The sequence below is a fragment of the Rhinolophus sinicus genome, linkage group LG02, assembly GCF_036562045.2.
Source record: "Rhinolophus sinicus isolate RSC01 linkage group LG02, ASM3656204v1, whole genome shotgun sequence".
NCBI lineage: Eukaryota > Metazoa > Chordata > Mammalia > Chiroptera > Rhinolophidae > Rhinolophus > Rhinolophus sinicus.
In genome coordinates, this window is record NC_133752.1 from 136,077,301 (window position 1) to 136,149,389 (window position 72,089).

General features: G+C 37.7%; 1 protein-coding gene across 2 annotated transcripts; it reads right to left on the reverse strand.

The window, feature by feature from the left end:
• Nucleotides 1-2,228: 2,228 nt before the first annotated feature.
• On the reverse strand, nucleotides 2,229-42,136 carry RAP1B (RAP1B, member of RAS oncogene family). Of its 2 annotated transcripts, XM_019748970.2 has the most exons (8): nucleotides 41,482-41,621; nucleotides 11,853-11,935; nucleotides 10,738-10,806; nucleotides 9,485-9,541; nucleotides 8,515-8,655; nucleotides 6,359-6,502; nucleotides 5,534-5,650; nucleotides 2,229-3,474 (listed from the first exon to the last, which is right to left on the reverse strand). In XM_019748970.2, exons 2-7 carry the CDS (start codon nucleotides 11,907-11,909, stop codon nucleotides 5,564-5,566), a joined length of 555 nt encoding a protein of 184 aa, XP_019604529.1. In that variant the 5' UTR covers nucleotides 11,910-11,935; nucleotides 41,482-41,621; the 3' UTR covers nucleotides 2,229-3,474; nucleotides 5,534-5,563. The 2 variants fall into 2 exon arrangements, 1 of the variants encoding a protein (XP_019604529.1); XR_012493920.1 differs by lacking the exons at nucleotides 2,229-3,474; nucleotides 5,534-5,650; nucleotides 6,359-6,502; nucleotides 8,515-8,655; nucleotides 9,485-9,541 and having other exon boundaries at nucleotides 41,482-42,136.
• Between the last annotated feature and the right edge of the window lie 29,953 nt (nucleotides 42,137-72,089).

Below are 72,089 nucleotides of genomic sequence, written 5' to 3' on the forward strand. Positions count from 1 at the left end.
TTCTTAAGGTACAGTTATATATAAGATAACGGTACTTTCTGTGCAACCACAGCTTTATTCATTTCTATTAATACAAATGTGTGTGTATATACACGAGGTTTGACAATTAAGTTCGTGAATTTGTTACAACAATGTTGCTAACCTTTTTTGGTATCAGAGGGATTATTCATTATGAATTTGTACCAATGGACAGTTAACCAAGTTCACTATATGGAAGTGCTGAAAAGGCTGCGTGAACAAGTTAGATGAAACAATCTGAACTTTTCGCCAACAATTCATGGCTCTTGCATCACAATGCATCTGAGGGAGTTTTTAGCCAGTAAACAAATAACTGTATTGGAACACCCTCCTTACCTGATCTGGCCCCCAGTGACCTCTTTCTTTAACTGAAAATAAAGGAAATATCGAAAGGAAGACATTTTGATGACATTCAGACATCAAGGGCAATACGACGACAGCTCTGATGGCCATTCCAGAAAAAAGGGTTCCAAAATTGCTTTGAAGGGTGGACTAGACGCTGGTATTGGTGCACAGCTTCCCAAGGGGAGTACTTCATAGGTGACCATAGTGATATTCAGCAATGGGGTATGTGGCACTTTTTCTAGGATGAATTCGTGAACTTAATTGTCAAACCTTGTGTGTATATATATCCTAAAGGATGGTACTGGCATTTACTTCACTCTTTAACTCCTATGAAGTGGCGCTATTACCTATCACTCTCATTTTACAGATAAGGAAACCGATGCACCTAACCATGGGCACATCCTAGGAAGTGGCAAAGTGGGGATGAAAAACCCCAGAAGTCTGGTTTAAGCCCACATTCTTACTTACTATACTAAACTGTCCATTTCGCACCCCTAATACTCCCCTGTAATTAGTGTTTCACACCAGATCAGTGGTTCTCAATGGGGATGATTTTGCCTTTCAACACCTACTCTCCCCTCCCCGAATCTTAACTGGAGGATACCTGGCAATGTCTGGAGACAATTTTGGTTGTCACAGCTTGAGGGAGAGGGTGGTATTACTGGTATCTAGTGGGTGGAGACCAAGGATACTGCAAAAATCCTATAATGCACAGGACAGCCCCCCAAAACTCATTATCCAGCACCAAACATCCATAGAGCTAAGGTTGAGAAACCCTACAGTAGAGTGTAAGTTCTAGGAGGATAGGGTCCTAAGTTGATCTCAGTTGCTGCTCTATCCTCAGACCTAGAACAGTGCTTGACACAGAAGTACTTAAATTTTACCTGTTGAATATTTATCTGTTTTTAAGAGTCTGTAACTCAGATTGGAACATAGTCGGTAAGCAACAAACATTTATTAAAATTGAATTAATGTGGGTGCCTTCAAAGAGGGTCAAATGGATGTTAACAAGATACAGTAAATTGATTTGTGCTCCACAATCCCACTTTTTTGGGCTTAATTTTCACCCCATGACTATAAGTAGAAGCAGTTCTGCCAAAGCAAGTCTCTTAGTTAAATGGGGCTTCTGAGAGAACAAACGTTTTTTTTAAGATACACGGAGCCTTTAAATGCATGGGTCCCTGTTAAGTTACACATATAAGGAACAAGATCTTTTTCTTCTTAAAATGAGAGCCTTAAAATGTCCCATTCAAATAGCATGTATTTAGGGGATTAGCAGATACCCCTAAATTAGATGGTATCACTAATTGATATCTCTAGTGGCTGGCAAATACTTTGAGGAAGTTTAAGATTTGTTTATAAGTTTCGAGAAAGAACTGCATTACAGCACACATAAGACAAAGACAGAACTGTTATCTAAAAAGAAAGTAGTACTTGAGTCCACTTATTCAAAAATTTTTATAACCATAATATTCTAAGTATAACTCCATCCTATATTTTTAAAAAAATCCATTAAGCGTAACATCTGTCAAAGTATTTTCAATTCTTCGTCCTACACCTCAAACAGCTATTGAACATTACCCAGAAGGCATATGTTCATAAGTAATATTGCTTGATTTACAAAATTCTTTCCCAAGGAAAATTCAAAAAGTGGTTACGTGGATATTCAAACAATACTAGGAAAAAAATCTGACATTTTCCACTCATCATTTCTGTACTTAATGAATGAGTCTGGCTTGCCCAAATATCAAATTATGAGACCACACTATGTAAAATGCACCTATTACATTTAAAAAGAAGTTAAGCCTACATTTATTTACTAGCACTGTTAAACATTACACAAAACACATTCAAGTGGCAAGTAATTATAATACAAGCCCTTGCATGGCAATCCAAATTTATTGAACTACTGATGCTAAGTTATACAAAATTGCACCACTTTAATTAAGGCTTTTAGTTTACATTTGGCCACCTCAAAGTCGTTGTAACATTAGGTTGGTCAATTTAAATACTGTGGCTCCCTGTTGGATAGACACACAATCTTTACACCCAAACGTTAATGCATACAAAGCAACAAGGCATTGTTAAATAAAACAGCAAGAGTTACTGCAACTTAGGCCTTGTGACCAATTACACATGATTAAAATTACTTCCCACATTCACATCCACAGTACTCGTCCACCATTTAACGTCTCAACCAAAACGTTACACATGTGAAACAATCACTAACAGGCAAAAATACTAAACCTGTATATTTGGTATTGCAAATACACTTATGCATGAGCAAGCAAGGGATCACAGTGAGAATCTACAGCTGCAGAAGCCTGAAAATGATTTACAAAAATTGTTAAATCATTAAAAAATTGTTTGAAAATATACACTTCTTGTTGTAGACCCCCACTGTACACACAACTATAAACATTGTTCCCTATGTAAACAAAAAAGGAAACATATAATAAGAGATTTGAAAAGTCTGGACATTTCCTTCCCAACAGATATTAAAGGCAACGTCTTTAATCTAAGACATTATACTGAAAGGACTATCATATTTTAAAGACAAGATCACTGTCTCCACAGGTTTTTTAAAAATTAAAAAAAATTATATAGCTGTGTTAATCAAAGCGCTTATTTGTACAACAGAATGATAATGACCTTGAATTTCTTAAAAAAAATTACAATAAGCTACAAGTATCAAAGAAGCAAAGTTATCTGGAGTAGTCTATATAGGAGCTCTTTGGACTTTCTTTTATTATGCTAAAATAGTGGTGCTTTTAGGATTTACATTATTGTACTCTCCAATACAAAGTATGGGGCGTGTTAAAGTATACAGTACACCATTTTCATACATGTACAACATTGGTGGATGAAAAATGTCTCTTAGCAGTAATACTGGATTGTAGCCTCTGGTTTTACCAGCTGCATACTCTAGGACTATTATATAAGTAAAAATCTCTCTTGTGATACTGGAAAGTGATTAGAATGTGCAAACTGATGTAGTAGCTTTCATCCGCCTCTCAAAGGGTACCACCACAGAAAGTCCATTTAAGATGTTGGTAGGTTTAACAAAGTTGGAATGCTGGCACTGTTGAATTGGGCAACAGTTCTTCAGACCTGTCAAAAGGAAAAAAATTGAAAAGATGGGTTAAAAATAACACTCTAAACATCCAAAGGAACACATTACAACAGTGTTAAAGTGTTAGAAATGAATATAGTACAGGTGATTGTCCTCATCATTACATTAATGACAATGTACCATAATTTATAGCAAAGCAAAGCTCGGGTACATGTTTTCATCTTTTTGGAATGACTTCATCTATTCTGCTGCCTCTTGAAACTCGTCAAACGAAAAGTTTTAGATACAAAAAGGGAATGTACCTTAGTGTAAATTTTTGTGCATTACCTTCCAAAGACTAAAAGTGTGTGTGTGGGGGAATCCCCACATTAAAATTTTAGGTCGGGTCCATTTTATTAGAATTAGGATTAAAACACAGATAGCAATATTAACAAAATGGGTGATCCTATGAGTGTTTACAATCCTAGAATTACATCATAAGTATAGAACATATATCTCACCAGGATTTCTAGTATCAGAAAATTAAGACCTTTCTTCCTCACTCTTCTTGTAAGAGTGGCTAAAAAGCTCGTTCAGAGTAGACAGAATATAGTTCATGATGACAGTTATATACTTTCTAATTCATATTTAAACAGATGCTATCAACTCTTAGATGGATGTCAGAAAAAACTGGTATTATACTAAAATCATATGTAATTAAACTTAAAAAAAAATTGTGGGTGATGTAAATAAGAGAAGTAAAATCAGAATTCATTGACAAATATTTATTTACTTTGGATGATTTTCTACAAAAATGCCTGGGTTAAAAAATGTTTCCTTTATTACTATTTTTCTGGGGATCAGACTTGTTCCAAGTTCCAGAAATGTTGTTAAATATGTGTCTGCTCAAATAATTTTCATAAATGCCTTGAACTTTAAGCGCTCATTTAGAGTCTGATAGAGTTTAAGTTTCCTAAGTCCTAGCAAATTCAATGTAGCAAACTGGAAAAGACAGATGGGAATGTGTGAGCTCAGGCACATGTGTGCCAAGAATGGGCATGTCGTCAGGAATGAAAGGATATCAAAAATGAGAAGAAATATCTATCTCTAAACAGAAAGTAGGGTCAAAAACTCCACAAAAGATACAGAATCAGAGTACTATGATGGTACAGGGCCATTTAACACAGGAAAAAGCTGAACCATAAATGTCAAAAGTGCCCAAGGATAAAAAAAAAAAATTATTTGTGACAAACACTACAAAAAAGTGCCCAAGGATAGACGTACAGTACAATATGGTTTAATGACAACTGAGTAGGAAACCATTATCATTGGCAAACAGCAGTAGCTAATAATTGAGGGTTTACCATGTGCCAGGCACTGATCTAACTGCTTACCAAGTATTGACTCATTTAATATGACTGTTTTCAAAAACTATATAAAATGTTATATGCTCAGTTTCCTTTGCTGTCTCATCTCTGGGTTGTATTTGTGGTTCTCTCTGCCCGGGAACTCTTCATCCCCTACACAACTTGTAGTTAACCCTGCTATTTACTAACAGCAGAGCTCAAACAAGTAACCATCTTTTTGTACCCCAGTTCACTCAGTGTAATATGGGAATCATAACAGTTCCTGCCTCACAGGATTGTTGCAAGAACTCAATTTATAGACAGTACTTAAGAGTGCCTGGCACATAATAAATGTGTCAGGGGTACTTATTATCAGTATCACACTGGATTTATTCTCTCATAGCATTTATCATATTTTACGTTTTATTCCACAGACCTTAATTAGCTTAAGGTAAAGAGAGGTTGCTTTTGTTCATCACTGTATTGTCAATACAGACTAGTGTCCCATTGAAGTATAAGTATGTATTGGATTAACTTATCTAGAATATTCACTTACGTGAAATACCTTACTTCTGATATGTAAACATAATAATTATTTTAATTACTAGGATATAATACTAACTCATAGATATCTTAAATAGGAAGTAACTGTTTCTTTTTTAGAACAAAAAATTCTGTATTTGCTTTCTTGACAAGAGTGCCCTAAATTAAGTTGAGGCTAAAAGTTAGAGGAAAAGAAGAAAAAAAAAGAGGAAAATATAAATGAACATACCTGGCTCAGAGCTACAATGCATTTAGTATATTAAAGCAGCTGACAGGATGACTTTTTACGGGCCTTCCCAGGCACTGGAGTTTTTCTGTTAATTTGCCGCACTAGATCATAAAAGATCTGCAAACATATTGATTATTTTTAATTTACAGGAGAAAAAAACCCAATAAACAAAAAATGAAAAAGTAAAATGAAAAAAAACTGAACTTTCCATGGATATAAACAAACCCAGAAAGCAAATACTCTATTCAGTTAAGAAATGAGAGTAAAACCAGGTATTCTTTGGCAACTGCCAAGTTCTTTCCTGTTTGTTTATTTTTTGGGAGGGTAAAAATTTTTCTCCTTAAAGTAAGTACTAAGCTGAAGGAGTTGCAGAGATCTTAATCTTAGTTCAGTTAGAACATTTACCATCATCCAAAGAAAACAATCCTTTACTCTTCTTCAAATCTTTTTATGTACCTTTCCAACGTGACTTTAAGTTCCTTCAAGGCAAGAATTATGCATGCCTTTTTGAATTTGTCTCCATCTTTTACGTAACATCCTTCATATATCTGTAGACTTAATCTGTCTGCCCCACCCCTATCATTTTCTGTTCAGCCTTCCTTCTTTTCACGGTAAATTCTACTGTACCAGCATTTAATAAAGAGGCTAAAATAGCATTGTTGTTTATTAACATGTTACATTTAACATAAGGTGTCTACCTAGATCAACATGATTTCTGCCCTGAGTACACGTTAACTTGGGGTTGTGTTACTACACACACATTATTTTCCATTAATTTTGAATGTTGAATTCCAAATCAAATTTTTAAAGTGTATTTCACCATACCTCATTAACATTTATTTTGGATTTTGCAGAGGATTCTAAGAATGCACAGTTGTTCCATTGTCTTGCTAGATTTTGACCTTGTTCCTTTCCTACAACTCTTTCATCTTCCAAGTCACACTTATTACCAACCAGAATCATTGGAACCTAAAAATATATTTGTGAAAAACAAATAAGTAAATAAATATGTGATATAAATTCAAAGTGAAAGAATTTTGAGAGTCAACTCGAAGGATTATTTTTTATACTATGCCAGAGAAAAATACTAAATTAATAATGTGTAATAAAATTTACAGTTAAATACAAAACCCTTAACAATATTAATTTAAGAAATTTTCATGTGAAACTTTTAGAAAACAAGCTATGATCTACTTATAAAAGAGTAAAAACCCCTTAAAACTGTATCACAATAACTGATTATAGTTCGCAAAACACAAAACCTTTCAAAAAGGAAGTAGAAAAGGGTGTTGCCGTGAAGTCAATATATTTCAAAATTTTAAAATATTTCTCTTAGAGATGTGAATCAACTTTTAAGTTTTCTGGTTTCCTGACATGCGTTTATCAACTAATAGTTCTCAATTTCAGAACACAAAAAGGAGAAATTTGGAAAGTCCCTAAAGTAAAATTTTCAGTTTCTCATGTAGTATATATTAAAATGCCAGAAAGTAAAATCATCTTAATTTACTAAAAATCTAGGCCACATTAATCATGTTAGGATACATGTGATATTTTTAATTTTAAAAGGACACTACAGAAAATAACACTTATTCTACAAAACTCCTATTAATCATTTAGAGACTGACTTTGTAAAGAATTTTTGGAAAGAAAGCCAAAATAGAAAAAAATCAAGAATTTTAGCTTGGGGGGGGGGGGAATATATATATATATATATATATATATATGTATGTATGTATGTATGTATGTATGTTTAAAGAGACTCATTGGTATTATCAGCATCACGCTCTAACCAACTGAGCTAACCGGCCACCCTGAATTTTGGCTTTTTAGGAACAGATATCGAGTATTATATTAAGAAATGCTGAGATTGCTGTAAATATGTAGGGTCCCCCAAAGTTCTTGCTTCAAAAGTCCAGGAAATGGCAGCATTTCCCATAGGTGCCTCTGAGCTTGCACAGTATTTGCTATAATTAAACTATAGATAGTACAGGGTTCTTAAAAGTGTGGTGCCCAGACCAGCAGCATCACCACCATCTGGAAACATGTTAGAAACACAAATTCTTAAACGCCCTCCCAGATCTACTGAATCAGAAACTCCAGGAGCAGCTCCTGGCTATCTGTGTTAACCAGCTTTACTAGTGATTTTGATGCAAGATTAATTTGCAGGACCACTGCTATATCTAGTGTGTGATGAGTAATCCTTTTGAAGTTTCCTATAAGGATTAAACTCTATTATGGTGCACTCTGAAGGGGCATGAACATTAACATTAGTCTAATATATCTGTTGGTTTCCTTTAAAAATTATTACCATGCTCCCTTTTTGTCATGGTTGCTTCAGATGTGTTCATATACAGTACTGATGCTTGTTAAAAAGTCTCTTAAATCTACCAGAAATGTGGCCAGAACATCATTTGCTCTTATTAGTAAAATTTGCTACCCACATCTCTTCCTCCTCCCTACCAAAAGCATGATTTAAAAATAGGAAGAATACAGAATTTATTTTATACACATTAAGCAGAGAGGGTGGAATTTCTTATTTTCCACATTATATACAGAGGGTGCCAAAAAAATGTATACACATTTTAAGAAAGGAAAAACTATTAAAATTGTAATAATATATACCAATAACAAAAGATGAATACAAGTCATGTTTGACTTCTGCAATTACAAGAGGTGCTCAAAGTGGTGACCATCTGAGTCCAGACACTTCTGATTACGGCGAACTACTGCTTGAACAACACTGACTGAAGTGTCCACTTGTTTACTTTTTTTGAGCACCTCCAGTTTGGCACCCCTGGTATATTTGAAATATGTATGAGTGTTAAAGATACATTTTTTGCATTTCAAAGAAAAACCTTTTGAAAAACAACCCCCTCAAAATAAACCTACTTTAAATTGGATTTAAATTCTAACTTATAAATTGGCTATCACTACAATAAGGGTTTAAAACAAAATATTTATTAATTAAGAAGTCAGCTTACGTCATCAGTGTCTTTAACTCGAAGAATCTGTTCTCTCAGATCTTGTAAATCATTAAATGTAGACTGTGCTGTGATGGAATAAACTAATGCAAAGCCTTGTCCATTTTTCATGTACAAATCCCTCATTGCTGTAAATTGTTCCTACAGTAGAAAGAAGGAATCATTAAAAAACAGTAACGTTGAAAAAAAACCCCAATGATGTTGTGAGTTAATTTGACAATTTTCAAAGTCTATAATTAGAGCTCAATAAAGAATAATGTAGTATTATGTAACATTTCCTAAAATTATAGTCTGTGGCAAGATGCTCTTAAGCTACTTAAAGGCAGCGTTTTTTTCTGATTGCTCTAGTTCCAGGCGGTCCACCAGCACGCTTGCCTATATCTTTCCATTTTCCCACACTGTTCCTCCTTCACTAGACTGTGAGCCTTTGAGGGTAAGAACACAGTCCATGGCGCATATCAGGTACTCAAACATTAGTTGAATGAATACCACATATCCAGAACAAATGTTCCCTTCACCTTCAGATACCAACAAATCTAGCTAGTCCATAAATACTTCAAAGGAGGAAAGATTCCTTTAAAAATACTTCACATAGCCACTGAGGAATAAATATGTATCATGTAAGTAAGCAAGCAAGCAAATAAACAAAGAGTGGGTGGGCAAGCATACCCAAGTATTATCCACATTATTTAAAATATGATAATATATTTTCACTTGTTTAAAAAGTCCTAGTGAGACTATGAAAATTTTCACCCAATTTATCTATTTATTTCTTCAATAACTGACCCACTGTAATTATAAAGCACACACACAAAAAACAGAATTCAAGAGAATAAGAAAAACAGCTTTAAGATTTAATGCAAGTAGTACTTTTAAATAAGCTTAACTACTATTTGTCTACATATTACTAGCATTTACAAGGTCAACACTGCATGAGTTGTGCATATACTTCGTACTGCGTTTTACATACCGTTCCTGCAGTATCCAAGATTTCCAGCATACACTGCTGTGCATCTACTTCAACTTGCTAGAGGAAAGTCAAAATAGCACTTTCATTTTTTGATGTAAACAAGACTATCTTATTAATATACACAAAAGCTACTATATGATATTTAAAACAGACATAAGTGATAGTAACTCTAATCTCAAGCAATACTTTTAACAGAAAAACTATGTATTCTGACTCAACACACGGATACCTACAAGATCCAAGCTTTATATGAATTGCTCAGTACTAAATTCTGGAAAGGAAATGATTTCAAAATAGCTCAAAAACATATTAAAACCACTAATAGTTCCAATATTATCACAAGTGATTCTATCTCAATTCTGCCATACTTTAGATATACCTTCCTTTCCCTAGATAACCACAACCCCCGCACTGCACTGGAATACAATTTCTGATAGCAAGGAAGCAGAAGACAGCTATCAAATAAATTATATATCTCTGTTACTCCTTTTCATCTAACATTTCCTAGGAAAAAAGTTATTTAGAATTGGATGTGGAAAAAGTTATATTGCTTCACAGCTGGGGTGCAGAAAGGGGTTTCATTCGTTTGGTAGATTGGACAGAGAGGGAGGAGTGGAAACAGTAGAGCAACAAGCCGCTGCGTAAGGTGGGAGACAGCTCTCTCCCTACTGCCTTAACAATGTCTGCACATTAAGTTTTATTGTCACATGTTGTGTTAGCGGACAGAGAAATAAACCTTTCTATTATGAGCAGTGGCACTTTCTCAAGGAGTTATTATAGTAGGAAGGTTAGGGAGACTGTGTATATACATCTTTAGGTTAAAAAGAAGGAATGTGAGAGTGCTCAGTCTTTGGGATGGGGGTGTGTAGAATATGGAGCTATCACTTGAAATAGATAACCTAGCTCTAAAGCTTGTGCGTCAAATTACAATGTTGGGGTCAGGATAAATTAAAATTCTAGGGGAGGGGGGAAGAGACAGATATATATATATATATATATATATATATATATATAGAGAGAGAGAGAGAGAGAGAGAGAGAGAGAGAGAACCCCCGCGTGCAAGCGTTTTAAGATTCTCATAAACTGGTAAACATTCAATGCCAGGAAATAATCAAGTGTGAACTTTCCCCACTAATTTTATAAATTAACTCTGCTTCTTCATCCTACTTTGTAAACAACATTCAGTAATTATAAAGCTAAAAACAATAATTTATAGTAAAGACAGAAGCAAAAGGCTTCTTAAAATACCATACCTTTCTATAAGAATCTTCTATCGTAGGATCATATTTTTCAACAAAAATTCCTTGAACAAACTGTACAGTCTGAAAAAAACAAACAATACAACATACCATTACAGTTCTAAAGAAGAGAACAAATCAAAATCTGTACATTTGAAAACATTGATTTCACATAGGTGGTTATGTCACTGATGAAAAAAATACAACCACTACTACATTTGAATGTATGCATTTGGTGAGATTATCTTAGAAGGCTTTTTTAAAAATTAGTAATCACTATTTTCTTTATTAGGTATTTCTAAATTTAGAGATACATATTAAGAAAAAGCTTTAAATGTCTCTAGTTTCAGTCTCAAGGACTTAAATTTGAATTTTATCCAGAAAGTGGCTAATTGTTTTGGGTACACCCATATGCGCACACTCCAAACACCTCCCCATCACTCTGGACATAATTACAAATGAAAAAGCAGCACACGCTGTTGTATACACTTCTAACTTTGATCCAAGCATGTCAAGTTCTGTGCTAGGTAGTCACTCTAAGTGGCCAGTGAGATGGTTGATCTATCTTATTGTGGGGCTTTGCTAAACTCTGAACTATTCATCAAGTTAATTTCCCTAAGTTTTGTCCCTTCCTTACCTACTACCATCAAGTTGTGTCTTTTTTCTTGTTATACTATTCCTTGATACAAAAAACACGGCTACTAAAATAATGTAAAAACTGGATAGTCAAAGGTAATATTTGAGAAGGTTTTTTTTTAATAAGCTTTGTTTTCCAACATAAAACAAATATATGTATATTCTTTTTCTCAATGACAAAAGACCAAAATTCATTCTTATCTGGTTCTGAAATGCAGACAGACACATATTTTATGCACTCACCCTCTGTGCTTAGCTCAAACTGTATTCTGGCATACCTTATGTTGGTCTGAAACCACTGTTCCAGAGGGAATACGTATGATCTACCCAGATACAACTAAAAATGGACTAAAATTACAAGAAAAATATAGTGCTTCTAAAATCACTATAGGATTTCACCTTAACAAATAAAACAAATAATCAAAACCTGAAACTCAACAGAAAAAGAACATATCTTGCAGTGAATAGCTTAGGTACAGTGAGAAATGACTTACCAGAGCAGATTTTCCAACGCCTCCTGAGCCAAGAACGACTAGCTTATACTCACGCATGGTGCAAACTTGTCAAACGCTAGTACCTTATTAAAGAAAAAAAAAAATTATTAGGTAATATCTTTGTATTCATGTGCTTCTTATATAAATTACACACCCAAGCAAGCAGATTTCTTTAAAATGATTACTATACCATACTACATGAAGCGTTCCAAAAACAAGAATGCTACTGGTAGGGCTCTTTATAACACAACAGAGGTAGAAAGAAACTTGAGAATTACAAACGACTTCCAGTCTCATCCTAAATTCAATTAGAATAAAATATTTACTCTATTAAGAAAAAAGGGGGGGAGGCTGAAGAACAGCACGAAGGGATAGTCTATTGGTTACAAGATGGCAGTGACAGACATGTCCCCCCAACCCCCTTTTCCTGAATCAACTGTAACCTTGAGTCATAAGTAGTTGAGTGCCTACTAAGTACAGGATATACCCAATGGGAAACAAAAAACAAATCCTGCCTTCATTGAGCTAATATTCTAGAAAGATGAACAGGATGGAGCAGGGGTCTGTAAACAAATCCAGCCCACTACCTGTTTTGTATATAGTTTTATTGAAATATAGCCAGGCCCATTCATTTGTGACTTGTCTGTGGTTGCTCCCTTGCAGTAATGGCAGAGTTAAGAAGTTGCAGTAGGGGCTATCTGGTCTGCAAAGCCTAAAATATTTACTCTGGCATTTACAGAAAAAATTTGCTGACCCCTGAGACACATGAATGGTAAATGAATTAGCAGACAAAGCCGGACAAATATCTACTACTGAAGTGGGGGAGGTACAAAGAGTCTGAAAATGGTCAGGAATCAGAGGCAGAACTGAAGAATACCAATGCCCAGGCTGAAAACGTCTGGGTGCTTACCGTGATGAAATACTGGAAATCAATACAAAATAACACCAAAAAGAAGAAGCCCATACCAAGGCTTATCATGATAAAATTTCAGTATACTGAGAATAAAGAAGCTCCTAAAAGTTTCCAAAGTGGGGGATAACACAAGACTACAAAGCTCCCACACTCCTAGAAAAAAATAACTGGTCAGTGGCTATAACACAAAAGTAGCCACCAGAACAGGTTTTAAACCTTTTTAATCAAGAAATGACAGTTCTTTAGTCATATTAACAAGTAACTACAAGAACTGGCTTAAACACATTTAATCAACCTATAATCACTTGTTTTAGTGAATATGCTTCTGCAAACTGCCAATTATCCATAGCCCCTTACTTCTGAAAGTCAGTCAATCAAGAATGGACTCACTTTGGTATGTATCTGTCTGTGTTCAATCTTTTTGTATGTTCTAACATTCCAGCCTATACTCTTAGAAAAGATATCCTGTGTTTCACCTATATCTCTACGCCATTCCTTTATTTCTCCTCAGGATGCCATGTCTATTGCCGTGGCCTTCCTCCATTCAAAACCTTCTCCTTCACTCCTGGCTTTAAATACATGGTGTATCAACTATATTTTTTCTGTTTCTGAATGGGGACTCCTCCAAAAAACCCCACAGAAAGTTAGCTGTTAACTTTCCCATTTACTAGCTCCTATGTTTTATTTCTAAACTTGAACTCCTCATTTCCAGACTCTTCTCTGGTTCTTGAACATAGTCTCCTTAACTTTTGTGAGCTGCATGGTTCTTACCAGATTATAATTTTAAGAAATAAAAGTTGAACCAACTATAAGCTTTAAGAATACTCCACACTATATAGCATGCATACAAATTTGGAACAAATGAAGAAATTACTTTGTAAAATTTAACTGAAGTCAGGCTTATTTAATGCAAAAAAATCATTTAAATATAGTATTATAATACTGCCATGTAGACATTACACAACCACATAGATCTATAATGATCTATTGGAGAAACATTAAAAAAAAATTAGGGTTCTAATGAAAGAGGCCTCCAAATTTGTGTTTCTGAATCCAACTAGAGGGAATGTGCTAACTTTGGGGACAAGAATTGTCTAAACATCCCAAAGAGCAAACCAACTACTTTAACACACATAAGACTCGTCTTCCTGCATTCTTTTATCCTTTATGTAGTTGGGCTGTGTTGTGTCACTTTTTGATGACTTCTTTCCTATTTTTATCTACAACTCAAAAAACTCACCTCAATGCCAACTAATCAACAATTGTCTCGCTTGAGTAACAGTGCTTCTACAGTTGATATTAACTCACTCCTGCTTTTGAAAATTCGTCAGCCTTTGAACGCTAATTCCCTAAAACCTTGTAAGACTAGCAAGTAGACTGCTCTGCTCAGAGGAGGCAGTGTCTGACGAAGATAGCTTTTTCTTAAGTAATCAATTACTTCAGCTTTGTGTTTGTTTCAGATATTAAATGGTGTCTCTCATTCTTTGACAACTGACCCAAGACCTTCTTTGGGTATCACTCCAAATGATGCCCTTTGACAAACAAGTGTACTGAGTGGACTGCTTGTGCCCAACTTCTGCTTGTTCTTTGAATTTGCTATCTGATGAGTCACTCTCAACAATGAGAGCTCCAAACGGTTCTTTGAGCTTACACTGTTAAATTTATTTTGTTATTTTAGGATTGCACCAAATAGGTCTTTGTATAATGTAAGGCAATTAGGCCTTTTGGTTCTGGCCTGGAGGTGTATTATTTGGTAAATATTTTTGCCATTAGTTTAATTCTTCAGCTAGTTGCTTTGCTTTTTGTTCATCTATTTGAGCTAAATATGAGACATACTAATATGTCTCATGTGTTTTGTTTTCTCCTGGACTGTCTTGTTTCCATTCATTGAATAAGTGACTGCTACACTTGGAATAGATGGAGGCACAGGCCTGATAAGCCTCCAGTCCAATTCAAACTAGCCCCAAGTACTAAAGGCTGAAGATGAGTAAAACCAGTGACCAACTCAGGCAAAGGTGAGTGACTGGTCAAAACTTGACCCTGGGTCACTTACCTTCATGAAGGTCACAAACCTTCACGATGGCGTATTACAAGATCAATAACGGGGCTTGTTGATTATGTGGCCCCTTCCTAACCTCTGCTTGGTCAGGGAACCTGAGAATCTGGTTGAAAAGACACATTTGTTAAAAAAAAAAATTTTTTAATGTGCCTCTTCCCAGGTAATTTACACGACACCATTTTTCTTGACTCTAGTGATTCTTGCTTCTTTGTCAAAGCCAAAACTTTCTCTAGGAAGAACTTCTGTTCTTGATTCTTACTGTAATCTTGATTTTTACACTTAAAATGGTAAATGACAAAAATTGTGACTTTGACAATTGTGACTTAACAACTGGACTTATGGCCAACTTTCGAAATGTCAAAATTATCATCTTAAGAGGAACTATAACTATAAAAAAAATTATGAGATAAAAACAACATTCAATAATCAACTTCTTTAACTGGTACTCTGGGGCCTCAAAATCAACTAAAATAGTTTCTCTTTACTTCTCCCCAGCTCAAACGTTTGGAAATCCACCCTCCTCGAACCATTCTGTCTCTCTACTTACACGACCCACAAAACCCTTCCATTTCTTCTGCTCTTTCACCTTACCTCTGAAATGAACTATCTTCCTTGAGGGTTTGTCAGCAAAGGAACAAATATGCTAAACAATAAACAGCCCCGTTAATTGCTAAAGTAGAAGGCAGAGATATAAAAACTGAATTTAAACACTGGTTTAGAATTTAGCTGAAGTTATGTATAAGGATTTTCCTAAACCTGAAGGAGACTGAAGATTGAAAGAAATCTGTTGCAGAATTCCATTAATTACTAATTACTTAATTTCCTCATAAAGGAAAATGGTTAAAAGTAGAGTAAGAAAGACCAGATTCAAATTCCTTAAAAAACTGACCTTGAGAGAATAAGAATCTCTTCAGGAAATCCACTATTTCAGAAGTCTTTCTTAGGGGTAGATTGGTAACGATTTAAAGTTGTGAACAAAATAAAAATGACTTAGAACTGACTCTGGGTAGTGAACACACAATGTGAAATATGGATGATGTATTACAGAATTGAACACCTGAAATCCATGTAACTTTACTAACCATTGTCGCCCCAATAAACTTTAATCAAAAAAAAAAAAAAAAAAAAAGACTTGACAGGAAACAAAATACAAATTGACTTTAGGAAACTTTAAAAAATGTTCTGTGGTAGACTACATAGCTGAAGTAAAGGGAGACACGTCCCTTCTTTCTGTAAAGGGGCTCAGACTTGCATAGGAAACTTAAAATGGAAAATTGGTAACTTAGAAAATATATTGTGGCTGAGCATTTTCAGAGACTCTCACAAAGGAAACAAGCTAGAAAGAAAAATGAATGTGAGAGGTCTGTTTCCTAAGAAATGGGAATCTATGGATGAGTACACCTGTACATACGACAAGGAGAAGAGCCACAGGAAGAGCCAAAGTCCCATGTTTACTAAGTAAAGGAAGGACAAAGATCCCACATCTGTCCCATCATGCTGCTCCAAGGGAAACATGAGCACCCAACACGCCCCTGCTCTTTCTACACCGGGGGTGGCAGGGGACTCACTATATGGAGTCACGAGGGAATATTTGGGGTAATGGAAGCATTTGTTCTAAAATTGCTGGTAGTGATGACTGCACAACAATATAAGGTTACTAAAATCCAAAAACAGAAACACTGACACAACTGGCTGAATGAACATAAAAATTACTATTTAAAAATACTCACTATAAAAAGTAAACACTTATGGGAACTGCATTTCTTAATGAGATGGTTGGGACTCTTTTTCCCAGTTGCTTCATTTATCCATAATATTACTTGTTGCTAGAAAGAGTCAGGTTCACTCATATATTGCTTCTATCAGTAATTTGTTCCTTCTACTTATTATTGATAAAAAATATATCCATTGCATGGGTGTATGACATTTTCTTTATCCATTCACCAGCTGGTGGACATCTGGATTATTTCCAGTTTATGGATATTATAAATAATGCTTATCAATTTGTTTCAATATTAGTAACTCAACCAACAAGAATTTTTACCACAGAGCCCTATGGTTGGAAGAAACCAAAAACAGTTCAAATTTTGAAGTAAAGAAAAATGACAGAAGTCAGCAACAGACTTTCAAATCTAAAAACAGTGACAACACACATCTAACTTATCAATAAGCTTTCTAATAAGGAACACCGATAAGAAGGGAATACAAGTAAGCATAGCCATTAGCTTTAATTTTTTTACCAATATTTCCTTATGTGGACCACCTAATCACAGTATTTTAATTTAAATTCTGATAAATACCAACGCTAATGATATTTTTTTCCTTAAAAAAAAAATCTAATATTTATTTTTCAAATCTGTGCTTTCTACTACACCAACTTAGAAAAATTGCTTACAGAGTCTAAGATGGGGATTAAAAAATGTGTTTCATTGTGAATGCCAACGGCGATGGCCATTAGTTCTGTTTTTAGGAGGACTGTGCGGCTGCATCCAGTTTTAGCAAAAAGACCACTCTGATCACTAAGTAATGCCTGGCGCTGCCTTGTTGTGGGGAGAAAGTCGTGGCACTTGTGTATCTGTGAGCCGTGGACAGGACCTTCCTGTACAAGTGTTCTTAACTTGAAGCCTATGAATGAGCACTTGGGAATCTGTGAATTCCTAAAATTTCATGCATAATTTTAAGATGGGAAAAATTATATCAGAATTTCAATGGGATTTGTGATAACTATGGTTTGAGACATCGAGAATACTTGTTCTCTTTCACAGATCTCCAAAGGGAAATAATTTTGACAGCTTAGCATAGGTAGTGGTTCACGGCACCTAAATTTCAAATTCTGGTTTTGTATAACCTTAGGCCAAGTCATGAAAACTTTCAGAGCTTTCACTTTTCACTATCTGCCTCAAGGTTGTGAGGCAGATACGTTAAGCATGTAAATTACACAAAAACAGGGATTTTTTTCTGTTTATTCATTGCTATATCCTCAGAACCTGAAACAGTACCTCGTATATAGTATGTGCTCAATAAAACAAGGAATCATATGTAGTAATTTTCCTTAAGAGTCTTGGTACCTTGCACATACTAACAATCAACGAGATAGCTTTTAAAATAAAAATAAAATAATAGTAACAATAATAATAGCAGCAATGATCTGAGCTACTGCTCAATACTACAACGTAACAGAACTGCTGTTTCCTCAGTTGAGAATCACTGCTTTACCCTTTTACCTACTAGCTCAATAAGACACACAAGAATGTAGGTGGGGAATGCTGTCCAGCTTTAGTCTGATTCAGAAAGTATTTTATAGGTATGTCAAGAGATACAATGTATAGGCTAAAACTATTTTCCAACCATATATGGGTATTTATCCTTGTTTTAGTCCTCACTACAACCAGTTTGGAAGACTTTATGCTAAAATCAACTGAATTATAATTCTTTAGCTGCAGACTCTAAGGTTTACTATCATGTTCCACTGAACACATTTTAACATCACTGAAACTGAAACGTTCTCTTACAGTAACCTCTCATGTCAATCCAAAAAGCAAAAAGCTAAGTACATGTTAGCATTTTGAATAATTTTAAGTCTGTTTATTATATTGTCTAAATTACATTTTGATTGAATCATTTTAAAATGTAGTTCAGGGAGAAAGACTGGGACATAACCCTCTTGTAAGTCTTTAAAAAAACAATTACTACATAAAAATCTTATGATATTGGTGTTTTTCTCTTACCCTTAATATTAATTATACAACTCAATGAACTTTATTGTGCCACAAGTTATACAGGCTGTAATTTGACAGTCTAGGGAAAATCTCAATGTTACTACTTTAGGAATAGTGAGAAAATCTTGAGGAAAAAAAAAAATTATATAAAGTTTAGCCAGTCACTCAACTCAGAATGAATAACAGTTATAAAATATTAATTAATGCTGACAGAAAAAAGTATTTATTAGATAATATAGTACAGAACGTTTAAAGAAAATAGGCAAACTTAGAAGAACTAATTAAAATTCCTTTAATACTATTTTTAACCTTAATAACTAGTATGCTTCTCAAAAAAAGGGCTAAGAGATACTTTACTATTGTAAATCACAAAATTAAACATTACTTTAAGTGCTTTATAGAAAAAAAAATGTAAATTTGACATTTTAAACATTTCTTACATCAAAGCAGTAGTTGTCTTTACATTAATTAGCATGCCTAAAAAGTCTATTTAGAAACAAAAAATGGGTGCCAAAAGATTTAAGTTCTAAGTACTTTAACAGGCATGCTACAAGTAAACAACTGTTTGTATTCTGAGAAGTCCGCTGGTTTGCTGTATCTTATTACCATCAGTAGAAGAGAAGGATTAAGGACCCCCCACAAAAGATACAAAGTAAAAGTAGTACCTGATATTAGAAATTATTAACAGAGTTCTGACTACTAGATATTATTGCCATGAACTGCTATTTAAAGAGATGGGAAGAACAATTAAAACTATTTTATAATCAACTAAAAAACTGACACTCAAAGAAATTTTAACGACCTTCAGAGCGGCCAGTTAGCTCAGTTGGTTAGAGCGTGGTAGAAACAACAAGGTTTCAGGTTCGATCCCCACGTGGCCCACTGTGAGCTGCACCCTCCACAACTAGACTGAAACTAGTGCTTGACTTGGAGCTGATGGGTCCTGGAAAAACACACTCAAAATAAATAAAAGTTAAAAAAACAAAAAAGAAAAAAAAACCGTTAACCTTCAAGAAGTTCAGGCAACACCATCAGAAAGTGTTAAATGAAGATGTGTCAGCAATGGGGGATATCTTGATTAAATATTTTGCCCCAAATTATGGTGCTATTGGTCAACTGTAAAACATCCTTGTTTGAATGTCCAGTCCAGCTGATGGGATTTTGTTGTTTTATATACGCTCTCTTTCATGGTATTCCTTGTAAACAATGGCATTTATTTGTAAAAATCAGATGCATTTTGGAAGTTATCTGCTAATTAACAATAATATGTCTATATTTTAATTTGCAAATACAGCGTTACTTGAACCAAGCTTTAATCTATGAACTCACCAATTATATTAACTCATTAACTAATGAGGACTCCCAGACCCCCATTTTCTTCGGGTGATTAAACAGGCAAGAGCAAAGCACATACGCAAGATAAATTTAGGAGTGTTATCAATAGTGCCACTTCTCACTTATACTCCATCAGCAAGAAAGTGCAACTACAACAAGCAGGCACCTACACAATTATAAATATGAAGCATGATTCACATTGTTTTTCCAACAATCTAACATTAGAGGTGAAGAAAACCAATTAAATTTATAAAAAACTATCAAAACACTGAGAATTCCACTATTGTTAAAAACTGGAAGCATTTTCGAGACTGATTTTTCAAACGCATACATATTTCTGCTATGTATCTTTGAATAAAATTTTTTGGGGTAATTTTAGGTATTATATATGTCATTTACGTTTAAAGATTCCTAATTTTAGTTACTTATATAGATCCCCTAAAAATTGTGTGACTACAACCAACTCCTGATCAATCAAAATAACTGATAGCTCTTATTTTATTTTTATTTTTTTAAAGATTTTATTGGGGAAGGGGAACAGGACTTTATTGGGGAACAGTGTGTACTTCCAGGACTTTTTTCCAAGTCAAGTTGATGTCCTTTCAATCTTAGTTGTGGAGGGTGCCGTTCAGCTTCAAGTTGTTCTTTCAGCCTTAGTTGTGGAGGGCGCAGCTCAGCTCCAGGTCCAGTTGCCGTTGCTAGTTGCAGGGGGCACAGCCCACCATCCCTTGCGGGAGTCGAACCGGCAACCTTGTGGTTGAGAGGACGCATTCCAACCAACTGAGCCATCGGGGAGCTCAGCGGCAGCTCAGCTCAAGGTGCTGTGTTCAATTTTAGTTGCAGGGGGCGCTGCCCACCATCCCTTGCGGGAGTCGAGGAATCGAACTGGCAACCTTGTGGTTGAGAGCCCACTGGCCCATGTGGGAATCGAACCGGCAGCCTTAAGAGTTAGGAGCACGGAGCTCTAAGCGCCTGAGCCACCGGGCCGGCCCATAGCTCTTATACTTTGCTGTATTTCTTGCAAAATTCTTGGGTAGTTTCATTAATCTAATTTACAAGGTTTTACTATTTGGAGCCCTTTTTCAATGGACTGACATTAAATCTGTTTTCAACAAAAGGCTCTACCGATAGGCTTCATTCTGCTTAGTATTTTAAAGTCATCATCTTTGGTGGGGTTATGTGCCAATTAATTTGTGGCTGAAGTTAAATTTGGAATTGAGTCATAGAGATTTGTCTAGGACTCACTGGAGAGCTCATGGCTTCACTGTCCTCTCTTCCTCTGCTAATAGGGGCATAAATGAGATTTCTGGAGGAATCTAAATGTAGCTGGTCTTACGAGGTACTGTTATTCAATATATGTAAAATGCTGCTCAGTGATTTCCTTTGCTAACTCTATACAGGAGGATATTCACCCCAAATGGAGAGATTGGTTATCTAGGGGACACATATTAGTTATGGTGATTAAGATTGGGAAGCAAAATATAAAAAGTGAAAAGGTAAATATCTATATACCTGTAGGAATGCTCTACAGCAGGAATAGTGTTAAAACCATCAATTTTTAGGTTCCAGAGACACTGACTCTGAACCTCATAATCTGATTTATTCTTTAAACTTGTTAATAAATGTAACAAGTACATTATAAGAATCAAACCCTTGAAAAGTGATAAGGGACATTTAAAATCACAATTCCTTTCCATTGAAATATTACATCAAAAGGTTCCCAAATAGCTGTAGTTAAACTAAACTTTCCCAAAATACTGGTAACTCAAGCAATTCTCCTATCCTTAAGTTGTTTATCTACAACACCCCCACCAACCAGTTTGATATTCTTTCATCTTAAATTATAAATAAAGGGCTAAGTAAAAATACTTAACGAAGTTAAAGTGACTATTTCTCCCACTGAACACTTTCTGGAAGAGATAACTTGATTTCTCCTTTCAGCCTCTAACTCCCAAAGTACTACTTCAGCAGCTAAAGAGAATTGCTGTGCTCTCTTCTCACTCCAAATAAAATTAACTAATTCAAATGCCAGAAGAACTTGGTAATAATCTGTTGGACACAATGACAGGATTCAAAACTTCTGAGCAAAAAATAATTTAAAAATTATTTTTGGAGGAAGAAATAAGTCTAAACATTGCCTCTCATACTCTCCTTTGAAAATAAAACTCCTAACATGGAACTACAAAATAAACAGAAAGCAGTTAAAATGAACATCGCTTACCATATTTACTTTCTGAGTTGTTTGCCTCTCTCATAATGAGGACAAGTGGGAAATGTTTCCAGTCCTATATTCTGCTGAGAAAAGGAGCTGTGAACTTCTACATCTAGTCAAGCGTAGAATTTGTAGACTATCAAAATGTTGCATTCTCTCTATTCTGATCATATTTATAATACCTCAAGTAAGATAAAATTCTTCCCTGGTCCTTTTCATGGATTTATATTGCCAGTAAATACAGCTTGTTCCAACAAGTACTATGACATGCAATTGAAGGTCACGTTTTTCAGTTTTATTACTGGAGTTATGACTGTAGTTACCTTTCAGTTTAGTACTTGTTCACATCTCTGAACGATTATATTAACTAGAGTATAACAATTCATCAGTCATCTGACAAATGCAGAACCAATTTCTTAGCCAAGTCAATAAGTGCGCAAGGTCGTTCAGTGACTTAAAAAAAGGAGATTCCAACAACGCTTCAAAAGCAGGCAAGAAGAAGTAATGTGGGCTCAATATCACCTTATTAGTTTCTACCAGATCCCTCCCAATAGGTTGGAATTGTGAGGCACTCTCCCCTGCTCCCAAGACTTCTTTGGACATAACTTAAAAATTAACTTGTCAGTTTTTTTCCTCTTGTCAGATGTAGCTGCAAACTCTATAGGCATACATAGTGACTCAAAGATCGGCTGTCTTCCAAACATAATTTCGGTAACCTGGGCATGGACGTTAACTTTATTACTTGCTATGTATCTTAGAATCCAACATACATACAGGCCTTATATTTTAAATTGAAAAAATAACAAAAATATAACAACAGTTACAAGCAGAAGCTTTAGATCTGATTTCCTGGGTTAGAATGCCAGTTCTAACACAATTTAGTAAGTGAACCTTGTGATGTCATTTAATTTCTCTGTGCCTCATTTCCTCACCTGAAAATGGGAATAACAGTACCTACTGCTTAAAAATTTTAAGATTCAAATGAAATGACTTATTCTATGCAAAATGTTTAACACCAGAACATGTAATAAGCAGTCAGTAAATGTTACTTACTATGAAAAAAAAAATCCCACCTATCTAGCTATTTCCAGTGCTTAAAATGTGAAGCACCCAAAGGACTTCAGAAGCAGACTAGCCCAGACTCCACAGCACTGTACTATATGAACTGTACAGTGGGGGGAGTCGCCACTGATTCTTCTCTCTTCTTCACCCCATTACCATGTCTGATCCATTCTACCTTGGTGTCTCTGAAATCAATTTCATTCTCTCTACTCCATTACTTTACTAGGGTTCTCATTATTTTTCACATGAGAAAAGGGGGATACAGGAGGCAAATATGAAGGGAAAACATTAATTTATTATACACTTGAATTTCAATGACCAGATTAGACATATTAGTTTTAATTGTGAAGACACAGAAGTAGGGCATCCCAGAAATTTGGGGGGAAAACAATCACGACAACTATATTTTAGTGGCCTTTATACCCCAGAAGATGCTTTGTTCGCTTAGAACTTTAAAATGTTTATGGTGTGTGTAGTGTGTTAGTTCACAATCAAGCAGGTCGGCAGAACAAAGTGCCAAAAGGCACAGGGGAGAATTTTCTGCCTGTAAGGATACATAAGACAAGGTTTCTTGTCTAAGTGAATATTTAAACCAAACCAGTGGATATGTTAAGGGAACCAGGGAGTTCACTGAGAGATGAAGGTATTCTGGGGGAAAGGATTAGCGTGAGAGAATTCATCACATCACGAGTGCACGGCAGTGGAGGCAGGTGAAAGGGAAAGAGACCCTCTTTGCTTAAGAGTTTCACCTGTTTTCTGTAAGACACTAAGAGACAAAGGATTTGCAAGTTGGGAAGTGATATAAACATATCTGTTTTAGCAAGATCACAGAAACTGAGTATTAGTTTTCTGAATTCTGGGAATTTAGTAAAAGTTTACTATGGGTGAGAGATGATAACCGAAGTAGGAGAGCAGTGAAAGAAGGAATAAAGAGAAGGTATATTTGAGAAATGAAGAAGTCATAATCAAGAGAACATGGTGACTGACTAGGTGGGTATGGACAGAAAAATAAGATGCAGCAACATAAACAGATGAATAGTTTATTAAACCAGATAGGGAGCCTAAGAAAAGACTTGGTTTAGGTATCTTTTATCTTTTGAATAGGTCTCAAAGGCAGTGGAGTAAAAACTGACACTAGTATGGACATGGCAGTAGCATTTTCTAAGTCTTCAAGGAATTAGAAGGAAGATGCTCACTGCTTGTATTCAAAAGGATTCAGGCACAGAATATTGATTTGTTTAGTGAGATTTACATGTACCATGTGTAATTTGTTTCACTCACTATTTCTAGCTTATTAATTTGACATATGTAATTTATTTAGATGATTACAAATCTCAATTTTAAGGTTTTATAGTTTAAGTTGTAAGGCTTCCTCAAATGAACTTTGATGGGCTCTTTTCCCAGTTTATGAGACAGAAATATGAACAGAAAAAATATTGTACAAAACCAGAAACCTTTCTAGGCTTAATGAGTTTCACAAGTGTAAAACTCTCAGTGACTAGCTTGCATGGTACAATAAACCTTAAGATATAAAGAGCATTTGCCCACAGTGGACTTGCTCCTCTTCCTTTATCTGAAGCCTTTTGTAAACGTAAGAGTAGCATCTTACATCTTATTTCTGATTTCTCTAGGAAAAACAGATATTACAACTATGGTGACATCAATGCTAGTATTTACATTCTTTTAAAGTCTAGTGTAAAAAAACCAAAATATATCTACTAAAAATCAATCCAAATGACTCTACTAATATAACTAAAGAAGTACAGATAGATATCCCCCTTTTCTAATGAAAAGGACACTGTTCTTTTTTAACTTTAAATTTTCCCATTTTCTTGTTTTCTCATTAACCAAATCTTATCTTTACATTTCTCTACAGGAATATAATGTTGGATACATTTGCTTTTAGGGCACATGTAATTTTTCTACAACAATGTGGTCCATGATGTAAGCAAGTCCCACAAGCTGGCAAAAAACAACAATAACAACAAAAAACCCACAAAAAGCTAAAAATAACATCAAAAACACTCTATTCCATTCTTAAAACAAGAAAATAACGAAAGAATAACAACCAAAGAAACCATCCCAGAAGAGCATATTTTAGCCAAAAGATTAATCAAATTAAGGACACTTATTCCACATAGCCCCATGGGGTACATTAAAATTTAATCATTACAAAATGGCAGGAACCAAAAAGGCGGAGGGGGGAGGAGGGGAAGAACCAGGTCTTTAATGTCCTTCTTGGTATAAAGTATCAATATTTTCAATGGCTCTTTTCCAACAAACCATCAGGCACAATGCACATCCCAGAACAGTTCATGTCCCATTATGGCGCCACTGCTTATAAAATTTGCAAGAATTTTTAGTAGCCACTTTAAGTTACATGCCTGCTATTAGAGAGATCTCAAATGGAGTTCTCTGACTTACGTAACATGCACACACACAAATGCCAATTCCAGCAAAGGAATGACAAGGCCGTCCTCAACATTTCTTTGGACACACAGTCTCTGCGAATCTATGACCAAAGCTTAAACCACTTTAAAGGGAACCAAGGAAAATTTCAGGCTGCCTCACTTTGCTATAGCTAATGAAGTGCATTTAAATAAAGCATTAATCATCTGGCAGATTATGAAATTTTTAATTAAAAATTTGAGCAGCACCAGTTTCTGATATGACCACCCTGATATGTCATAAACAAATATATCCCTAAATGGATGAATTAATCAACTACATTTTTGTATTTTCATTTGAACATTAAAGAATGTCCAAAATAAGTAGTATCAGGAAACTTCATAAAAACTCAAGTGCCCCCAACACCCGTCTCCCACAGTATCAATCACCTAATTACCAGGCATTACTTATACTTCCTTGAAACTCTGCCAACACAGTGATACGCAAAGAAGATGGCAATGTCATTAAGTGGAGTCAGGGTGGCCAACAGTCCCGGTTTTAGCACTGACAAGTCTGGGTCCCAGGAAATCCTCAGTTCTGAGCAAACCAAGATGGTTGGTCATCTTACGTGAATATATCTTGATAGGAATTTGCTTCCTCTTGTGTTTCATAATCTTAAAGATGTGGAACTGTGAAGGCTTGGAAAATATCTTGCAAACATTTTGGGGTGCTACATAACTTATCTTGTCACAAAAGAATCATACTCTTCTCTAAAATAAAACATGGAAATTAAAAACTAAACTGTGTGCAGTACTTGGCAGAAGAGCCAAGTTTGAGTGTTTATAGTAACAGACAATATTCGTATAGCCTTTACAATGTACGATGTTGTTTGACATGAATGTTCTTATTTGGATAAAAGTCCAAGGACATTTATCATGAAGAAATACTTGCTTAACTAGAAAAGTACACCTTTCATCTGCTTAGGATTTGAAGTAAGTACAACTCATCATGAAGGTTACAAAACTGAGCAAAACATACTTCCTCTCAACAAGCTTACAACCGTAGGAAATATGAGAAATAAAAATACAGAAAACATGAGAATTACAAAAATACTACAGGAATTCAGAAGAGGAGTCAGGAACAGATTTATGAAGGTATCAAATGAATGACAATTACAGCATGTCAGTAGGAATAGACCAGGGAAAGGAAAAGTGAGAGCACAGGTCCAGAAGTCAGCAAAATGTAGGAATGTGTTTAGACTACACCAGAAAGCACAGTCTGACTGGATCTCCGTACATGAAGGACGTGGAAAATAAAAACAGCAAGAGAGTCTACAGTTAAGATAACAGAGATCTCTGAGTACTGGTCAAGAGCCTTGATGTATTTTGTAAGGAACCGTACAGGACGTTCTGAAGAGAAACATACCAATACTAAGAAAGCTAAAGGTACTTTTTATATGAGTAAAAGGAGTTCTAACAGAAGTTTGGACAATACAACTAGAAATGTTTAGCATTTTATTAAAATGATTAATATGCTGCCTACTTGTAAATGTATGAATTGGTTTACAACAAAAACCTGTAAGATGATGAAAACCAAAATTAAGAGATCAGAGAAAATAAACACTGCATATATTTGAAAGAAACAAAGAGAATGACAAAAGACAGTTAATATAACTCAATTTCAGCTTTATTCTACAACACTATATGAATGCTAAGTGCCTATTATGTGTAGGCAGTAAGTACCTACTATGTGTAGGCAGTACAGATACCAGATGCAAACTTCTCAGGCTCCCGATTTTTCATAACAGGATGTTAACTTTGATACCCCAGCATCTGATAGCTAAAGCATACTGAGAGTCCTTTTAGTTAGTATTAGTACTACCACCACAGAACATGGCACTTAGGTATTTGCCTAAGATCTCACTTGTATTGACAAATGAGGCAGATGTATTGGGCAGGCCATATTTTTTTCTCAAAAATCTGCTTTGGACCTGCTCCTGTGCATTAAAAATACTCAGTTAAATACCTCATGGCCAGGGGTCTATCTTTAATGTTAACTGCTGCATAATCACACTTACCGTAGTCCCGGGAATATAGAAGGCAATTATTTGTTGAATGAATCAAAACCGTTTCTTGCCCTGGAGTTGGCAAACTCTAGCCCTCAGGCCAAACTCATCAGCTGCCAACCTTTCTGTAAATAAAGTTTTGTTGAAACACAGCCATGCAACTGCATATTGTCCATGGTTACTCACAACACAATGGAAGAGTTGAGTGGTTGTGAGAAAGACTGTTTGGTCTACATAGTCTAAAATATTTATTGTCTGGCCCTTCACAGGAAAAAAAATTTACCCTACAGGCTAGAGCCTGGAAGAGTTAAGAATAGATCTTGTCCATTAATTCACTGGTGGCCAATGGGTACTAGCTCAACCACCAAACTCAAAATATGAATGGCTACTTGGAGCGCAAAGTTAAGAATGATTCTGAGATCAACTCTGGACTCAAAGGGAAAGAGTACAACTCTCAATTATCAATGTCTACTGTTTAGGGAAGGAGAAACAGGATTGTAACTCTAAAAAATAATTTGAAAACTTCTGCTGTAGAATACTTTATTATAAATGGTTAGCACTATTGTGTGAATTTTACAAAGATGAATTAATTAGCTGCAAAATAATATGCGAGAAACCCCTACAAAAAACCTGAAAAGAATCACTGCGAATAGTCCACCTGATGCTTCAAGATTGTCGACCAAAAACAATGATTTTGGTTCCAGCATAGTTGATGTTGCTCATTTTTACAACATTCCACAGATTTAGTTAAGGCCATTCCTGAGGATGATAAAACAGTGTTATTAGGGGAACCTGTGGCAACAAGGTAAGCCCCTAACAACTCCATCAAGTTTTATAGATAAAATTGAAAAGGACATCTTGGGTACACTATGTTTTTGTATACAAAGCTAAATCTGATCTATTAAATCTGGAATATTTGATTCTGGAAGTAGTTAATATAATAAACAGTCTAACATTAAAGCATTCAGGCCATTGGGGCTCTGCAAAGTTTCCCTTCAGATTATTTTAGAAAAATCCTTTTTTGTTTGCCAGGCCTCTGTCAAGTACTTGCACCTTAGATGCAAGGGAAACTGGGAGAGCTAGTACCTGGCATTTTCATTTTTATAAAGCAAGGCTGTCTGCCAAGACTCATTTAGGTCTGCGTCTTTTCAGACACTGAGTCTCTAAAGATAAATGTGAACACACACACATCCGTACATCTATATGAGACATTTTTAGTCGGATGTTATGTTTCTGTCAGATGTACTCTGGCTCATGTGGGTCACACCCTAGCATGACAGGAAGGAACCACGCATGGCATACTTGAAGAGGTGGCAAAACAAAGTCACTGCTAGAAATGGTGGCAGGGGAGGTTCTCAAGGTCAGATCCAATTTAAATGTGAAAACCCAGAAGTCCAGGATAGTTAAATGATGAGATGATGAAAACAGTGGTTATCATTAACATCTCTCATTATAGGAGGGATTTTGCATGTGTAACTTTTAAAAAGCACCTCTGGAGACTATGATGACATCTTCCTTCCTCCTTAAGACCCTAAGACCTAATATCCTAGCAAAAAAAGGTCAGGGTCCACCAGAGACCATCTTATTCATCTTTCTGTCTCCAAATAAGAGTTTCCCAATTCAGTACAGAAAAGAATAGTGTCTGTTGTTTCTCAGGTCTCCAGAAATCAGATTCTTCAGTAAGTTAAATAACCTATTCTTAATGTGTTAGCTTCCATAATCACAGAGAAAAAAACACACCACCACTCCAAAGGGATAACCATTATTGGGGGTAAGAAGGCTAACTAGATGTTTTTCTGTGTTCCTAGCTGAAGCACATCTTCTCCATGTCTCCTGAACTTGTGATTCCAGAATTTAACACAAACGCTAAAGGTGCTCAATAATGATTCCTAAGGACAGGTTGCAGCACGAGACAACCACATCAACCACAGAGGTAGCTCCATTAGTTAGGGAAAATATTTGTTTTCATGTACTTCAAGCAAATACTATACAAAGTACAGTTTATGAGCTGTAGGGGCAGACGTATAAGAAATCAGAGGTGAAGCACTTTTGTAGTAGCAGATTAATTAGAATTCAAGTTAAGGGTAAGGATTCCAGAACAAACCACACCCATTTTCATAAATGGAAGAACGCCACAAACATTTCTTTTAATGTAAATACTCAGATATTACAACATACCATCTTCCACTAAGATGGGAGAATATTTTTAAAAACATAATTTTATAGTCTGTTTCAACATAAGGCTAAATTCAGAAATAAACAGAATTAGTGTCTTCCATGAGAGAAGGAACGAATGCTTATAAAATTTTTAAATTTAATTTTACTGTTAACCTAACCAGGATTAAATGACGAAGCTTAATACGACTGCCCCCAAATACCTTTGAAACCATAATAAAAATCACAATAATTTCAGAACTGTGAGTTCATCATTTGCATGACCACATTACATTCTAAATAAAATTTCAAGACCAGGACATTCCTAATGGAAAATTCCCTAGTAAACCTGCCAAAAGTTCAGAGGAGAAAAATTAACCAACTAACAAAATACAGTTGAAGTAGTGGCACTTCCCATAATTTTAATATCTCAATCTAAGCAGCCTGCTTAATGCCCTCACTGGCTTGTGCAACTAACTGTTTTATGAAGTTGTTTTTGACTTTTTGACTGTTTTAACATTTCCTCCTTTTATACTCTAACCTTCAGTTTATTCAAAGATGCCTTTAGTATCCAGTAAAATAAAGACCACTTAGAAAAATAAAAAATATGCCACATTTTGGAAGCCATAGGAATACTTACATTTTGGCTCTCCCACACATTACTCCATTTACACAATGATTGTTTTGCAAGTAAGCACCTTTTAAAAAAAAGTGGCTTTGAAACATGCCGGTCTTTGCAATTCCATGAGATATCCAAAAAAACAGTATAAAAAAAACAGCACATACACGTTTGTGTCCTTGGACATTAATGTATACCAAATGGATGGGAAACGGCAAGGAGAACTGAAGTCTGAGTATGAATTAGGCTGCTAGAATAAGTAGAGTATATGGGAAAAACATCGAAAAGTGGGCAGCACTTCTTAGAATCAATTCTGAGTTCCAAAGTAGCATCTTCAGATAGTTATTTCTTTTCTTGTCAATACCAAGTGATTCCATCAAAAATTTAAAAACAATATTCCTATTGTAAAGTTACATTCTACTCTCTCACCTCACAATTAAATGTACTATATAATTCTTAAAACCTTATCAACTGGGAGAAAAACTGCATGATATCCTATAAGGCTTTACAAATCTATCAAGAAGAAATTGTCGCTAAAATATGAGCTTTCAATCATTCAACTTTTTTTAACACTTCCTATTCTTCAGGTACCAGTATACACTGATGAATCCAAACATTTCACTGGACTGGAGCAGAAACGATGTGGTTCTCCCATACACTTAAGACTCATTACCCGCAGCAGCGCATTCCACGTCAGTGCTAACAAGAATTCCTTGGTAGAGACTGTTTCTAAACTAATTGCTTTAAAGTAACATTTTCAGGCCCTGGTGTCCTTCCCAAAGACACAAAGTCATGGTTTCAGACCTCACAGAAATTCTGAAATCCAAAAATCTCTGAAATCTGCAAGTTTCTCAACTAATTTGGTGGTAAAACCTGACCCGATACAAATTTTTTACACAGCGAAACTTCACCTATACACTCATGTGTGGCTGTTTATAGTTTTTATTTATCCTATTTAATGTGACTATTCATGTTTTACTTTAGAAATATTAAGTCTTGATTACTCATACTAAAATTCAAAACAAATCTTTCCCCCCAATTCTGAATTCCAAAATGCCTGGCACCAAGGGTTGTAGGCGAGGGGTTGTGAACCTATAGTCTATTTCTCAAACATCTACAAGAAAACACTCCTTTGAACATACTTTGCACTTTCTAATTTCTGTATTGCTGCCTACCTGGATTCGCTGTTAGTCTAAAACTTACAAACCACTTTAATACCATGCACAAATTCCCACCTCATTTTTAATGTCTTCCTAGACTACCAGAGCCTAATAGTTTTTACTTCTCCCTCTGACTTTACAAGCACTCATCGGTACCACTCATTTGGGTGTTATTATTTTGAACAGCTATTCACATTACACATTGATTAACTTTTCATGTCTGTGTTAAGAACCTTTTGTGCATAATTACTCAATTTAATCCTAGTAACACACTTAACTTAGAACAACTAGCTCTCGATAACATGAAGTCAGATGAATGAGTCCTCAAGAGACAGATGCCCTAACCAACGAGGAATTATGGTTGAAAACTGATATAACACTTTAATGAAGAGAGGATGCTCCTTTACACAAGGTGATCAGGAAAAACTGTACATACATGAGTTGACTGAAATCTAATGTTGAGACCGAGGCAGAATTGCAGACAGCTGGGGAAAGATCATGATAGGCAGAAAGCAACTGGAAGCACGAAAACTCAAAAGGTGATAAAGGGCTTGTTGGGTCAAGATCAGAAAGAAGTCCAGTATTGTGTCAACTATATTTTAATGAAGAAAAAAAAAGAAGTCCAGCACAGCTAGAGTTTAGTGAAAGGAGCTAAACATGTGAAATAGTAAGCCAGAAATGAAATCTGGTTTTTATTTTAAGCCACTGAGGAGAAAATTGGGACTGGAGGGTGTTACGTGATCTGATTTACATTTTTAAAAGATGACTTTGTCTTCTGGGTGGAGGCTGAGGTAGAGGAAGGATGACAAGAAGGGAAACAAGCTAGGAAGCCCCTGCAGGAGTCCAGAAAAGAGATGACTGGCTCAAACAAGGGCAGTAACACAGAAACCTAAGATTTTAGAGCTCAAAAAGAACTTTATTGACATTCAATCAAACTTTTTCTACATGAAGTTCTGAGAGGAGTTAACTTGTTCAAGGTTCCAAGGCCAGTACCAGACAGAGAACTGAAGCCCAGGCCACCCAGGTCAAAGTTATCACCACAAAACAAATCATACTATTTAAGACAATAAGTAGAATCAAAGGTCTAGCAACGCCTCAAAATTAGCACCTAATTTTTCAGATGTATCCCTCATGCTCAAAGGAATCAGCTAAAACTTAAGAGTAAAATGATCTAAGTGTCAGCTGTAAGTTCAGAGAAAAGTGCAGTAAGGGCTTGCTGGGGAGTAAAAATAGCCAAAGTACTCTCAACTCAGTGCTGAAACCTTTAGTGAGGAAACGTTTACTTGACCACCACCACCATCTCCCGTAGGTAGTAACGCCAATTTATCCTGTACACGTGGAGGACAAGCTCTATCACTAAAGCATCACAAGCTTTTCAAAGTGGGGTTCATCATCCTGCTCAAACCAGAACTCGAAAGTGAACAGCGGTCACAGTGGCCTGGCTCATTAGAAAGAGAACCTCTTACTCACCGTCCTCACTCCTTTCTGCTCTACTTCCTGCTCTTCCACCTCTTCATTGCCTATTAACACCATCACCACTACTGTCATGTGAACAATAGAAAAATGTTATGAATGCCGTTCTGTCTTTAAAAGCTTGCAAATTCTGTCTTCTCTTTGTTGAAGGATGATGAAGTAAGGTGACAGGGCTTTCGGGAGGAAAAAAAAGCTTAAGTATAAAAAAAACCTAAAACAGGGGGGCGGCCGGATGGCTCAGTTGGTTGGAGTGTGAGCTCTGAACAACCGGGTTGCCGGTTGGACTCCCCCATGGGCCAGTGAGCTGCGCCCTCCACAACTAGGTTGAAGACAATGAGCTGCCACTTAGCTTCCGGAGGGGCAGCCGGATGGCTCAGTTGGTTACAGTGTGAGCTCTGAACAACAAGGTTGCCGGTTCAATTCCTGCATGGGATGGTGGGCTGCGCCCCCTGCAAACTAAAGATTGAAAACAGCGAGTGGCTTGGAGCTGAGCTGCGCCCTCCACTAGACTGAAGGACAAGGGCTTAACTTGGAGCTGATGGGCCCTGGAGAAACACACTGTTCCCCAATATTCCCCAATAAAAAGTTAAAAACAAAACAAAAACCTGAAATAGACACTTTCCCCCCTTAAACTAGCAACAAAAACCACATAAGCAACAGCCAGGGGCAACCTTGTGACTAATCTGGATGTCCTGGACATAAAACATCTCAGTATGTTTCCTAATTCAGAAGGGCCAGAACAGCTGACCAGTTAATTACTTAATATATAGAGAACTAAAGCTTCTTATTAAATTTCCTCCCTTACTGTGGTATTAGCTCCACTAGGCAGGAGTTCTATGGTGCCTAACCCCTGAAGCTACCCTGAAGTTAGAATATTTACACTTTACTCCTGTCTAACCTACTCCACATCCCTGTCTCTTCCTCTGGTCAACCCTGTTCTGTTAATAGTGGTGCTCAGACTCAATACCCTCTTTCTTCACAGAACACACCAATTTTTATTATCTCTGTGGAAGTAAATGACACTTAAATTTCCAAGGAACTGAGTACAGTATAAATTATAATTTATCTTTTTTATTTCTTTCATAATCTGAAACTTATTACTACTTCAACTGAACGCAGGTTAGCTTAAAAACCCTTACAAATTTGGAGCTGTCCTATGACATGAGGCTTAGAAAAACAGTTGTTTAACAAGGATTGCTACAATTGTTCTTGAACAAACATGAAAAAGGAACAGCTTTCTCTGGGAAGGTAAGAACATTACCAAGTAACATTTGTTTTGGAAAAGTATCTACTGAAGGGAGACAACACACCAAATTCTCAGGGCAAGGAGACATTATTAAACTTGATATGGGAAAAAAAAAAGTCCATAGCTTCAATATAGGAAAGCTACCACATACCCTAAAATTGTGCAAGTCAACTATTGAAAAATCTGCTCTTTTAAGGTTATGCCAAGACTTGGACACACATGTAATCTATCTATAGATGAATAATCAGGTGTACAAAAGTATTAAAACCAAAAATAGGCTGAAAAAAATAACAATTACTGTGATTAAAAGTTGAATGGACTACTCAAAGACTGCAAAGAAATGAAACCTAAAATGATTCTATATTAATAACAGATTTCAAGATAAAGCACCTGAAAACACTGCCTCACAAAAGTGATGTTAAACAGAGCAAAACATGGAAAAATGAATAATACAAAGAAGAGAAAAAGTGACTGATAACCAGACAGACAGCAGGAATATTTTCGATAGCCTTTTTTTATAAATGTGGATACTCTCCTTTCATACTACACCAAAACTGGACAATTGGTTGCAGTATACTGGAATAAAAAACCTTGTCAAAATGATCTCTGTAACATTAAGATCCATTCATAGGTCTAGCTAGAACTTGGGAAGGATTTCTTACCAAGCATGATTTTGTAATATCACGCATTGGTCACTTGGAAAATACTGGTTCAGAGTTATGCAGATCTTCAAATACTGACACATTTCATCACATACTATTAAAAAAACACAACAAACATTTTCATGAACATCACCATATCATCAGAAAAATCTTGTAAATATTGGGAAGCTGTCAAGAGCACAGTGGCTGATACAAGTATTTCCAAAATTCTAATTTTCACTTGAAAACTAGAACTTTATCATTGACCATAAAATACTGTCATTTTTTTTCCTTACAGCAACAGGCTCACTTTGTTTTTCAGAAAAATGTTAGCCTAATACCCAAGTCAGATAACCATACCTTACCAAATAAAAATGGTGTTCATGAAAATAGTGGCTAGTCCAATCTGCAACTCAAATAATCACACAAAATGCTTTCCCTAGAGTCAACCATGACTTTAGTATGGCAGCAAAAAGTGTTCAAAGCATAATTCCCATGTGTCACAGTATATTAAAATGATGTGTACAAGAGTTGAGATTTGATGAAAAAAATGTTTACTTGTTCGAGTACATTTACGTGGAAATTTTTTTTTTTAAATTGTTAGTGCATGGCAGTGAAGAATATAATGACTGCTAATACAGTATGGCGTTCTGACCTGATTCGCTCTGAGGTACCAGAAGTTTTACCCACTACTGCTTTTGTACCACTGGTACAAATGTCAACACAGTGAAAAAGGCAAAGAACATTATCAGTATTCTGTAAAAATAATTTTGTACTTGCAGACTCTCTGAAAATGTCTAGGTAATCTGCAGGATTCCTTGGATCATACTTTGAAACCCACTGAGCTAGACAATTTATGTGTTAAGCTGTTCACATTCACAATGATTCCTTCTTAGTCTTCATTCAGACCTTAAGGGGAATCTTAAAAATCAAATAATCAAATCACCTTCCACTGGGAGTAGCAACGCTACAGGGAAATAAAAACTTTATAACAAACAAGAACTAATACTACATTAGTATACTCTTTTATAAACATTTATGTATAATACTCCATTTAACCCTAGACAACTCTAAGTAGTATATGTCATCTTTCCCACTGAGGAAGCAAGGTGGTAAGAAAGATTCAGAAAGGGAAGTACAAATTTTGCCTAAAATTCATTGTACTGGTAGGATTAGAAGTGGTATTAATTTCTTCATTTATACTTTTCTGTATTCTAAACATTTTAACAAGAAAATCAGAAATACAAACATATTTGAAAACTCAGCCAGTCTTACCAATACAAATTCAGTGTAATATCCCAGTTCAACAATTTCAAGAGCAGGAGAAAATAATAGATACACGTTTACACTGCTCATCCCTATCCTTCTTTATTATCTGTACAGCACAGAATTCACGATTGTTGAGGAATTCCTGAGTTTTGCTATTGTTACCAAGGAGCTTAACAATAACTTACAATCTCAGAAGCAGCAGATAAAACTATGTAAGCATAACGAAGTAATAGTAATACTCTCACTGCAACCTTAAAAGACAAGGTAACAATTGGATATAATGGGAATACCACTTTGACACCTAAAAACTATTAAATGAAAATAACTTATATTTATAGTCTTTATTAATACCCTCAGTTCCATTAACTAAGAACTTTTACAAAGTCACCCTATTTTTTTTTTTTTTAGAATAAAGTGACTTGAAAAATATATTCTAATGAGAAGGATAAATTTTAGAAGATAATTAGAATTTTATTTCATGTAACAGTTTCCATTTCCTCTCCAGAAGCTTTTGCCAAAAACTGCTATTAAATGGACAAAACAGATTTTCTTTCATCTTTTTTCCCTTCCCACAAGACAAAGAAAAAGAAAGCAACAGACAGTGGTAATCCACCAATAGGGCAATCAGTTCATTGTATATATTCAAAATAAAGTTACTTAGCGAAACACTAAGTTTTAAACATAGGAGAAAATATTATTTTATTAAAAGTATGTATTTACTGAAATAAATTTCAAACCAGCTACTAAGAAACTCAGCAACAGCTCTGTGATGTAGTCAAAGTGATGACTCTAAGAACCAACAATTTAAAGTGATCAAAATTATTTGTCACTGCTTCTAACAGATGCTCTCTTCCTTTAACATCTTTATTCAGTCTACTTGTACAACAGTTAAAAAAAATCTATTCCCCAGTGGAGAAGATTACCCAGCAAGTTGTCTCATGAGAGCAGAATCCGGTTTAAATTTACAGGGTCTCACTGATACAGTGCGCGCGCGCACACGCATGTAGTAGCATAACCCCAAAATTATAAAATTGCGTAACTACAAGAGTAAGCATAGGATTCAGCTCAATGTAAAATTCAAAATCAGAACATTAGATAATTACTCTCTGTGGTTAGAGTAAAATTCTTAATTTAAAAGTAACATTTCTAGTACTTGAGCACCTTATATGCCAGCAAACAATTTTAAGCATAGTAATACTCTAGAATATTGTTCCATATAATAAAAACCAGATGGAAATTCTGCAATTCATGTTGCAAACACTTTTCCTTTCGATTAAGTGATTTAAATATTATTGTAAAACCTGGTACAGTCCCATAAATTTTCCTATTTTTCTTTTCTAAGCTTCAAGGTTCCTTGGACACAGTTTAAAATTTTTTGATCCTCTACTGATACAAAGGAAAAATTCTTTCTGAATCACTACTGAAATAATAATCAATTGCTGTGTACCGTGAATTTGACTAACAGTAATAAACACACCAGTGTTAGGATGTATGGAGAAATGCTATTTCTTTTTGTTAGTGGTACATTTAAAAAAGAGATTTAAATTTTTTAAAGGCAGCACAAAAGTTTCTCATAACCTTTCTTCTTTAAAATAGAAACTCTACGACTAAAGATATTGATCTTAGAATCCAGTGCTCAACTAGGTTCAAACAAAGTACAACAGATTATCTAGCAAGCCAGTCTGTACTGCAAATGGATAAATTCATTGTATGTATCTACTGCTTCCATTGTGTTCATAAGGTTTCCACAGAACTGATAAACTACAAGACTTAAATCCTCAAAATGTAATTAATACCTTTCAATACTACTGCAAAATATCTAAGAACACTGAAAAACATGAGGCTTTCAGCACAAGGGTGCCATGGCACTAAACAGTACTCCTGTTTAGTGGGAAACTTGTCCAATGTTACAATGAATCATTACATCAGCCAAAATGTCTGTTTCTTAATTTTTTCTAAAGGAAATTCAATTGGAAAAGGTTAACAGTAAAAACATCAGCCTAATCTCTAAGACCATGGAGTCCTCAAAAATGATAGCAGGGGGAAAAATATCAAGGCATGTATTTAGTCACAACCTTATATGGTCTTACAAAGTTTGAGAAAGATCAATCTTTTGAAGTTTTCCTAGACTGAACATGTAGACATCATTGCCATAATGGAAACAACAGCTTTCTAATATTTAGTTCATAAATACTAAATGACTCCTGGTGCCAGTCAAATCTAGAGACTACAAATCAATACTCACCTTCTTTATCCACACACACACAGGAACACATAAAACACATTATTTTAAGTCTTTAGGAAAACGATCCATGCATATCAGGAAGAAGTTGGTATTCAATAATACAATTGCCTGTTTAAACTACATTCTGGGGGGAAAAAAATGACAGGTTTATAAAATCAGCCAAATTCCCTTTGTATCAGATCTAGTTCCACTGATTACACTTTAACAAATATTCATCAAGTACCTACAATTAAGGTCAAAACTGAACATGAGCAGTTTCTCAACCAAATCTTAGACTTTAATTTTGTTTTTTTTTTTTAAGGAGGGTGCAGCTCACAGTGGCCCACTGGGGATGGAATCTGGGATGGAACCGGCAACCTTGTTATTAGCACTATGTGCTAACCAACGCCAGCCACCCCCGCGACTTTATAACAACATGTATAGCAGTTACCATGTTATCAACCTCTGCATAATAGGTCTTCTACCAATCCTGAATTACACCGGAACACTGGAAACTACACTTGGTAAGATCCTTATGTACGTGGATCAATGATTTCTATGATCAATTCTCTATCACACTTGACTAGGCCCTCCTTACATGGTGGGTGGCTTCTTACCATGGGTGCTCATCTTCCCTTTATACAGCTAAGAGAAAATACTGAAATTCTATAGTAAAGGATTGTTTTGAAGATAAAATGAAAATCAATTAGTAAAGTTAGATTCCAAAGCCAATGTGGAAATGTTTCTTTTTGAAGGGATACAAAGTTCTCTTCAAATATCCTCTCTTCAAATATTCATTACAGTTAATCCCTAAAGCTAAATGCTAAACACTATACACACAGGCAAGGTTGTAGGAACTGAGAATACAGTGGAGAACGAAACAAAGTTCTTGCCCTCATCGTGCTTCCACTTAACAAACTGGGATTGTCTATGTGCAAGGTATCATGGCAGTGCTTTGGGGCCCACAGAAACACATCCTGTCTTTAGAGTTCACAATTTAGTGGGATAGACACGTAACAAAAATACATATAAAGACAACAGAAGATAGGAAGTGATATGTGTCACAGACAGGAAAAGAGATGACTTTCATGGGGTAGGGGGAAGGCAAAAGACACAAAGAGCATTCATTTTCTTGCCCTATACCACATTTTAAAATTATCCCAATTTATTACTGGGCTCCTCAGGTGTATCCTGGTACCTGGCACATTAAAACCAAACTGCCAAAAAAACCCCAAAAAACAAACAAACAAAACTGCCTACATGTATTTCAAAGATTTACTTTGGGGATTCCTCAGATAAGGCAGCCTCACAATTTATTGTGAATGCCAAACAAGGAAATGCAAGTGAAAACACTGTGTAGTGCAGAGATGGGCTCAAGTAAAATGATCACTGAGGGCTCTGTGTCTTAACTTTGATTTCCTGAGTATCAATCTCCTCTCCTAAAACCTGGGAATAAAAGTACCTAAACTTCCAGTTCCACTAAGGTATCCACCTTTTTCCCCTGGTTTGATGGGAATATCACCCTCTGTAAGATGTAACTCACTATAAAAATGTCGTCTTTCTTCCTCTAGGGGCCCTCCTGTAGGATAGACTGCTGTCCTAAAAGTCAACAGGATCACTAATTAGTTATCTTTTCTAGGCCTCAGTTTCCTCCTCCATAAAATGAGAGGGTGGGACTGGATGATCTAAATAAAATAGTCCTTTATGGGCCTTAAAAAAGTCCCATGACTCCATTATGACTCAAATACTACTTAAGAGTCAGCTTTTGGGAGTGATATGAACTTGAAGTTAAATGAACGTCTTCCTTTTTTATAAGTTACTTCTTGCTAAGATAAGGTTTTGTTGAGCAAGTCCACAGCATTCTAATTACAAAAAAAGAGGGTTAATGAATTTACAAGTTAGAAGCTTTAAGTTACCAGCACTCGATATATATTACATGCTATTATCAAACAAAAATCCAATTAGACTGAATTAATTTTAAAATATTAAAATCACAATCTTCATTTAGTGTCAACTTTCTACCCTGTTAAAAATGTGACTTCCCGTTACTGTAATACAGAACTGCTGATGTTCATACGAAACAGGAGTAGCAGGGCAAAAATGGTTTTCTAAACTAATAAAGAGGATGGGGGGGGGGGTGCAGGCGAAGGGAAAGCAAATCTGCTTAAACTTGCAAGGATGATCTTTTCTCCAAAAGCCCTCAGTTTTTTTCAGAAGAAAAATCGGATGGTCCGGTTCACTGGAGGTAGTTTTAAATAAAATTCATGGCGCTGACAGTCAGTTTTAGGATTGGACATAATCGAGATGGCGAAAAAGAGAAGAGGACAAACTTCCTGGGTTTTCTCTCCTTCTGTAAAAGATTTCCTCTTGCTGACGAAGGGGAAAGGCCCCTTTAACAGTTTTTCTCTACGCAGTGGTGGCTGCCAGACTAGGTGGGGCTCCCTCCGCGGCCGTCCTCCTGCCACTTCCCTCAACAAATGGAGCAAACCAGCCCCGTTTCAGGCAAACTTTTTCCTTGTCAGGCTCGAGCCCGCAGGGCGCCGGGGAGTGGTTTCCCCCGAACGCTACTCGCCCTGGCTCAGGGCTGGGGGAAGCTGGGTCTTTGCAAAAGACAACTTTCTGGTTTCCGTTCTAACTTCCACCCACACCAGGAAGAGAACCGAGGCGGCCAGCGAGGGGGCTCCGGGACGGGGGACTACAGGCAAGGAGAGAGGTTAAGGCGGCCGCGGGCAGAAAGGAGTGGTGGTGGTGGTGGGGGGGGTCCTCGGGCTCTCACTTCCTCCGCCATATTTCAGACATTTGACCCCTTCCGCAAAGCGCGCTGTTTCCCCGCGGCGGCGGCGGCGGCGGCAGCAGCTCGCCCCCGCCGGCCCGGGAGGCAGCGCGCTTGCCTGCCCGGCGCCGGTCCCTCGCACCACCTGCCGCGCTCCGAGACCGCCGCCGCCGCCGGGGCCCCTGACCGCCGCGCGCGCCCCGCCCGGCCCGCGCCGCACCCCACCCGCTCCGCTGAGCCGGCGCCGGGCCCCCGCCCCGCACGGCCGCTGCCGCTGCCGCCGCTCCCTCCATCGGCCACGCACGCACTCTGCGAACCTCTCACGCTGTCACCGAGTCCCCGCAGCCAGCGTCGCCCCGCGCCTCGCGCTTCCTCCGGGTCGCTGGTCCCGGCGCCACGGCGGTCCTGCCGCTGCCGCCGCCACCGCCTCTCCGGCTGGTTTACACGCCTGACTCTGGGCGAGGTTTGGCGGTGTCGCCTTGACGTCAGGCGTTCAGCCTCGCTCTCGCTTCCGCCCGCGGGCGGGGTGCGCGGGTACGAGGCCCGGGAAGGGGCGGGGCCGAGGGGCGGAGCGAGGGGAGCCGAGGGGCGGGGCCTTCCGCGCCTTCGCGGCGGCGGTCGGACACGCGCGGTACCCTTCACGGTGTTTCCTCCGCGGTGTTCCTCTCCGGCCCCCACCGCCCCTTCAAACTGGCCTTGGCCCTCTGGCTCCGGGAGGGTCCGCGTGTTGGCTTCCCGGACGTCAGCGGGTTTCACTATTGTGAAGGGCTTAGAAACCCTCCGAAACTCAAAAGGTGTCTTTAATGCAAACTGTAATTCAGTCACTAACGCCACCAAACAGTTGGTGATTGCGTATTCCTTTGTGCTGGGGAAAGTGGCTGGAGAAGTAACCCAGCGCGCCGTGTCCACACCTAGAGCCCCGTGAAGGTTTTTTTCTTGAATTGACAAGTATTTCATCCTCTGGTGTCTTAACCCGGGTGAACTCTTTCCAATTTACTTTGCCAAACTCAGTTAACAAACCGATGATCCCAAACAATTTTGTACTCTGAGGCTAAATCAACTGTTTATAAGAATAAAATAAATCGCATATTTAAATGCATGATTCAGGCACTTTAAAGGGTTACTCATAGGTAGGTTTATGATGTGACTGTTGGGCAACAGAAAGCACTTTCTGTTCCAAAAATGCCTTGTGCCAAAAAGTGCGGGAACTTAACTATTATTAGAGAAAAGACTGAAATACACCTACCCTTAGTACAAGACATCAGCTTTTTTTTTAATGAACTGAGGTTTCGATGGGCGAAGAGGTTCAAAGAGAGCAAAGTGCAGGGTAAAGTAGGGGTTTTGGGTGGGGGGGTCATTGAATTCTGAATGAATGAATTTCAAATAAATTTAACTTTACTCACTTGACAATTATTGCGTGAAACTGTGAGAATTCTGAAAGCCTGAAACTCTGAGTTCATGGAAGCAGATATTAACTGGGTGTACTGTGTTTTTTTTTTCCCCTTTTTCTTTTTCTTCTTTTGTTTTTGAAACTCTCCTTGACCTTTGGGCAATTGATTTTTTTTCAGAGTCAGTTTTAGAAGACTGGAGCTAGGATTATTCAAAGTTTGAGAGAATGTGTAAAATAGTTGAAAATACGTTTGTTTTATTCTGTTATACTGGAAATCATTATACTTGTATTAAACTATTATCTCTATGTAGAAAATTCATGCAGAATGCTAGAATCTACATCTCTTAGCACTGAACTCACTTTTGGGTTTGAGCCCCTTTTTCCTATTTCCTTGAAATCTTCACTAGGATATTCCACTGGCAACTTGAACTGGTCATGTGTGCAAACTGAAGTCATCATCTTTGTCACAAAACCAGTTTCCTTTCATTAACCGTTATCACCATCTTTGAAATTACCCAGCCTTCAAACCTGGCACTCTGTTCTCTGCTTTTTCTCCAACCATCAGTCAATTGGCACATCTACTAGTAAATCATTTCTACTAAGAATACCCTTTTTGGGTTGGCACTTCTTCTCAACTCTTAGACTTAAGCCTTGTGAACTCTGGTCTGTTTCTGCTGTGACCCATTCCACACATTGTTGCCAGATGAATTATCTTAAAGCATACTGAGCAAGTCACTCTCTTCCTCAAAGAGTCTTCTGTTACTCCCCTGCCCTACCAAAATAAAGTTAAAATTCTTATGTCTTACTTTTCCCTTTCACTTAAAACTGCCTTACAGTCAAAGCGGACTTTTCATCTTCCCAAACATAGTGCTGTCCCACTCCTCTGGTGTGCAGAGGTGATTTCCTCTGCCTGAAATGCCCTTTCCCACCCCTGTGCATTATTCAAAGTCTTCACTTTCTCCAAGAAAGAGCATCTTTTCTGATATTTTCAATCTAATGTGGTTTCTTCTCTTTCGACTCTGAGTAACACTGTAGCGCTCCTTTCTTTTGTCACTTGTTTTGTACCTTCCTACTTGAACAAGAGTTCACTAACTTTTTCTGTAAAGAGCCACATAATAAATATTTAAGACTTTAAGGGCCAGATGGTCTTTGTTGTAATTACTCAACTCTTGCCTTTCTTGTGCAAAAACAGCCATAGGATATATAAAGAATGAGTGTAGCTGTATTCTTAATAAAACTTCATTTATGGACACTAAAATTTGAATTCTGTAAAATTTTCCCATGTCACAAATATTCTTCTTTTTAAAAACATTTAAAAATGTGAAAACTATTCTTATCCCCTCTGTACAAAAACAGGCAGTGGGCTGGATTTGGGCAGCAGGCCATCATTTGCCCTCCTATACTCAGGGCCAGCCTCCTGGACATGTGACAGGGCCCTGTGCTTAGAAAGGTCCCATGATCTGTTTAATGCTCTGATGTCACCATCTTGAAATTTTTAATAACTTTTGAACAAGAGGTCTGCTTTTTCATTTTGCACTGGGTCCCTCACATTATGTAGCTGGTCCTGCCTGTACTAGAAGATAAAATCGTAAGATCAGCATATATATTTTTTCATGTTTGGCATGGTGCTTTTCACATAATAGTCATTCAAAATGTATTCGTTGAGTTTTCTTTTCCTAAGATGCTGTGGAATAGTGGAAAACAGGATAGTTGATGTTCACTTCCACCACTTATTAGCTGTGTGTTCTTAGGCAAATTCCTTAACCATGTTGAGACGTGGTTTTCTCGTCTATAACATGGGGATAATAACCTCTGGCTTGCAAACCTGTTGTAAGATAAAGTATAGAAAATAGCCATATCCTAGCCCTGGGGACTAGAGGAAGCTCAACATTAGTTTTTCCCCTTTCAGGGGAAGTGAATTAATAGTGTGCTCACCTAAAATTCTTGATGCATTTACCTGATACAGTATTCGTGATTTTTCATGTTATTTACCTCCTTAAAAGTTTTACTTCACGTAACATCTATACCTCATTAGCTTCATTTCAAAAGTCCATACAAGTGCATGTCTTATTGTAAATCCAAAATTAGATTTAAAACACCCCAAATTTACAATTTTCCTAATTAACAGTTAATGATTATTAGCATTAACAAGTGTTATGCTGTTTAGCTTCCAGTTACGCATGGTTAGTGGTAGCACTGATAGTCATTAACCTTAAATATCATTACATTATTTCATTCACAAAACAATATTGAAAATTGATATTTTCAAGGCACTTTCTTACTGGGTTTCCCTCTGTGTGTGTGTGTGCATATGTGTATATGCATGTATGTATGTGTGTGTGTATATACACTATATATATTTATCATAATATATATAAATATATATTGTATAATATATAAATATATAAAGATACATATATATGTACATATATATAGTGTATAATATATAAATATAGTTCTATTCCTTTGTAGTACCCTGCATAGCTGGAATTGGAGGTTGAGAAGGTTAAGAAGGCTTCTTGTTGATGCAAAAAAAGAAAAGCCATGGCTTAAATCCTCAGTTAGTTTTATTTTGTTTTCTTGGTCAAAGATTGTATTCAAACTCTGTGCAGTCATTTTATAAATTCTAGCACTTAATCATTTGAGAAACCGATAAGAGCGTATTAGACCATTGCTATTATGGGAAAACCCAGAACTCACATTCTCCTAGGGTAGTTTGTGTGCCTTTAAGATTTCTGTCTTGGGGAAACCAAATACTTATATGTAAGAAAAAAATGAGGCAATTTGGCATGTTTTCTACTCTGTAATAACTGCTTATTTGTCTCAAGATATATGTCAAATTCTGTCTGTACTCTTTTTCAGCAGTTGTAGGCTTGGCCACCAAACCTGCCTACACCACACTAAATAAATCTAACAGTTCTATAATTTTGTCATTGCTAATGTCTGTGATGTAATGAACAGATTGTACTTGAAATGTCCCCCTTTCTTAAGCTGTAACTGAGAAAAACCATATAAATGAAAATGACGTTCCCAGAGCCATCATGTAAATGAGTGTTAAAGCAGAAAACCACTGGGTGAACCAACTTGATAGAATACCCCTTGTCATGAAATTTTCAAAAGAAATTTAAATTAAGAAAATCTTCAAAAACCACATATAAATGCTTTTAGAATCTGGGGTGTCCCCAAATCAAACAGACAATATAATCACGCCAAAGATGCTCCAGAGTTAGGCATCCCCTCAGACTTTATCATGATAGTATTTAGCCTCTAGTCCTTCTTACTTCAAGTTCTGTGTATGAATCACATACCTCAATAATAAATACCAAATTCAAGAGGTAGGTTTTAATGACCCATTGCACAGGTGAGAAGGCTAAAGCTTAGAAAGGCTAAGTGCCAAGGCCATGCATAAGTACGTGGGCAGAGTTGAAATTTGTATCGTTGTCTGCCTTCTTTTGGCACCATGCTGCCCTATTATCCCTTTATAAATGCTGCTCTTTCAGCCAGAAAATCTCTCCTGTCTCTTTTGTATTTATCTAAATCTTGGTCATTGTTCACGACCCAGTGGATTCTTGCTTCTCAGAATTTCCCTAATAATTATTGTTTGTACCACTCGTTTGGTATTTATCAGACACGGCCTTACTTAAATCATTTTTGTCTTCCTCCCATCATGAGATCCTTGAGAACCAAAAGCACATTTTTTTTGTACCTATCATACAGTCTGGCATATTAGATATAAAATGTAGTGTTTTTTTTGTGTGTGGGTGGGTGTCTTGATAATCTTCGTTAGATTCTCCAAGCTGATCATAGTGGATGTGTGACCTCTGGCAGTTATTTAACCTTTCCAAGTTTCTTTTTAGTAATTTTTAAAATAAATGCACATAACAATATCTGTAATGTAGTGCTTTAAAGATTTTATAGAATAATGGACCAGATATAAAAATGTAAGTAATACAGAGTAGCTATTAAGTGGATTGGTTCTGGAATCAGATTGTAAGTGTTCAAATACAGGCTCCATTCATCTTAGGGAATTTACTTCTGACACCTCAGTTTCCTCATTGTAAAATGAATACAATGATAAAACCTGCATTATGGAATTATGGTGAGGATTAAAACAGTTAACGACAAAAACAGTATATAGTGCCTACCACGAAGTAAGCACTTTTATACATGTTAGCTATCGTCACCTAAAAGATTCTCAATAAATGTTGGTCCCTACTACATTCTCTGGCACAGTAAAACTTTGTGAAAACATAGTAAGAATTCAACAAGTGCTTGTTAAACTTTCCTTTCACTTTGCTTATGACAGTCCTCAGTTAAGGAGTGGTTGTGTTCTCAAGTTTCTTTATGTCAGTAGCTTGTAAGTTGAAAATATTTATGTAATAGAAACAATGCTGTAAATTTGATAGCATGGGTAGCTTATAATATAATGTGATTAGTAGAGAAGCTGAAAAAAAAAAAAAAGCCTGTTTGAATCCCTGGATACTAAGCAGAGTTCTTAAAGAATTATTTCAACTATTGCTAATCAGCGTTTAGAACACTGTTCCCTTAGTTTTCATCACACCTTAGTCTCGTGAGAATCTTCTTTTCTCTCTGGCTGGTTCTTACTCTTTGTGCTATCTCTTCTTCCTCCTTACCTTTAAGGGCTGGAATCCCTCAGAGCTTGCTCCTGGGCTCTTTCCTTGTTGTATACTTTCTTCTGGGCACTTCTAGTCTTTCCCATGGCTTTGTATGCCATCTAAATGTCAACGGCTCATAGATCTATATCTGAAGGTCATACTTCTCTGGCGAACTCCCAATATGTAGAGCCAGCTAATTCCTGGAAAGTTTCTCCTTGATTGATCTCCCCCAAACCTGCACTTCTTCTAGGAATCCTTATCTCAACAAATGGTACCAGCTCCCTAAAACAGAAATCTATATTTCCCTTTACCTTACATATCAAATTCTTCACCAAGTCCTATTGATTCCACTTCTGAAATCAATAAAATATGACCACCTTTTTACATTTCCATTGTCGGGTTGGTTTATGTACTTTTACTCTTGTCCCTTTTCCCATCTATTCTCCAAATAGCGGTCTTAATTAAAAAAAAAAAATTATAATGGCGAATTTCAAATATACATAGAGAGAAGAATTTAATGAGCCTCCATGCACACATCACCCAGTTTCAAAATGTCCCCTAATTTTTGCTACTCATGTTTCGTCTGTAGTTTTTTTTTTTTTCCTATTAGGGTAGTTTCAGGGAAATCCTATAAATATTTCAGTAGGCATCTCCCACAGATAAAAACATTTAAAAAATATAACCACAATGCCATTATCATATGTAACAAAAATAAAAATGTTCCTGAACAAAATATAATACTGAGTTCATATTGAAAATTTCCTGACTGTATCAAAGATGTCTTTTCACTGTTGGTTTGTTCAGTCCAAACATTACATTGAATTATTAAGCCTTTTAAATTTCTTTTAATCTCTAATAGTCCCTCCTCCTTTTGTTGAGTGAAAGACCATTTGTATATTTTATTTTGTGATGTGCCTTTCCTTATCTTTCAACTTCTGTATAAATGACATCACCTTTGCTCAATCCCTTCATAACGATTCTGTGGCAAAAACTGTAGCTTTTACATTACATGTCTTTATCTATAAATACAAGATTTAGAAAGTAAGGACCTCCCTTTCACATATTTACATTATGTGAAGAAAATATAGAAGATGGATTGGGAACTATTCATTCACCCCTGAATCCAGAGAAGCAGTGCAGTTATTAAGCATATATTACATGTTAGGAATTTGTCTCATATGATCCTTTAAAAAAATTCTTTGCGTTGGGTATTTTTTATCCCTCTTTTCAGGTTAGGAAACAGATCGAGGGAGGCTATGTAAAAAATATGAGGCTACAATGTCAGTCAAAGGCAGGGGCCAGGATTGAAGCCCAGGTCTCTCATTCCCAGGGTTTCATGGTCTCTCTATCCTGCCATGCTACTATAGTAATAAAGTGAGGAAGTAGTGAAGGATAGTTTAAATAGGGGAAAAACTACCAAAGGACAATTCTGGCAGATGCTTTACCCAGATGAAAAAAAAAAAAAGAGTCCTCCCCAGGTGTATGTCAGGGGAGTAGATTATTTTGGCTTAAGCTGAATATTTGAGAAAATAATTACTTAGTGGGATTCTTATAAAAATTGGTAAAAGTCTGCTAAAAGTTGAATAGTGGCAGAAGCGGACTTCTAAGGGCATTTATCTCACTCAGTGCCCTGCTCTAGCTGATCCCGTCCAGTTTTTTTTCCTTTTAAAATTAGATCCTTTTGTCTTTTTTAAGATGGACTTTAACATCACTAATGTGCTTATACATTTCCTTCCTGATTTTCAGCAGATCTCAGAACCACAACATTTTTTTCACTAGGACCCCTTTTCCCTTTTAACTCTATCTAAATTATTCAGTGGCTTGTCATGTCCTTAAAGCCAAAAAAAAAAAGCATGTCAAGAGGCCATGTTAACCAAGGGAGAGAAGTTATATTTAAAATATATTTGACCTGAAAAATGCTGTCTGCTTTATGAGTCTGCTGCATGTGCCTACATTTACCCACGCTGTGAGCCAGCCCGGCCTCTCCTGCTGTTCTCCATGCTATTATCTGAAGATGATGAAAGAGTCTCCCCAGATAATTACCTGTTTGTAATTGCTTCATAAATGGAGACATTTACAAAAAGCAAACGAAATGCAAAGAATAACTGGCCAATAACAAAAGGAAGAAAAGTATTTAAAACGTCTTGGTTAATGGGTATAGCCCCAAAAGAATTGAAAGTAGGGAATACAACAGATAGTCATTACACCATGCTCAGAGAAACATTATTCACAAGAGCCAAAAGGTGGAAGCAACCAAAGTAAAGTGTCCATTGATGAATAAATGGATAATCAAAATGTGAAAACCCATGTTGTTTCCACATTCTACATTTGAATTTCTTCACCTAAGAAACTGAATTAAGAATAGTATGTACCTTATAGACTTCTGAGGATTAATTTAAAAAATCCATTTAAAATCCTTTGCATACTGCCTTGCACATAGTCAGTACTCAATAAATGTTAGCCACTGTGATTTTTTAAATCATTTATTTACATCTGGACTCACTTGTAAAGTTTAGATTGTTAGATTTTCCTATGGGTTTTTTAGGCACTCACTTCAGATTTAGATCTCTTTATTATGTGGTTCCAGGGGTTCTAATGAGTTTGTGAAACTTAGTGGGAAAAACAAAGGTATTGGAAAAATTAGAAAAGTATCCCTTTACACTTGGAAAATGAAATTTTCAGCTGCTTTCTTGCAACTGTTGGCAAATAAGTAGCAAGGAAAGTAACATTGATTTTTGAATATTCTGAAACTTCAGATAGTTTTTCAATTGTTTGGTAACATTTACTGCAAAATCCAAGAGATACTCTCCAAGTGGCAACTACAGGAAAATTTCCTCTAGTCTTGTAGATCATGGCTTTTTAGAAAGCTGGCACTGAGTGTGTATTGACTGACTCGAACAATTATAGAACCACACTTGTGAAATGTCTCAATTTTACACTCAGAATTATGATCTTTTAACGAACCATTGTGTGTGTGTGTGTGTGTGTGTGTGTGTGTGTGAGAGAGAGAGAGAGAGAGAGAGAGAGAGAGAGAGAGAGAGAGAGCTGAGGAGTTACTACTTTTTGAAGAAGATAAACCTGAATAATACACAGGAAACAGTGTGTGCCAGGCTTTCCACAAATGAATGCGCAACCCGTCAACGTTGCTATCATCAACTGTATTTGACAGTTGAGGAAATAGGCCCAGAACGTGCCTGTGTGTGCAATGAGCTGGAATTTTGAATATAGGTTGATTTGACTCCAACGCCATTGTTTTTCTTTCAAACCACGTGCCCCAGACCACAACTTCTTGCCACTTGTTACTGTCACTGGAGTGAGCATCACTTTTGGAGCTGCTGCTCTTTCTGAAGTCATTCTCTGGACCTACTGCTGTCACTGGTGGAATATAGTGGTGACTCTTTTCTCAGCAACCCGCCCTCTGCTAAGAGGCAAGAAGCTGCTTGCTGTTCAGAGGAAGCAAATAGAAGGGCATAATAAAGCCCCTATTGCCCCCAAACATTCCTTTACTCTTTTCTGACCTGAAATAGCTACTATTAAAGCCACTCAGGTTGGAAAGAGTACCCTGTTATAGTATACACATCACATTCTACCTGGGAGTAAAAAGGAGGGACTGAAAGTTTCTTCCAGCTCTCTCTCTCTCTCTCTCATTAGCACAGTTTAGTTTATCAGATAAGCTGATTGTCTCCTGGAAAGCCTAGAAAGACTATCTCAGCGAAAACACACTTGACAAGCAAGTGTCACCAGTGGCCAGTGTCACCAGTGCTCAGTGAGGTCTCAGTGAGGACTTCAGGTCTGGTAGGGGTCCTGAAATACATATTGTGATGGGACAGCCTGTGAACCCTGGGGAGACGGAGTGAGCCTCGGCCCTGGCTGCCTGTGGTAGTGATGGTTTGTTGGTTGCAAGAAACAGATAACAACCTGCGCTTCCTTAAGCAGAAAGGGAATGTAGCAGAAGAATACAGAGGTATCTCCATGAACCATGGAATTACAGAACAGTCAGGCCTCAGGAAGGGAGAAACCAAGAACAGTCCTGGCACTGCAGTGGCCGTTGGTAGAGGTCCCAGCCTATAGCAATCCAGTGACTTGACTTGGCTCCCAATTCCTATATGTCTTAAACCTCAAGGGGGAGTGAGGGTAGGATATACTAAACTTAGGTTATTGTTCACAATTGGCTTAATCAACAATGGCTGTGTTTGGAGAGGGGACGGGATGAGCGCAATGGGAAGTTCACACAATTAAATAGGAATCCTCCCTGTGAGCAGATCAGACAGTTTCCAGAGAAGAGGGATTGGGTGACACTATGTCGGACACCCACCACAAACCCCCACAGAAACAGATCATATCTGAGGAGTCATTCTGTAGAGGAAGTTGCTTGAGGCAATATAACATGATGGTTAAATGTTCAGGTTTAGGAGCCAGATCGGCTGAGCTCAAATCCCAGCTCTGCCACTTTCTGGACAACTTACTTAGCTCTTCTGTATGTCTGCTCACCTCTAGAGTGGTGATAATAATGATACTACACGAGAGCATTAGGATTAAATGAGTTAATACCAGCAAAGAGCTTAAAACAGTACCTGGCACACAGTAAGCCCTTGATAAACCACTATTATTATCTGGCCTTTGAGGCATCATAATGTTTATTGAAATTGTCAAGTGGGTCCATCTTACCTTAAAAATTCCCAGGGGGGCTCTTTTAACATGTGATTTTATGAAAGAAAGAGAAGTGCAATCAGATAAACACTCTGTGATGAAATACCTATTAAGTTTAACTTAGGCATGAATATAGATACAACACATTAAAAAATATATGAATATAAAAATATAAAGAAAAGAAGTAAAACAAAGAAAATAAAAACAACAACAACAAAAAAGAAAAAAATATGGAAGCAACACCAAAAGCACAGTTCATAAAAGAAAAAAATGATAAATTGGACTGCATCAAAATTAAAAACTTTTGCTCTTCAGAAGGTGCCATTAAGGGAATGAACAGACAAGTCACAGAAAATATTTGTAAATCATATATCTGATGAAGGACTTATGTTTAGAAAAAAAGAAGCTATCTGAATGGCTAATAAACACACGAAAAGATGCTTGACATCCTTGGTGTTGGAAATGCAAATGAAAAGTCACAACGAGGTATTACTAGGAACTCAAGAGAATGACTATGACCCAAAAGACTGACTTTATCAAGTGTGGGAGATGTGGGGAAACTGGAATGAACCCACATACTGGTGAGAATGTAAAATGGTACGTCTACTTTTGCAAATAGTTTGGCAATATCTTAAATAGTAAAACATAATTTTAGCATATGACCCAGAAATTCCTTTCCTAGGTATATATACCCAAGAGAAAAAATAATATATGTTCACACAAAGATTTGTATAAAAATTGTCTTAGAATTATGATTCATAATAGCTAAAAAATGGACACAATCCAAATGCCCATTGACTGGTTAAACAAAATGTGGTATTCCACAATGGAATACTATTCAGCAATAAAAAGAAACAAATCATTGATACATGCACAACATAGATGAACCTCAAAAACATCATGCAAAGTGAAGGAAGACAGACACAAAAGACTATATCTTGCATGATCTTATTTATATGAAATTTCTGGAAATGGCAAATTTATGGAGACAAAAAAGCAGAACAGTAATTGCCTGGGTTAGGCATGGGAGTGGGGATTGACTACAAATGGGAATAACAAATTTTGAGAGTGATAGAAATGTTCTAAAACTAGATTTTAGTGATGGTTGAATGAATTCGCTGTAAAATTGGAATGTATACTCGTTAACACAAATTTCATGGTATGTAAATTATACTTCAATAAAGCTGTTGCTGCCCTTTATTCAGTCATTTTGACCAAGTTACTAGTAAAAACTATAGCTAAAAATAATTAAGAATAAACCTCTGTCAGTCTAACACTATTTGCTAAACCTCTTTTGGGTTCATCATGTTTTATGTCCAGTCACATCCCATCTCCCCAACTTATCCACCTTCGAGCAGTGACTTTCTGTTTTCAGGGTTGATAAGTCATATATAGATGATGGAGTCTAAGAGTACTCTGAGTTGAGATTTTGGGTAAAAAAGTCTTTATAAACTGTATTTATTTAGCTTTAGCTATTCCCATTCCTATTTGCTATTGTACAGATTCAAGCATCACTGGAGTGTAAGAGAAGAATTCCATTCTTCAAGGAAAATTCTCCAGTGCTGATTTCTACAGCTGCCTGCTAACAATACCCAGCAATTTCTTTTCCCTCTCTTCAATATGTTACACTGCCCTAACCTTAACAGGAAGAAAACAACTTTCAGCTTCAGTACTACATCAAAAAGTCTTCTCCTGTTACCAAAAAAGAAGAAAAAAGAAAAAAAAGTCATTCACTTGGTGGTTATTTCCTGTGTCAAACTATCAAATACTTCCCCTGACAGCCATCTGGGGGTTTGTTGTTTGTTTCAGGCCGACATTCTAACATAGAGCACTTTCAGGGAATACATTCATCCCTTCATCCATCCATCATCTACACATTCAACAATGATTTTGTGAGTACCAGCCATGTACTCACATACACTGTACCAGGTAATAGGGATGCAAAAACGAGTAAGAAAGTCATGGTCTCCACCCTCATAAAGCTCAGAGTCTTCTTTGGATGACAGCAAAAGGCTAGCACTGAAGACACATTTTTCCACTTTCCAGGCTTCCTTAGGCTGGCCTTGGCTCCTCTGGAGGCTGCCTGGTGGCATTTCAGGTGACCTGGTGGCTGTGTAGTAGCTCTGATAGTGGAGGCAAGGAACCCCCAGCTGCTTCCTGGTGTGGATCCTCTGGCAGTGGTCACTTTGGAGGCTCTAAAGGGACAGGCTTTAAAGCAGCCCCTTCTTTAACGACAAGTACAAAAGTCTAATGGGTGGCCACAAGAACTTTGTCAGTGGAAGCTGTGGCTCTGCCCTTGTCAGAGGTACCTCTAGCACCTCTGCAAATTAAACAGAGGTCAAGTTATGCAAATGTCCCTACTATACTCGTTAAGAAGCACATGAGATCAGTAAGGTAGAGAAAAAAAATTCGTTTGTGTCTCAAATCTTCTATATTTCTGTGAATACATAGTAAACCAAGGTTGCTTTTCCACTCTTATAGCATTTTCAGCTCAGTGGTAGGTGGTAGCTAGGCAGTGACATTAGATAACATTGTGTTTAGAAAGGGAAATTAAAAATAATGTGTCCAGTTGAGACTCAACAGAGGAAAAAAAAGACAGTAAGTAATTAGCCAATGTATAAGCAAAAGGTAGAGTTTCAACTTTTACTTTCCCCCCCCCCCCCTTTCTTCCACCTCCCCCTCCCACTCTGGTTCAAGCAATTGTTCCTCTGTCTAGTTGTGTAGGACACAGCTCCCTGTCCCATGCTGGCATTATGAGCATAAGGCTCATAATACCAGCCTGGGTACAGCAAACATTGTATTTGCTGGATAGCATTTCTGGCTTAAACTGACCCTGCACATGGTAGAATCTGAAGTTTCTCAAGTGAAATAATTTGCAGAATGCCACAGAGTCTGATATACTTAAATAGGTCAGTCACACTGGACTGTGTAGCTTCTTTCCTCCTGCTTTTCTACAGATTCCTACCACTCAAAGCACATCCTGGGAGGTCAGGGATGACAAATACGTGGCAGAGCACCAACTATCTATGAAGCCCTCTTCCCCACTGAGCCCAGGTATGGCCTCCGCATCCCTATTGGCTCAGAATCCCAAGCCCCACTACCAAGCATGTGAAATGAACACACGAGATACAACCTCCTCGTCACCCTTGGGTAAGAGATTGAAAATGGGCATTAACTTGAAAAGGCTACAGTGAAATGAAAACATGTTTCTTGGCGAGGAAGAGATTGCCGTGACCAAGAGGAAGAGCTCCTTTTCTATGAAATTCATACCTGGTCCTGAAGAATGAGGAGAGAGAGTTTTGAGTAAAAGGAAGACCAGAATGGTAGCGACCAGGTCTACCCTGGGGGGGTAGGCAGGGCCAGAAAGTGAGCACAGAGAAGAATGGGAAATTAGAGAAAAGCCCAAAGTGCTTATTTCAAACTTCCCTGGGGTCAGGACATTCCAGCTCAATCTTTTAGCACTATCCTGAGGAGTTTGGTGGAGAATGACTCAGAATGAAAGCTACTACCAGTGAGTCACCTGCCACTTCCTGCATTACCTGGACTTTTTGGGAAGCCTTCCACCAAATACTGGTTAGAGCAGCCCAGCCCCATCTAGCTTGTGACAATTAACAGCATCACATTTTGAGGCCAATCTGAATAAATAGAGTCCAACATCCCTGTGTCAATCATTCCAACAAAACTGGAAATAAAGCTTTTAGTGACCTCAGAGGTTTGTGTCTTTAAAATGAATGGCCTGAAGTTATGCAAGGATAGTCAGCCAAATCTGGGAACTTCCACGTAAAGTGCTCTGACAAAGTAACTAAGGATGGGGATAATTTCATTGGCCCATTTAATAGAATAATAAAGACCATGAAGCAACCTTGCAAATTGCCACTTTCTTCTCTACTATCTGTGTGACCTTGGGCGAGTCTTGTTATTCTTCCATTTCCTTATCTACAAAGTAGGATAATTCCTTTTGTAAAAAAGAAAAACAATAGCAAAATGTATTGAGTATAAACTATCTACAAGACACTGAGGTTGGCCCTGGGGAGTAATCAAAGATAGAATAAGCATAAACAGTGCGCTTAAGGAGTTTAAGACTTAACAAAGGAGAATAAAGACAAGTGGAACAATGATTACACAAGGCAGACAAAGAGGTGGGGCTTAAGAGAAATGCAAGAATTGAAAAATTGGAGGACAGATCGCAGAGCTCTTCCCAGTCATTTGACTGAATCTGGTTGGAAAGGTGTTCTGCAAGGGCTGGGCTAGGTGTTTTTTCATTTTTATTTTTATTTTCACTAGTGGAGAAATACAAGGCTGATTCCTTTTACTTTATTCTCTTGTTCTTTATTCATGGAAGAAAAAACATACAGTGAGCTGGTAAATAGTTTGGAATTAATATCTATGAGGTTGTGGTATATATTTTAAAATTATAAAGAGTTCAACCATAACACATTAATGCTGGGAAAGGTAAAACCAGTGTCTTGGGAGCTAGTTATGGTGTAGAACAAGGAATAGAACACAGATCTAATGTCTTTAAGTCAAACTCGCTGTTCATGAAAACAAAGATGCCAATGTGAAAGAAACTAACCTTTTCTTACTTTAAAAAACATTTTCTTTTTAAAAGATTTTTATTAAAAATATAGCTAACATACAATATTATATTAGTTTCAGGGGTACATCATAGTTCTTCAACATGTATATACCTAAAGAAGGGATCACCATGATAAGTCCAGCAACCATCTGACACCGTACCTGCTATCACAGTATTATTGACTATATTCCCCATGCTGTACATTATATCCCCATGACTGTTTTGTTTGATACCTGGAAATTTGGACCTCTTATTCCCCTTCACCTCTCCCCTCCCTTTTTAATTTTTAAATTACAATTGACATTCAATATTAGTTTATATCAATTTCAGGAGTACAGCATAGTGGTTAGACATTTATATAATTTAAGAAGTGGTCCCCCTGACTAGTCTAGTACCCACCTGGCACTATACATAGTTATTACCATATCATTGACTATATTCCCTCTGCTTTACTTTACATTTTGTAACTACCAATTTGAACTTCTTAATCCCTTCACCTTTTTCACCCTGCCCCAAACCCCACCCATCTATCACCCCAACAAATCTAGTACCCCTCTGACACCATACATAGTTATTACAACATTATTGACTATATCCCTTATGCTGTACCCTACATCTCATAACCATTTCTTAATCCTTTCCCCTTTTTCCACCCACACCCCCAACCACCCCCATCTAGCAACCATCAAAATGTGTTCTGTACCTATGAGTTTGTTTCTGTTCTTTTTGTTTATTTTGTTCTTTAGATTCCCTATATAAGCAAAATCATATTGCATCTGTCTTTCCCTGTCTGACACACTCCACTCAGCACAACACATTCCAGGTCAATCCACGCTGCTGCAGATGGCCAGAACCCCTTCCCTTCCATAGCCAAGCAATATACCATTGTACACGTGCACCTCTTTAGCCATTCTTCCATCGATGGACACCCAGGTTGCCTCCACATCTTGGCCATTGTAAATAATGCTGCAGTGAACATATGGATGCACACATCCCCTCAAAGTAGCATTTTGGGGTCCTTTGGACAAATACCCAGAAATGGGATTACTGGGTCCTTCTTTGTCCCTTGTTATGGCCTTTGTTTTAAAGTCTATTTTGTCTGGTATAAGTATTGCTATTCCATCTTTTTCTTTTTCTTTCTTTGTGTGTGTATTTTTTGTTTCCGTTTTCATGAAGTATCTTTTTCCATCCCTTTGCTTTCTGTCTGTGTGTCTTTCAATCTGAAGTGAGTCTCTTGTAAGCAGCATATGTAAGGGTTTTGTTTTCTTATCCATTCAGCCATCCTATGTCTTTTGATTGGAGCAACGATCCATTTACATTGAAAGTAATTGTTGATAGATATGTAGCTATTGCTATTTTATTATTTACAATTTTGATCTTTTTTTTTTTTTTTTTTTTAATCTTAAAGAAGTACCTCTAACATTCCTTGTAATACTGGTTTGGTGGTGATTGATTCCTTTAGTTTTTTGTTGTCTGGGAAGCTCTTTATCTGTTCAATTTTAGCCTTTCTGGGTAGAGTAGCCTTGGTTGTAGGTCCTTACTTTTCACCATGCTGAATATTTTGTGCAAATTGCTTCTGGCCTGCAAAGTTTGTGTTGAGAAATCACTTGACAATTTTATGGGGGCTTCCTTAGAAGTTACCAGTTACTTTTCTCTTGCTGCTTTGAGGATTCTCTCTTTGTCTTTAACCTTTGCCATTTTTATTATAATGTGTCTTGGTGTGGGCCTGTTTGGATTCATCTTGTTTGGAACTCTCTGTGCTTCCTGGACTTGTATGTCTATTTCCTTCACCAGGTTAGGAAAGTTTTCAGTCATTATTTCTTCAAACACCATGTTTCCCCCAAAATAAGACCTAGCTGGACCATCAGCTCTAATGCATCTTTTGGAGCAAAAATTAATATAAGGCCCAGTCTTATTTTACTATAAGACCAGGTATAATATAATATAATATAATATAATATAATATAATATAATATAATACCAGGTCTTACATTAATTTTTGCTCCAAAAGATGCATTAGAGCTGATGGTCTGGCTAAGTCTTACTTTTGAGGAAACATGGTAAGTTCTTAATCTCTTGCTTTCTCTCTTATCCTTCTCATACACCTGTGTTGCGAATATTGTCACTCTTGAGGTTGTTCCAGAGGTCTCCTAAACTATCCTCATTTTTTTGGATTCTTTTTTCTTTTTGCTATTTTGATTGGGTGTTTTCTGCTACCCTGTCTTCCAAATCACTGATTCAATCCTCTGCCTCGTCTAGTCTGCTGGTGATTTTTTCTAGTGCATTCTTCATTTTAGTTATTGTATTTTCACTTTTGACTGGTTCTTTTTTCATGGTTTCTGTGTCCTCTTTTATGCTGGCTATCTCTTTGTTGAAGTTCTCACTAAGTTCCTTGAGCATCTTTATAACCATTGCTTTGAGCTCTGTATCTGGTAGTACTTTTTCTGGAGTTTTCTCCTGTTCTTTCATTTGGAACATATTTCTTTGTTTCCTCATTTTGGCTGCCTCTCTGTGTTTGTTTCTATGTATTAGGTAGGTCTGCTATGTCTCCCAGTCTTGGCTGAGTGGCCTTATGTAGCAGGTACTCTGTGGGGTCCTGGCACAGTCTTTTTGGTCACCTGCTCCAGGTGCTCCAGCAGTGTACTTTGTGTGGGTTGTGTATACCCGCCTGTTATAGTTGAGACTTGATTGCTATTGGCATGTCAGTGGGTGGGATTGGCCCTCTGGCTGATTAGCTGTGGAGTTTGTCCACATCCACTGCTTATGGGCTGCTATGCTGGGGGCTTACCCCATGCAGCAGGATTTGCCCCAGTGGGCTCTGGTGCCTGTTGAGACTATGCTTTATGTGTGCTGCTTGTTGGACTAATTGGGCAGTGCTCTGCTGTGGTCTGAAGCCCACCTGAAAGTATGTTGGTTCTGGAGTCTCTTGGGAGGGGCTGCAGTGCAGGCCCAGGTCACCCATTGTTTGTAACCAGCTAGATACTACCTGGTAAGAGCTATAAAGCTATCCTGTTTGTTGCCTGAGCTAAAGTTGGAGGCATGTAGGAAAGGGCACATTGTGAACGGAGGATGACTACCGCTAGTACCAGGCCTGGGGTAGTTCTGCAAAAAGCCAGGACACCAAGAGGCCTGCTGCTGCCTGCCAGCAACCTTACGTTTCAGCCATTGATAAAGCCTGGTGCAGTACAGGAGTTGGGTGAGGCAGGGTCTCAGGGAGTCAGTAGACTGGGAAGAATTGTGGTCACCAGATTAATGTAGACTCTGTTTTCGTGGCAGGGCTGAGCCTGGAGCTACTCAGCAAAAGTCTCAGAGCATACCAAAGCCAGTCTCCGCCTACCTGGGGCCCATAGACTGATAGTTTTTCAAGAAAGAGTGCGATGTGGGTGGGGCTGGCTGTTTGCAAGAAAGTGCATCTGGCATTGGGGGAATTGGGTAGGGCGGGTTCCCAGTGAGTCAGCAGGATAGAGCAGCAGAGTTCACCAATTAGATTGAGATTTGGCCTGTGGGGGAGGGCTTAACACAGGAAAATGCTGCCCACCTGCCGGCTCTATGGCAGAAAGACCCCACACAGGGAAAATGGTGACTGTACTCCAGCCCCGCCCCAAAGCCATACACCTCAGTCTGGCCCCTGTATGCCTCTGACGCCTCCTGAGTCACCATACCTCTGCTGGAGCCCAGGGTGAGTGCCTGGCAGTGATAGAGTCTGTGCGCGGGTCATTTAACAGGATGTCTACATTCCCCACAGCCTCCGTCCCACCTGGAGGGTCAGAACTCCCACTGTTTTTCACAGCCAGATGTAGGGGCTCCTCTTCCTGTCAACAGTAGTTCAGTCTGGGGAGCCTGATGTGGGGCTGGGTTCCTCCGTGGGGAACCGTCACAGTCGAGGTCTCCTTCCTGATTCTCAACCGCCTCATGGAGGTTTGGGACCAGCTGGTTTCGCGTCTCTGCCTCTCCTACCAGTTTCAATGTGACTTCTTTATATCCTCAGTTATAAAACTTCTGTTCAGCCAGACTTCAGATGGTTCTCCAGGTTGATTGTTCTATAATTTTGTTGTCATTTAAATGTGTTCATGGAAGGAAGCAGGCACAGTGTTTACCTATTCCTCCATCTTGGATCTCTCTGAGAGAGTCACGTTTACTCTTCTTTTGACTCCAATCTGAAAGAAACACTGAAGAATTTTATAGCAACTAATTAACAATAACCTAGTCTTCTATAGTCCTCCTTTCAGCAGTGAGACTCTAACCCAATTAACAAACTAATTTAAATGAAAATAAAATTGTGATCAGTTTGGTTGCTTTCTCCTTCTCTCTGCTGTTGAATCCCACAGTAATTAGTATTTGTATTTTTTTAATATCTAACTTTAGTCAAGAAAACAAAATTAAAGATGTAAGCCATGCTATTTCCTAGAGCTTCAATTTTGTTCTTGATTAACACCCTCCTCGTGTCCAATGGACTTCATATTTCCACAATTTTCCACACATTTTTTTCTAGAACATGAAAAATAACCCCAAGAGAAGAACCCATTAGCAAGAATTTTCTATCTACATCTCTTCGTATTCACCTTAATATGGAGCAAGCCACCATATTGGAAATATACATTTAGCCTCAACTTACCTTAAGTACATTGAAAACAAACTTAGTCAAATAGAAATGGAAAAACATGTCATTGATATTTCATTCAAACTGCTTTTCTAAATTAAGAGTTTCAAACAGACTATATAGCTTAATTGTGGTTATATTATTATTTCTGATGCATTAAAAGAGTTTAAATAATTTACTGTAAACCACATTGGAACTTAAATAGTAGGGTTGAAACAGAGCCCAGAGCTGGTGATTTCTAACTAGAAGGGACACCTCTGCCCTACTACATATGATGTCACGTCACATTGCTTGTCTAATTGTCCACATTCATAAGCCTGCAGACTCCCTTCCCGATTCCTACTAAGTGACACATTTTATTGCCAGTGAAACCACTTATTTCCTGTTCTTATTTGTAGGACTAGATTGGTTCTCTCGTTATCAAAGCTACATGATATATACCCGAATTTTAATATATATGATAAATATATGAATATTGTGTTCTTGTCTCAGTAAGGTGTCATTTATTTTTATCTTTAAACTACTTGATGGACATCTTTATACATTTATCATTTTTACTTATTTTTGAAATATTCTCCTATTGACTTGGACGTTCGTGGCTATATCTTTTTGCCTTAGTTTCAAGCCGTTTCCCTCCCTTCATCCTTCGCTCCCTCATTCCCTCCATTCTCCTTCCTTCTTTCCTTCTTTCTTTCTCCCCTCCCCCCCTCCCCGCCCCTCCCCTCCCCTCCTGTCCCTTTCCTTCTCCTTCCCTTCCCCTCACTTCCCCTCACTTCCCCTCCCCTCCCTTTTCCTTTTCCTTTTCCTTTCCTTTGTGGGATTTGTATCATTTGATAAAGTCAAGTTACAACAAATTAGAAATCTAATAAGGGTTTCAGATGCCTAAATATTTTCCCCTAAAATGTGACTTTGATTCATGTTGTGTTCAAGCTCAAGGGTCATGTTCAGATTAAATTATTTGGTATCAAAGACAAAGGCAATAGCCAAAGTCTACTTACCAAATGTGGGAAGAACAAATCAGTGGGTGAGATTCTCTCTCTCTCTCTCTCTCTCTCTCCCCCCCCTCCCCCCCCACCCCCGCCACACACACACCCTAGTAGCTCATTTGATAAATGGTTGGCAGTTTTTGTAGTGAATACTCTAGGGTGTGCTATTTAAAACAGACCTTATTTAAAGCTTCTTTGCTTAAAGTAGGTCATTCTATACTTTCCAGCATTCAGATACAATATTCTTTACAAAATGTAGGACTTTTAAAGCTAGAAATTAAACTCACTTCATCAAATAATGTGTTGACCAGCTTCTTAATATAAATCTCTTTAAACATTTATTGGGGTGAAAAAGTATACATTTATCAAGTTTCTCTTCTATTTTATACACTTTACTTTGAGTCTAGGCCCTGAAGATAGATTGAAATCTGGGCCCTACTACTCTCCACCTATACAACTTGCACAAATTACTTAATCTTGCTGTGCCTTAGTTTTGTTGTCTGTAAAATGGGGATAATGACATGACTCAGTTCATATACAGTTGTGAGGATTAATGAGATAATATGAAAAAATATTTACCATAGTACCTGATCCTTAATTAGCATTCATTCTTGCTGTTGTAGCTATTTTCACTTACCTTAACACCTTCAGTCCTTATTATTACCCTGTGAGGCAGGCATTATTGCATCTATTTAACAGACAAGTAAACTCATAACCAGTGAAATTTAGTAACCCACTCCAAGTCATAGAGATTTTCACCAGCAGAGCTGGTATTTGTTAAGAAAACTAAATGAGACCATGTTTGTGAAATGCCTGGGGTGCTGCCTAGGACAGATACGATGCCCAATGAATGGCAGGCTATCATCACATAGGTAGATTTTATAATAATTTTTGAGGCTGTATGAGGTTCTAAAAGTATCTCCTTAATAATGTTAAACAATGTTCAACATTAGGATAATCACAACATTGCAGAAGTTTTAAAGATGGATAGTAAATTAGAGAACTTTCTAGTTCAATTACTTCATTTTATGTTTGGGGAAATTGAGACCCAAAGAGACAAAGGGAATTACCCCAAATCACAGCTAATTATAATCAGAACTGGCACTAGAACCTAGCCTCTTAATTAATGGTTCCCCTAAAATTTTTAAGGGTTGTGAGTGAGTGCCACTTGAGCAATGAATTATGAAATAATTATGAAGTAACTGTGAACAGAGTTTAGGATTCCAATCAAATAACACATATAATAGTTAGACATATATTTAATGATAGCTATAATGATTATTGTGACACAAGATAACAAGGCATAAATCGTAAGTGGCACATATTAAGGGGCATTGTAATTGTTTTGTACAACCAAGCCACGAAAGGGAAAAATAAAATGAAGAAGAAAAAGAAACTGCTCCGAGGGCCTCTTTGAAGGGTCTTGAATCTGTCACTCAAGGGCCTAGTGTTTTGCTGGAAAAAGAAAGGGGGTTGAGAAGCAGTTTTGGAAGGAGGAGGGAGACAACGTTCCCTTGAACTCCTCTTCCCTTGGGAGGAGGGACAAGAACTTACCTCCTTCCCTACTGATGGAAGAACCAGCCAGTATTTTCCTTCTCTTTCTCCATCAGCTTCTAGCTTGGATCTGGAAGTTTGAGCTTCCAGAATCCAATCCTTAGTAAATAACGCCAGAGTCAACACCCAGCGCAGAGTGATGGAATAACTTTGCTTTTAGCAAAACAATCACCTGCTTTTTATCATCACTGAGTTCTGATTCCTAACACTTTGTAGTCGTTGCAGTGGTGCACTGAGGGCTTCAAAGAACACGTGGGTCATGGAGCACTCCCATCAGTCAGGTGGGAAGACTTGGCTGTGTAATTACCCCTGTGGATCCTGGAGAAAACCCTGTTTCTTCCCCTTCCCTTTCATCCTGTCCCCCTCCCACTCCCTCTCCTCTTCTCCCTCTCATCCCCCTCCCCTCCCCTCCTCCTTCCCTACCCTCTGTCGTTCTCCCTTCCCCTCCCTCCTCCTCCTCCTCCTCCTTTTTCTTTTTCTCCAATTCCTTCTTCTCTTACTGCCAAGAGGAGCAGGTGAGCCCTCCCTTTTCCACTGTCTATCAGGACTTGCTCAAAGAGATGCTTGAGGGAAAGGCTCTCAGCTCAGAGATACCTTCCCCACACTGCTCATATTGTTCCCATCAGATATTCACTGGAGGGTTTTCCCTGAAGGAGAATGTCTTCCACTTATGCTTAGATGAGTTTAATCAGGTTGCTTTTCTAATACTTAACTGAGGGAAAGGGGCTTCTGAGGAGGGTGGAGAAGTGAGGGGAGAGAAGGATAAGAGGTGCACTTCGTGTGATGGGAGTTTTAAGGGAGAAGAAGCCTTTATTGGGGACCTTAAAGGGGGAACTTCGGTCCGCCAGATAGCAGGGGAAGAAAGAGAAAACGTGCTTAGAGAAAGGGAGGTATAAATTTACAGAGAAGAAGGTGAGATTCTAAAGACAAACTATGTGCACCACAAAATCTTTCTAGGATCTCACATCTCTCCTTACTCTACTTCAGAAATGAAGCTGGTATTTAAATCTGATCAGGTCCCTGATGTACCTCATTTCTGGAGGGGTGAGACTATACAAATTGCCCACTCAGGGATGATTTGTACAAAGATCTTTGCAGAGACAGGTCCAGGATGACTTTTAGGCAGTGAAAAAATGTATTTCTTAAAAAGACTGTGAGGATATGCTCTGCCTGTGTCTGGGTGCAGTTTAGCTGGCTCTGTCACCTAGTGACATTTCCCCAGCACCTTGCTATTTGGGTCTAATTGGCACTTATGCTCATTGATAGGTCTGCCTTCTTTATTCAGGTGACCTAGTCAGTGTGTGTGTGTGTGGGGACAGAGCCCCAGAAAGCAGTTTCCAGGCTCTCAGCCTCACATAGACAGGTGCTGGCTCAGGTAGTAAATGGCCATCAACTGTGATTGCATGGCCATCAGCTGTGGCTAGTTGGCCGTCAGCTGTAACCAGTGAGCCATTGGCCACTAATATAACTGCTGTGGCTACGCTAGCAGAGAGAGGAAAAAAAGTGTGGGCTAGCAAGAAGATGGCGGCTGGGATGGCAAGCGCGGATGGTGGTTTGTGGACAGTGTGGATCCAGCCTCCAGTGAGAGTATAGTGCCGCCAGAGAGAGTATAGTGGTATGACTCCCCTACCTATGGCTCCGTGGGTGTTCCTTTTTGGCCTCACCATATCCTGCGTTCTTGTGTGGGGAGTGGGAGCAGAGACCCCGCAGGCCGCCCTGCACGACAGTGTGTCTGAGTGGGGCACGGGGAGGGCCGAGGTTGGCATTCACTACAGCTCTGCATCCTGGGCCTCCTCTGAGCTGCGTTATGTTGGCCTGGTGACAACTGTAGCTTTCCGACAGCTACTGTTACAGTCCCAGCTACCTGGTTGCTCTTGTCACTCAGGCTGCCATTTTTATTGTTCTTGCTTCAGTTCCCTTTTTTCTGCCACCAGCAGCAATCTTGTCAGGTCTAAAGCGCTAGCTCGGCATTGCTGCTCTTGCTCAGCTGACCCTGGAGTTAGGGAGATTTCCCCCTGAAGGGTGATGGCTCCTCCTATCAATATTGACTAGTCTAAGGGGAGGATGGAGTAGGTTTTGGAGCTGAGAAGACGTGGGTTTGAATCTTAACTCTTCTACCTAGTAACCTGGTAATGTTAGGCAAATGATTTAAGATTTGGGACTTTGCTTCTTTATTCATTAGTTGGAGATGATAATGCTTTCTTCACAGGATTGTTGTGAAAAATAGGGGTGTTTTATTTAAGATACCTGGCATATAGTAGCACTTACTGGTGACTGAGGTCATTGTTTAAATGGGCACGTTTCTTTCGGCCAATAAGAGATAGCTCAGAATTCCTGAGGAGGGCATGGATACTGGGACACTCCACATTACCTTGTTATATAGTCCATCAGTGATTTATGGAGGATTTCCAGGATAATCTCTGTTCCCAGGGAATATAGCTAAGTTTAAGATATTATTTCTAGACATTCCTGATAATGGGATTTTAAGGAAGATTATTTTTTCTTTTTAAATCAGTAACAAATTAATAAGTAAATCATTGGACTATTGAATCTTTTCTTAATGAACCCAGCTTGAGCACAGAAATAGCTGGCCTTTTTAGAGCTGGGCTGGTAGCTGTAGAGACCAGAAGCAGTGTGACTATCTCAGGTGTATTTAGTTCCTTGTGGGTAGGGGATTACTGAGAGTGAGAGAGAGAGCGCTGTATTATTAGTATGCTATAGCCCTATTGCGTGAGCCCAAAGTAAATGGTGCTGAGTCTGTCGCCATGGTCATACATAGCCATGGAACTGTGGGTTTGGAATTCATTTCTAAGATATGCTCAAGGAAAGGTGGTGGATCCCAGCCCTCATCTTTTTTTGAGACAAAGCAGGAAAGGAGTTCCTCAGAGCAATGGCATCTTGAGGAGGGGCTCCTCATCCTGGTACGCATTCCAGGATACCATCCTACCATATTGGAACCAATATTGATATCCAAATCAATACCAATGCCCATACTAATAACAATACTTTATGAATTCTAACACCAACAATAATTCCAATATTATTAGATGCCAATACTAATACTTCTACTACGTTTGATACAAATTACTCTTTATTGAGAATTAAGTACATGGCAGACCCTATGCCCAGAACTGTGTAAGTAATAGCACATTTAATCCTCACAAGAATTTTTTGATGATAAAAATATATAGTGCTTAGTATATACCAGGCACTGTTCTAGTTTGACAGTTATCTATTTACTTAATTCTCACTATAACTCTAAGAGACAAGTGCAATTATTGTTTCTGTTGATGATAAAATTGTAGATCAGAGAGGCTAAGTAAATTCCCCAAGCTCACACAGTGAAATACGTGGCAGAGCAAATATTTAAAATAGGTTTCTCTGACTCTAGTCTGGTATCGTGTGGTACATTTGTGTGTTTAGAATTGCCAGGACACGTTATAATTTTTCTGTATGATTTCTGCAGCTATTAATGAAGTTTCTGATAATAAATTGAACAGAATGCATCTTTTTGTTAAAAGATAATTTTACCCTGAGATTTTGCTTCACTTGCAAGTATCTTTTAAATCAGAAATATTTTCTCTTGATTTTTCTTAATTTCTCTGAAATGATTTGAATGTAGGCTCCGAAAATTACTCCAAGGCTAGGTTATAGGCCATTTTTATGGATAACACTGGGGCTATCTTTTAAAACTTCCTATGGTTTTGATAACATTTCAAAACATTCTTTGTGATGACCACTTCATCATATTTTACTTGTGCATGTCTTTTTAATAGTAGACAAAGGCACGAGAACCATTTCCTTAAGTTGTTCTCGTCAGGCACCGCTTTATTGTAGAAATTGCTTTTACTAAATTGGATTTTGGAGAGAGCTTAGCGCTTAATGTTTATGGGGGGATTTTCAAAGGAATTTGATTTTTATTATTTTTCTTAGTTTCATATTTGATTTTAGCATTTAGAAAGATGTCCCAAATAAGGCCTTTGAGACTGACGTCTGTTATCTGCAGATCTGCCAAAACATAATCTGTACAGAGGAAATGCATAGTCATTTTCCTGGGTCTTAATCCTCTACTAGAGAGATCCTTAAGGAGCTAGCTGGTAGTTCATTTTTTTCTTTAATCCATGCATCGGTCGGTAACTACAATATGACGTCATTTGTCATTTGCAGTGGAATTAGCATTTTACAACCTGGGCCTTTTTGGATGACAGTGACTGGAATTAGACCTGCATGTATTATAGCTTTCACAAGGTCCTTGAACTATGAAAGGAGCTGAAATCCAGGACCAGTCCCATCAGGCATTAATCATATTACAAACCAGAACTCTCATGTGGTCTCTGATGCAGAATGCAGAAAGGACAAGGATTCTTTCATGATTTAAAGTAGGGTTCTTAAGCTGGGATTTATAGACTCCCAAGACATCTGCATTTAGAATTAAGGGGTCCATGAACCTGATGGGAAAAAATCCACATATTTATTTTTACTAATCTCTAGCTGAAATTTAGTACTTCCTTCCCTTATAAAAGTAGGCCACAAAGCACAGTCATATTACCTATTGATAATACCATGATTCTGACTCTAATAGAAATTAGATATTTTCCTTTTATATTACAGTTGTTACAGATATTACAAAATATCACTTTTCCTCCTATTTACTTTAAAGTCGTGTGAATTATTAGACAGACTGCAACATCTTGAAATTTAATGTTTTAATAAAAAAGCACATATAATATCAAATTCAAAATATATGTTGATACCTCTTGCAATATAATTGGCTCGCAATCCTATTAAGGGTACATGGACCAAAGTAGGTTAAGAACCTCTAGAGATTTGGTATAAATGTATGTGGACCGAAAGCACTATGGTCAAATGTAGCCTCCAGGCCAAACTCTCTGGGTGATATCTAGAAAATCTTATGAAAGATGAAGATAGCCTCAACTGCCTTTCCAGCTTTCAGCAATGATGACTGATTTTTTTTTTTTTTTTTAAGATTTTATTGAGGAAGGGGAACAGGACTTTATTGGGGAACAGTGTGTACTTCCAGGACTTTTTTCCAAGTCAAGTTGCTGTCCTTTCAATCTTAATTGTGGAGGGTGCTGTTCAGCTTCAAGTTGTTGTTCTTTCAGTCTTAGTTGTGGAGGGCGCAGCTCAGCTCCAGGTCCAGTTGCCATTGCTAGTTGCAGGGGGCACCATCCCTTTTGGGAGTCGAACTGGCAACCTTGTGGATGAGAGAATGCACTCCAACCAACTGAGCCATCCGGGAGGCAGCTCAGCTCAAGGTGCCCTGTTCAATCTTAGTTGCAGGGGGCGCAGCCCACCATCCCTTGCGGGACTCAAGGAATTGAACTGGTAACCTTGTGGTTGAGAGCCCACTGGCCCATGTGGGAATCGAACCGGCAGCCTTCGGAGTTAGGAGCATGGAGCTCCAACCGCCTGAGCCACCGGGCCGGCCCCAGATGACTGATTCTTAATCTAACAGATCTGAGAGTGCGTCACGGGGGTCAACGGCCAAGGGTGCTTCTGTCCACAGTGTAACAGTCATGAACCGAGTTGGACTGTGGTGTTTCTGTGGACCATGCCAAACAACTACCCATATGATTTCTGCTGAAGGTTACCTATATTGCTAAGGACTCCTCTTCCCAGCTTGAGGGGGATAAATATTAGGTTGGTGCAAAAGTAATTGCGGGTTTTGCAATTATTTTTAACCTTTTAAGCTGCAATTACTTTTGCACCAATCTAACAATATATAAAACACGCTGACTCAGCTGAAGTCCTTATTCTTAAAGATGCGTCCCGGAGAATCCAGCTTTTACTCTTTAAAAGTTAATATGGATCTAACAGTGTATCCAGAGGTTAACTCTGTGACGTGGGACAGCTATTATCTTGAGATAATCACTCCTTTCTCTTATTACTCATTGGTGAAAGCATTTATTTAAAAGAATATAACCTTAAAATAGAAACAATTTTGGGAAAATTATGTGTATCAGTTAAGATTAAGATCTGCTGCATATAATTGGAAACCCCACATCACAGTAGCTTAAACAAAATAGATATTTATTCATTTTTTGGGTAAAAAATAGTCCAGAGGTAAGAAGTCCAGGAGCAGCACATCTCTGTGTAAAGCCACGGACCCAATCTCCCTTGAACTGTTTTCTACTTTATTCTTAGCAAAGTGACACTAGTCTTATGATTCAACATGGCTGATTGAGTTCTCGTCATCACATCAGGATTCAAGTAGCAGGAAGCATTTGAGAAGAAAGATGTTTAGTTTGGGACACCTTGGTTTTGGGGTGCCTGAAGACATCCAAAGGAAAGTGCCAGGGAAATGGTTGGAAAGGCTGGCTCAGAACACAGAGGAATTGCCTGATGTGAGGTACAGATCAAGAGTTGACTGTATTAAATGCTGGGCACTAAAACCAGGAGTGTGTGAGATGGCCCAGATGGAGTGAACACCATTAGGAGAGGCCAGGGAGAGAAATGTGGACACATTAACAAAAGTAAAGTTTTTTTTCCAAACACAGAAGAATAAAAGAGTTCTTCTCCCAGTTGAGTTAGCTTCTTTTTAGCATCCATGTCAGTTAAGTAAGCCATTGAACACTTCTGCTTGTAAGTCATTGACCAGAACTTAGCCACACAGCCCCAGCTAGCTTTAATGGAGAATGGGAAATGTACTCTCATAACTAGGTGTATTTTTGCCTCCAATTGAACTGGGGTTCGGTAACACTTCCAAAGGAGAAAAGGAAATGGCTATTAGGTAGCAGCTATGGTTCCTGTGACAGTATATACATGGGATCTGAAGTATATACATGTTTCGGAGAAATAGTCAAGAAAGAGCTCTAGACTTGCAGACAGATGCCCTGGGGCCTAGTCCTGCCTCTATCTGATCTACAGCACCTTAAGCAAATTACTTAGGTTCATCGAAGGTTTTGTTTTCATTTTTAATGTGGATACGATCATTATTTTCCCTTTCTGCTTTCCAATTGCTGTGAACCTTAACTGAGGCAATGTACATGAAAGCAGTTTTACTTTTACTTACATAAAAGCTTTGCATAAATGCAAGGATGCTGTGCCTTCAGGATGCCGGGGAGCTATAAGCAGAGAAGAGTAGGCTCAGCAGATCTCCCAGTAAACCAATCACTCCTAAAAACCAAGAAACAATCCCAGCTCTATATTGACATGTCAACTTCTGATAATGCATTTGCAGAGTTTAGGTGGAAATTAAATTTACTATTGTGTCATCAGACCATGAAATGATGCCAACTACGTTCCGTATGATTGTGATACAGATAAACTAATTTTCAATGACAGTATCATATCTGATGAACAACGTCTTAAATGGAAGTCTTGGTCATTGTTGAGAGGACAGTAGCAGAGCAGAATGGAATGTATTGCAAGATTTAAAATGACGATCAGAATCATTGGGGATAGGGATCTGAAGAAATAGCCCATAGGCTAAGCTTCCCTGGACAATTCTCAAGGCTCCCACAGGATTCTTGTTTGAGGTCCTGGCTCCATAGCCATGCTGCTGCAGATGCAATTAGATCCAGCTTGATCCACACCAAAACCGTGCTTCATGCTCTTTTTGTTGCCCTCTTAACTCCATTTCAAAACCAGTTCTCTTATGATTGCATCTGATCTGTGGCTCCTCAATCACCCCAGAACCCTAGTTTCAAGAGAATCTAAGAAATTTAACTTTTGCCTTTACAACCTCTGCTAGAAGCATGTTGGAATACACGAGTATGTGTCAATTGTCCATCCACAGTATCTGTCAGAATGAATTTTATGTGTACCTATGAAATGGAAATTGCTCTTTGAGGTCCCCAAACACTCGCTACATGTCTTAGAAATGAAGTGATTTCAATGCAGCGTAATATAGTTAGGGCAGAGGAAATTCATTTAACTCAAATATGGATTGAATGAAGAGGCAGAAAGCATAGAAAACATTCACATACACATATCTGCAGCATGTTATTCTTAAGTTAAAACATTTGCACCAGCATTAAACCCAAGTTAGGCCTATAGATATTTCATCAAGAATATTATTTGCTCATACATAGAAATTTCTGTTTACTTCCATTGATTGGGACCAGAATAACTTCCTCATTTTAATGTATTTACGCATCATGACAACCACAGTAATTAAAGTTCAACGTGTGCATAGAGATGATCTAATGAAATTTATTGACTAAGAGAGTTCCTAATAATTATCTTTCTGCTTGAACAGCTTCGTTAATAAAACACAGTGACTCGACAATAAGAATGGGCTAGAGTCACATAAAAATGACCAGAATCCTTAATGATGCTAGAACTATTGTGGGGAAAAATGTATTCATTAGACTGAGAAGCTTGGTTGTGTCAGTTCAGACAAGCTTCCTAGAAGGGCAGATTCTCAGTTTGATAATGCAGAACTTTCTGTGCAATAAAACCATGACCTGTCACTGAATGGAGTGTAGGAGAAGTTGAATAGATGGTCAATGGATGGAAGAATTAGACTGACAATTTCTAAATTCTGCTTAAGGAGGGCTTGTGGAGAAGGTTGGAGAGAAGAAAAGAGTG

Coding starts and splice junctions, on each gene's coding strand:
- RAP1B (XM_019748970.2), bottom strand. CDS start 11,909: ATGCGTGAGTATAAGCTAGTCGTTCTTGGCTCAGGAGGCGTTGGAAAA. Junction 10,807..11,852: donor GCGTTGGAAAATCTGCTCTG/GTAAGTCATTTC, acceptor TGTTTTTTTCAG/ACTGTACAGTTTGTTCAAGG. Junction 6,503..8,514: donor GAGTTAAAGACACTGATGAC/GTAAGCTGACTT, acceptor ATATATTTTTAG/GTTCCAATGATTCTGGTTGG.